At 43.4% G+C, this 69854-nt stretch overlaps 2 protein-coding genes across 3 annotated transcripts; one reads left to right on the top strand and one right to left on the bottom strand.

Annotated features, from left to right (window-relative positions):
• The first annotated feature begins 46620 nt into the window (after positions 1 to 46620).
• Positions 46621 to 56996, top strand: GTF3A (general transcription factor IIIA). Its single transcript, XM_021541998.3, is given in 10 exon segments — positions 46621 to 46789; positions 46955 to 47055; positions 47441 to 47537; positions 47726 to 47814; positions 49880 to 49953; positions 51129 to 51212; positions 51598 to 51827; positions 51921 to 51980; positions 52238 to 52333; positions 52335 to 56996. Coding segments are annotated over 10 exon segments (1062 nt in total). The 5' UTR covers positions 46621 to 46627; the 3' UTR covers positions 52404 to 56996.
• MTIF3 (mitochondrial translational initiation factor 3) lies at positions 52463 to 58620 on the bottom strand. Of its 2 annotated transcripts, none has more exons than XM_021542001.3 (4): positions 58523 to 58620; positions 55387 to 55850; positions 54006 to 54151; positions 52463 to 52749 (listed from the first exon to the last, which is right to left on the bottom strand). In XM_021542001.3, the coding sequence occupies exons 2-4, from the start codon at positions 55847 to 55849 to the stop codon at positions 52537 to 52539; spliced, it is 822 nt and encodes a 273-aa protein (XP_021397676.1). In that variant the 5' UTR covers position 55850; positions 58523 to 58620; the 3' UTR covers positions 52463 to 52536. The 2 variants fall into 2 exon arrangements, with proteins under 2 accessions (XP_021397676.1, XP_021397677.2); XM_021542002.3 differs by having other exon boundaries at positions 54006 to 54118.
• Positions 58621 to 69854: the final 11234 nt, after the last annotated feature.

The raw sequence follows: 69854 nt of genomic DNA, 5'->3' as shown, positions 1-69854 counted from the left end.
GACACAAAAACAAGAGGTGCCCAGGATATTTTGACCTGTTTGCTGATGTGAAGTATTTGCAGGTCTGTGGAACAAAGAGTTGTCCTATGCTTGTCTCCCTAATGGTCCCCTTCAATTATCTGCACTGGATCTTGTGACACCTCAGCTTATGTGATTGCCTGCACATATATACCTGTAGGGATGCAGCGCTACTGAGCTGATACTCCTCTGCCACAGCCATGGAATCCTGCTTTTGTTGGAAGGCTGTGTGATAAAGGCTTCATTCACTCTGTAGTGCTGTTGTTCCCTTCCAAGTGGCTCTTATGTTTCCTTTCCCTGAGTGCATTGCTGCAAGACCTATATAAAAGATAAAAGAGAACTAATTCATTGTTTGTTGACTCCTACTCAGGAGGCCACTGAACACTTGGTCTCCAATGCTCTTTCATCACTGTGGACCTGGCTTGGCCTTCTCTGGACCCAGCAGGACTTTATCTTGATGTGAATTAAGCCTCAGATGCTGTGGCTGATATCAGTAAGGTAAAAAAGGACAAGCCTGGCGTTCAGAAGTGTTGTATAGAATAGACAGAAGCACACTTGCTTCAGAGCTGGGGATTAGGAATTCTGGTCAGTGAGGCTGATCTTGATGTTCACAGCCATGGGTTGCCCTCCCAGAAATGATGCTGTGAATTAGCACACTCTTTTCCATCTAGGTAATGGTCTCTGCTGTCAAATGGTCACAATGTGGTTCATAAGCAAGCAATTGTATGAGATATTTTATAAAACTGTAGTAAATTTATCATCACAATCTTCTGAAGGGAGTATTAGGCAGTCAGTGACAGAGGCCAAGGAATTGACGGATCTAATTCTGCAGCCTGAACTGCTTGGCACAACTTCAGCTGGAACTGGGGGGGTTGGTATCAGTTCCCTCTCCTGACAGTGTGACCAGCTGTAAGGTTCCTATGGCAAGCTATCAATCCCTATTTATTCAGATCGTTGGCTGCTTCCTTGGGCAGAGATCTCCTGAATTCCCAGATTAGCTTCCCAAGCTTCTTAACATCCAGAAGTTCCTGACAAATGGCCTTTGTGCATATATAGTGAATCTGCTGCTTCCCTGACATTGGAGAGCCACTGTGCTAGTGCTAGTACATGGAATTGTTTGAGATGGGTCCCTGGCAGTCTTGTCTGAAATTGTTTTGAATAATTTAGTAAAGTTGACTAAGATTTGGGAAAGACATCTAGGTGCTTTTTAAGGTCACTTACAGTCCAAACCTTTCTAAGATTCTGTGATTTCCATGCAGTTATCAACTGTTTCATCAGACCTAAGTCTACTTTATTGATTGCAAAGCAGGAATGCCCATTGGTTTGACTGAATTGGCCTGTTTCATAAACAGACTGTAGTTTTGGAAGGGCTTCTATCTTTTAAGGACTGTTCTGTGTTTTATGGCTTGTCCTCCTGGGCTGTATCCTCCAGCCACTGTTACTAGACCTGCAGCAGTTCTCATGCAACACCTGCAGAGATCACCCAGTGACTCTTAGACAAGAAATCTGGTAAGGTTTTGCTCTCAGCTTCTCTATGCCCATGTGATTTTTTTTTCTGTAATTAACTGTAATCATAATAAATACATCAGTTATAAAACAATCTTCTACCTCATAAAAGGTATCCAGTTAGATTGTGTTTGCGTGGGAGTGTTTTCTTTTTCACTGACAAAGTTTCCTTTTAAGGAGTAATAATGAAGATTCCATAAAGGAAAAATGTGTATTGAACGTTTACTATTTCACTGGTTTTCTGTAGAATCATTTACGCAAAGCTGTGAGTCACCAGCTGAAGTTCAGTGTCTGAAATTGCTGGCAGAGTAAATTAATTTTGTGCATGAGAGATCAGTAATCTGCATGCATTACAGTCAATTCATAATTGCTTTTAAATCACATGGCAAATGATTATAATTAGGACAGGGGCTGCTCCAATCAAGAACAAAAGAAGGCCAGAACCTAAATCTATTCATTGCTACTTTTCTTCTCCTTGAAGATTTATGAAAGATGTCCCAACTCCTAACTGGAAAGCACAATGGAAATCACCAGTGCCCCTTCCAGCTGCTGCTGTGTTGTCAGTGAGTCTGGCAGAAATGCTTGTGAAGTGCAACATTTTACTCTTAGTACATGTCACAGAGACCTAGGCATAAAGGTCTAAAATAGGCAGGCCTGGAGAGCAGTAACATCATTGTCCTGCCTGCATAGTTCAGCCTACCTGGAAAATTGAAATGACCTCTGTCGATGACTGTTCTGTCTGCTCCACACCCAGGCTCTGCAATATCTATCACTATAGACCTTCCTCTAAGGGGTTCTCTCTTTAGAAGCAAGGAAGTGTCGTCTCTGTGTAAAGGGAATATCTCCAAAGGAGAAAGATGCCTCAGGAAAGTACATGTCATCCTTGAAAGACACTACTATCCATTAGCCCTTAAGACTGCAGGAGGACTTGAGACCATGGCTAAGTGACTAGAAAAAGTCAGAACAGAATGACATCTTGAAAAAAGACATTCTGCTGATAGAAGCTAAAACCAACAGAGACACACCCTACCTCCAACCCCAGGCCCCCATACTGACAGTGCAGAGACAGGGGTATGAGCTGAGCCTACACAAGCCCCAGCAGCCTGACTGGGAGCTCTTGACACAGCCCCCATCTCCCTGGTGGTGCAGAGGCACAGTCCCTTCCCTCAAGGTGCTCAGTGCCCCAGGACATGGTGGGAGATGGCAGATCTCCTGGCAAGGTGAGGGAAATGGGGGGACAGCCTCGAACATCTGTGAGGAGGTGATGCAGCAAATCAGCATCTGAAATATTACCCAGAGTTTTGAAACCATCAGAGCAAAGACAAGGCTTAAGGGGGACTTCACTGCAAACTGTGACTTTTGTCTCTGTTTGTCTGTGCTTCATCCATGCACAATGGGCCAGGTGGGAAGCGGTGCCCACACTAACGATGGGCTATGGGACAGCATGGCCCCACTGCTGCCAGCAGACAAGCTCCCCCAGCCCCATGGGAGGGCAAAGCCTTCTGAAGATAGCTCCATGCAGGAGGAGGATGCTGACTCCAAAATGCGTAGGCATAACTGAATCAAAGAAGTGAACTCACCCAGTTTACAGCAGCTGGTACAGATCATTATTTAACTGAATCAGAACAGAGCAAAAGCTTCCTTCTCCATAAATCCAGATGAATGTGATTAATTCCTGTGAAATTTTATTATCAAGAGATCATATTTGTCTTCATTTGATTTGTGTAAGGGTATTTTTTGGCAAGGTCAGCAGTTGTGCTGAGCCTACGTTCTCACCAGATTAGAAATCCCCAGCACTCTGTGCACCTGGACACACACACATGACACAGAGCTGCTGTGTTGGCAAAGTCAGTCCCAGGAGTGAGGCCATGGGCCATCCCCTGCCTGAGAAGGGGAGAATTGCCCACCCCACTGCTGGTGCATGCAGAGTTGAAAAACACGTTGCTCTGCATCCCAGAGGTGCCAAGACTCTGGCATCTCAGTGTCATTTATGTTCTTAACCACAACTTCCATCAAAACATACACCTAAGACAGAGTTATTATCTTCTCTTCACAGGTGAGAGAGAAATAATATCAGCTGGCAGTTGCTGTTGCCAGAAAAAATTGAAACTTCAAGCTGGGAGACTGATGAAGTCCCTCAAGCAAGAAAGTTTTCTCTCTTCTAATGACTCCTGGATGACATAGCAAACCCTCTTACCTGATAGCCTGCAGTTTACATGATAATTGCTGCAGGATTCCTCTAATTTGTGTTCAAGATGAGAAGATTGATCTGAGGAAGGATCCTTGCTTCTCTTGCTAAAGCTCTGACCAGAAGCACTTTCTCCAAGTGACTTATCCTAGATCACACCATCCTTTTGCTCTAAGTAAGCCAAGGCAAACAATGCTCCTGCCAGGTCTTTCCTTCCTTCTTCCATGCCCTCCATAGTAAGGAAACATGAATGGCTAATTCTTGCCTGCACAAGGCTGACCTTCTTCTTTTCCTAAAATTAAAACACTCCTCAGATGTCTTGGTGGAGAATTTAATAACTCTCCTGAATAGCGCAAGAAGCTCCAAGGCCTAGAGACACCATATTTAATACTAACAATCAAGCATGCTGTCATGCCCAGATTTAGCCTCCCTTTCGGCCACACAAGAACTAGAGAAAAGAAACATCAGCAGGATCCGTGCATTTTCACTGATAGCAATTCCAGACAATGCAGGATCCAGACTGGTTCTCTTTCAAGAGACATGTGTGAGTCAGTATAGCTGTTCCTGGGTACGAAATGTTTGGTGTGATGACCAGAGGTCAAGGTGCCTTCCCTCTGCTGCAGTTTAGCAGCAGTGAGGCTGTGCAATGTGCACCATCTTAGTAGACACAGCTGACAGGACAGCTATGGAGACATTGCTAGTTAGGAAAAAAATCTATGTGCTGTCAATCACTAGTGTAAAACCAGATGTTGTGGGCTTGCATTTGTGGCTGGCCAGCTGAGAAAGTGCCAAATCCTTCATCTGCAGGAATAAGAGAGTTTGGCATAAAGATGTTTCTTTAGAAATGGCAATGAAGAAATCTGATGTGTCTCAACAGATTGTTTAAGAGCAGTTAAGGCCAAGGGAACAATGGACCTGAGATCAAAATCACTAAGTAAAAGAGGCAGTTTAGATTTCACATGCTTTGAATTTGTGCATTTGTAAGATCCTTAAGGGGTTGTGATAGTGTTTTTGTACATCCCCAGATAAATGTAAAAGAACTTAGCTATCAATTTAGCCTTTGCACACATGCTCTGCAAAACCTTCAAGCATCAGACTGGAAGGCAGCTACACAAAGGCTTGAGAGAGTAAGTCCTCTGAACAGCTCCTGAGCTGAGTGAAGGGAACAGATCTGAGCAGCTGGGTACCAACTCACCCTTCTGCCATGGAGATAATCTGTGAGCTCTGAAGATAGTTTAAAGTCACATGTCCTAAAGAATTGTGACTGGGTGACTGTTCATTGCTGGGATCACATGGCTATCATTTAGGACCAGAAAGGCTCTTTCCATTGTTGTCTTATAAAGTCCTGCTCTGTTTCTCAAGCCTCCTTTTCAAGCCAGAGGATGCATCACATTATATTGCAACCCATGTTCTTTTTTCCTCTTCTTTTTCTCAGGTCTAGAGCAAGATTAGTCTTTGATGAGGTGTGGTAGTTCTGGAAGAAGAAAATAGTAGTCTAGGGCAGTTTTCATCCAAAACTCACAAGCTTATATGATCCCTGTTCATCTACTGGAGAGACCAACAATTAGCATAACAGGCACAATGAATTTCATCACACTGTCTGCAACAGGCAGGTACTTGTGAAGTCTAGCCATGTAAACAGCATGAACTGGAAACTGGACTTTTGTTTTCTTCTAGAACAGAAGAGCAATATGCACTACAAATGAATGGAGTGGGATATCTGCACCCCATGTGACAGCAACTTAACAAATGTTCAAAGGGGCTTCTTAGAATCTCAGCTGCATCCTTCAAGTCATTTCAGTGTGGCTCAAACAAACCTGGGCAGGACATGCCATTATTCAGAGGAACATCAAGGCTGTGATGGGCTGAGGAGCAAGGAAAGTAGGAAGCAGCAAGAAATGCTGAGGAGTGCTTGTGGCAGCTGGACTTTGAAGGCTGAGTATGACTTAATTCTGACTTCCTTTTGATTAGGGAGAAGATAGTTATGGAAAGGAAGGCCAAGAAGCAGCCAGACTGGAGAGGGTCTAACACTGTCTATAGGACCACTGGATGTCAGAGTTAAGTTGGACTCTTACTGACAGAGAAAGGGTGAGAGATCAAACATCAAGGAGATATTTGTTAAGGAGCACATGTCATGAAAAGCTTATCCTGCAGATGTTCCTAACATAAGGAAGATTCCTCAAGGATATAAATTATTAACCATATAATGACATGGGCGTTCCAAAGGAAGTTCCCATCCAGAGCATCATCAGTTGTGGAAGAAGATGCAAGTCCAGATGTTTATTCAATAGGCATACCATTAGAAAAAACACAGTGCTTAAATAGCCATGTTGCTTTATACAGCATCATGAATTATTAGTCTGAGTTATATAGACTTACAGTCAACTTCCCTGCCTCCTGCCAGCAAGCTTTCCAGCCTCACATACCAACACAGTTCATGTGCAGGGTAGATTTATTGAATTTCTCTCAGCTAGAGACTGCCCAGTCTCATTCATTTTAGTTTTCAGTTTTCTTGGGTGGTAAAGGTGCGGATTTCTAAATTTTAGAAATATGCTTAAGCAATTTCCAGGAAATAGATGTATATCTGCACATGCTCTAATATTACCCAAATAGTCCCTAAGAAATAGGCAGCAGATGTTTTAAGGCAGAAAATCCCAGTATTTCACAAACAGTCTCAAGTTCTGTTTATTTAAAGAACGTACTTAATAAGTCCATTGTGAACTTAATCATAAATAAAGTAAAATGGGTGCATTTGCCATGACAGTTTTAGCTGGAACTCTTCCGGATTTTGTTTTCTTTGGAGTTCTATAAGAGCTGAAGACTCAAAAGGTGACCTTCATAATTCATTAATCATAATAAAACAGTTCCTTGAGGGAAAGAAATATGAAAGGTATGTGCAGTGCTGAAAGAGGCAGCTTGATTCACAGCAGATTTGAGAGTCTGGGGTCTGAGCCAGAGGATGATTTTTCTTAAAGAAATGGCCCATCCATCCCCCAGGTGCATGGGGTGTCCTTCCAGCCTGGTTGCATGGTTGTTCCCGCTGTGGCCTGCCTGTTCCTTCCAACCTGACACCTCCTGCTGGCTTTGCAGAGGTCAGGGCTGACCTCTATTGGCAACTCAGCTGTGTGGTATGGTGGCGTGGCTTGTTATCCAGCTACAGCCTAGCTCCTACACTGTCACCTCTGCCAGAGACTGTCATTGTATTGCTCTTCACCACCATGGACCGTCTTCTCCCGGGCCTCCTTTTGGTCTCTGGATACACCTATGCAGGTAAACTAGGAAGGAACAGGACATGGGCTTCCACCACTGGCCTGCAGCTGTCCTGGTAGAATACTTAGCACACTCCCAGCACAGGTTTTAGCCCCAGCACCAACCTTTGGTACAGCAAACACCTGGGCACAGTTCAGCTCCCAAGAGACTCAGTGAACAATACAAGTGCAATGGACTGCACGGATCTACACCTGAGCTGTAGGTGCAGGCAGGTTATCCAAGCAAATGCACACTGCCATGGACATGGTTGCTTCACATGTACAGTTGCAGTCAATGGGGTTCATCCCTCTGCACTCCTCTCACACCCGGTTGCTCTACAATCTGTTCTAGGTCAAAAGGAGAGTCAAAAAGGAGCAATCAGGCATCCCCGAAGAAAATTTCCTTGGGCTCAACAATACAGTGAGATCTCAACTTACGAAAAAATAAGCCTGACAGACAGAAGAGCCCAGGCCTACCATCACCTTGGAGGTGAGACTTGCTGTGTATGGGTGTTTCAAGAGTCCCAGTAAATTGCTCCAACAATGCTGGCAGTGCCAGGCCCGGGTGTCTTCCCCATGAGTAGAACTATGGCTGCTCATGCCCTCTGTGACTGGGCAGGATGGCAGCTCCATTGGCACACACCATTTTTCACCATCGGGCTGTTGGATGCCCTTCACTCTTACCATAAACCTCTTGCAGCTCTCTGAGCTGTGCTTGTGGCCATTTCACTGTCTGAGTATCACAGATGAAGCCTCTGGTGCATGCTATAACTGTTCACATGGTCCCCTGGAGTTCAAATATGCTGATACTGTTTTCCCCTCGCACCACAGATGTCACATCTGCAAGCTTGTTCTATTTGAAGCAGTCACCAGCACCTGTCTGCCTTCCTTACCAGTGCAGTGTGCAGCCAGACCTGGAGAGCTTCAGCTACAAAATCTGTAGGAGTGGCATTACAGACTGAGGCCCATACTTGGACATCTAAGTAAAGCAGATCTGTCTTTAAAGGCATTCAGCATTGCAGATCTCCCTGATTTTGTCAGTTTGCTTAAAAGGAATGAGAATGTGATTAGCACAGTACAAGTCTCCATAACTCATCTGGGATAACTCCTTGTTTCCTCAAGCAAGTCTTCTTTTAGCCAAGTTTGCTATAGAAATGAAGCTCTTGCTATACCATGGTTTAGGCAGAAAAGCGTGTGTGCAGGTGTTTCTCCTTATTCCTGCACCATCAAATTGTGACTGACATAAGTCAATATGTCCCATCATTTTCACAAAAATAAATGGCTATGTACAGGAGAAAAAGAGATACTGGGAATGTCTGCATGGGGAAGCAGGAGAAAAGGACCAATGTCTTTAGAGATACCAGGGAAGTTCTACGAGAGAGGTAGAACATTAGGACTACCACAGGCACTGGTAAAAGTCTTGGAGCTGGCACAAAATAATCCAGTGACTCAGCAGAAATCCACGAGGAAACCACTCCACCTACATTCCCACTGTATGTAATATTTTCTCAAGACAAACACATCACCAAAACTCTCTTCATCCCTCCACTTGCCCAAGTACTTTTTAAGCCAGACAAATAACAAGAATGTGTCTTGGCTTGGAGGAATGTGAAGTTTTTCAGGAAAGATATGTAAGCCTCAAATTTTAGGAAGGAGAAGCACAAGTACAAGAGCACATCCAGAGACACTGAAGTGACAGTAGGCATCAAATCAAATCCTTGCAAGAAAACACACTCTGAACTCTACTCACACACATGCATTTTGTCATGGAAAAATGGGTGAAAAGACCTTTTTTATTGGGCTTGATGTAGAACACAGCACTCTGGTCCCACTCCAGCACAGCAGCTGAGCAAGGTGTTATTTTAAGGGCATGTGTAATCTCAATAAAGCAAGTAGGATTTCTTGTGTGCTTAGAGTTAAGCACAGGTTGAAAATTGCTTCTCTTTCTGGGACAGGGTGTTTACCTTGCTGCCTTGCTGCCTTCACAGCTTCTGGGAGTATACAGTGGGTGCTGAGACCACCATCTGGGTGGGATGACAGAATCCAGAGCAAAGCCATAATTTCAGGAGAAGACCAGTGTGATCAACTTCTGAGGCAAAATCATAAAGCAGAGTAAGTTTTTTCTGACATATAAGACAGTGTTTGAGCAGATGCAATATAATCTGTAAATATCTGAGGAGAGTAAACATTGTTGATAGAAAAAATCAATCAGGCAAGCATACTGACAATGTAATTAGGGTAAATGAGAGAAAATTAAGAAAAGCAAAATTCAAATAAATACTATGGACATATTGGTGAAAGAGTTTAGGCAGTGAAACTGCTGTCTACAGTTTTTGCTAATTTTCACAGTTCTGCTTCTCATAAAGCCATCAGGCTGGAATTGAAAAAAAATAACATCAATACTGTGGATTTTTAATTTGTTTTAATTTTAATTGGATTGCCTTTGCATCATTCAATGTATCTCTATCACAGTCAGGCCACTCAATGTCACCTCTACAAGAAGGTAGAGCCAAATATGCTCAGAATATTAGTATCAGTCTTAACTGTTTTTGGGCAAATGATGCTAGAGCAATGGAGATCAGATGCTGTTCCAGGCTATTCAGATTTAGATGATGTACTTTGGATGTCCCTGTATTTTTCTTCTGATTTTTCAGTGTAAAAGAGCTTGTTATATATTCACATAATTACTTGTATAATCTAAAAATAATTGACATTTATTCACACAGCTCTTTTGCATGGTGAAGCTAAAGCACACAGGAATTTTAGTATGAGCAGTCTGCCTAAATTTTGCGTGTCAGTAAAGGAGAACCAAAGACTGGTGCCACAGCCTGTAGTGAAGGCAGGCCTGTGGCTTTGTGTGGCTTTGTGTTTCAGAGAGCTCAGGGCTTCACCTTCACACAGGATGTGTTGCTGGTTGTTGCTGATCAGCTGCCTGGACCCACATCCATGGGACAGTTTGCTCCTGATGGGAGGATTCCAAAAGCCTGTGCTGAGCTAGACAACATTGTCTAGGTTGTAATGAAGCTCCTGGCTTTAGGCAGGGCATGTCTTGCTTCTGCTCCTGTCCTCGTCTTTCCACCCTGCTATCGTTTCTGCAGAGAAGGATGCTGTAGGATCAAGGGGAGCCCAAATAAACATAATCCAGGGTCCATACCCATGGGCACAGGAGGCTGGCAGAGCAAGTTACCACAGCATCTGTAGAGGAATTGTTCCCACTGGCACCTGTTTGCCTACAACCCTGCCTGGATCTCTTGTTGCACCAGAGTTGAACGAGAGAGACTGGTGCAAGAGCACAGAGCCAGTCAGGTCACAAACCACTCTCTCCCTGCCCGGGAGCTGGTCTGCCAGGGTGAGGGCAGAGCCTAGCCAGCCCTTGTGTGCAGCCCCCTCCAGCACTGCCAGCCTGCTGCAAAGGCAGAGGGACAGCAGGCACCGTTCTGCCAGCGTGGGGGGCAGAGCAGCGAGCTGACCCCGGTGCCGCACACGCTCATCCCGCCAGGAGGTACAACGCTAAAAGCACAAAGTGTGTTTCATGGCTTGACCCTTTGCTGCGAGAAACTTTTGCTGCTATTTGCCTCCCTGGAGTTGCCAGAAGAAGCTTCAATGAGAGAGCTGAGGCTTGGCTTTGCTTCCGTGATGATTCTTCTCTTGGCAAAAGTTCCTCCATCTATGTGAGCAGCTGGCAACTGAGCAAATAATTTCAGGGAAGCTCAGTTTCTGTGGAAGCCTTGCATGTGCCCCTTACTGTAAATCTCCATAAACACTGGTGTCACTGTGAGATCGGACGGCAGCTATTGCTATGTTTCTTGATAAACACAGATGGTGTTTATGCTTAAATATGCCAAATGTGGTAATGAGAGCAAACTTTCAAAGGATTTATTTTTATGTTGTTTCCATTCTGTCCCTCTGATAATTAAGGCTGCTGTGACCTGCCTTTTGAAGGAGGAAAATATATTTATGCAGTGCTATTCAGCTTTCTAAAATAACTAAGGAAGGCTTTGTTTGGTTTTTGCTGAAGGACACTGAGCTCCTGTTTCCCAGGTTTTATTGCCTTGTATTGAAAACTGTAGACCAAGATTTACAAGGATAATTTGGCTATTGGTTCCTGTTCAGATTAATTGCTTCTAAAATTTTCTCTATAAAACTACTATTTTTTTTTCTTCAGAAAATTACATTAATGTAAGAGTTGGAAAGTTTTACTCTGTTCTATGTAGGTCCTTATGCCATGGTCATGCAGTAACATTGACCACCAGTGAGGAGGAGTGTATTCAGACATGTATCTGTCATCTGGGACTTTTCTCTTCTCCCACTGCCTCTGGAGATGAGTGTGCTGTTTCTGATAAACACTGACACATGCAAGGATGAAAACAAATGTTGATACTAGAGGCAAGATCTGAGGAAGACCTACACTCTGTGAAGAAGGTGACAGAGCACCCTACACAGCTACAAGCATCCTTGTTCTCCTTGTTTCAGTGGAAAGGAGCTTCTTTTCCTTAGGAAAAATTTCTTTCCTGAAAGGATGGTCAGGCATTAGAACAGGCTTCCCAGGGAAGTGGTGGAGCAGTCAGCCCTGTAGGCATTTAAAAGATGTGGCATTGGGGGGCATGGTTTAGTGGTGGACCTGGCAGTGCTGGGTTAATGGTTGGACTTGATGATCTGAGAGGTCTTTTCCAACCTAAATGATTCTATGATTTTATTATTTCTCCTGCAGGGACTAGTTGAGGTTTCTTCCCACACACACATCTGCCATCTCTCTTGGAGGAGAGCCTGCTTCTCTGCAACACAAGAACAAAACTTCCCTCAGATTACGGCGCTGAAAACCTGGATAAATCCATGTAAGGCTGCTCTGAAGGGTCAATTTGACCAAGCTGGGGCACAGAGCACCCCTATTTGTCTTCTCTCTTCAGGCCAATGCACAAGAAATCTTTCAGAGCTAATGCAACCTTGTACCACTAGCACTGGCACTGGATGCTTGAGTTGAAATAAATGGGCTGTGACATTTCAGTGGGGTCAGCGTGGAAGAGATGCTAATGTGACATATCAAGCAGGCTATGACAGACAGCTCTAGAGATGCCTTTCCTCCAAGGACTCAGCACCAGCCATGTTTGTTGTGGGTGCTCAGGATTTAAGTTTTGATCCTCGTTATCCCACTGTTTTATTGCACTAAAGGTCACAGACTCCCTGGCACCTCTGCTGTTGTCAAATACAACCTGTAGCAGAGTCTCTTACACCAAGTTCTTAAATAGCTGTGCCTAAATGTCACTGTTTCAGAAGGAGACTGCATGCACAGAGACTGTATGTTCTGTTGGCATAGAGCTCTTGCAGAGATAGCAAACTAAAAAGAATAAAAGAAAAAAAGAGTAATTTCTTTGTATTATTTTAAAATTTTGAAATAATCTCAAGATGACTAAATAATGCAAACAGCTTTCTAACAATTTGACCTTCCAAGAATACCCATTTTTTTAAGGACGGGTAGAGTTTCACCACATATCTTGTGGCTTTGAAGTAAAAATAATATTTCAAGTTTGTATTCTCCTTTCCTGTGTCGTGCAGATGCCATGAGGAAGACACCAGGATGTTTCTTTCTGCTACAGCTGTTACCATTTAAATTGTGGCCAACAAGAGCTGTGTGCAATAATAGTTTCAGGAGTCTATAAGGCAGCAGCTATGTAAGAGACAGCTGTATCTGTTTTCTTCTTTACATCATCTTGTAATCTATAGCTGTATTTACAGACTTGCACAAGAGGCCTAATTTCCTGCACTGCCAAGCATCTTCAGCTTCCACCTTTGAAAATGAGAGTGGATTAGGGGGCTGAACCCTGGAATCAGGAGATAGTGACTTCCATGGCTACCTCAGCATCACAGCATCAGTTGGCAAGGAACCCAAATGCAGATGACAGAGCAGGAATTGCTGATCACACCAGTTTCTCTCTCAGGGCTACACAAAAGTCTGTAAGATGCTTCTGGTCTATGGAGTCTGCTACCCATAAAAGGTGACCCAGCTGATGACATGGACTTATTCCTCTTGGGTCAATGCAAAAATGATTGTTGAAATGATGATTGGATCACCTGAAAGATGGTGGTGTAGTTACAGAGGTTTTACATGCATTCATTGAGTACCCTGCGATGAAAGCTTGGCTAAATGTTAACATTTGCACATGTGGAAACCAATGAAAAAGGCCTGGCAAACTGGACACTCACAGGGACAAGCTTAAAATCAAGTCCAGGTCAGTTGCTGGAGCAGCTGCTAAACACACAAGAAAATCAGGCTTTCAGTCCTTCTGATACAGACCCTCCTATAACTTTCAGAAATTCACCTCATAGGCAATTCATATAGCTTAACTTTAGGTATTTAGGCTCCCTCTGTAATCAGAGGAGAGAGAAAAGCACTTCAAAGGTAATTCATCCTACTCACATCCAGGAATATGTCTCGATGACCTCTACCAAATTCTCCCCATCATCCCCATTATTATCTTTCCTGTATTGGGGAATACAAAACTGGATGCAGGATGTAGATGTGGTATAATGTAGGGTGATTAGAGGCGATAATCCCTTCTCTTGATCCACTACAATGCTCATTTTACTTCTGCCTCTATGAGCAAAGGCTGAGAAACAGTCCATGTACCCCATCCCTTTGCCCAGCTTGTGTGAAATGATGGGGCTATAGGGTATTTCCCAGGCCCTGTTACCGCCCCATGGCAAGAACAACACCACAGCTCCACTCTTCATGGACCTCTGGGCTTCCTCACAAAACTCTGTCTAAGTTTTGATCTTTAAATTCTAGCAGGACTTAATTTTACATCCAGACTCAAAGATGGGAAATAATCCTGACAACAGTTTAACAGGATGTGAGCAATATCAGCTCAGAAAAAAAGAGTCTGTTACACAGCTTAGAATGACTGATTTCTTAAAAGAAGCACTGGAATTTGCTTTGATTTTTGCAATGACTAAGTAACAAAAATAGTCACAGTCAAATATTAATCCAAAATAAATGAGGCATGAAGGATTAAGACATATAGATCACTAGATTTTCCACGTCATTTGATTTTAAACACTTCTTAAGAACTAGGAAAAACAACAGAAGTGCTTGTCTTTTCATAAAAAGGACATTTTTGAGGGCATGCCAACTGCCCTACAGCATCATGAGCTGATTCTTAAAATAGACTTCTGAAGTATGACACAAAAACATGAAAAATATTTTAAACTGGAAAGGATTAGGATTGAAGTTTCCGGATAGAAACAGAAAGAAGAGGTCCTGGGAGCTGTCTCATCTTCAATCCAGGCTGATTTCCCCGAGTCTGTACTGCTCTTGTTTTCCTGACTTCTTGGCACCATCTGGTGGCATCCCAAATAATGTGGTTTATGGAGAAGCTGCCAGAGCAATTTCTTCCTCTGCAGGAATGGATAAATCTAAACCACAGCAAACTCTATTCTGACACTCAGTACAATCAATCAAAAACCTTTGCCTTAGTCTCCTTCGAATTCAAACCAGTCATGTTACACTGGTATCCAAATTCCTGGCAGTATCATAGCCAGGTGTGTTTCCAAGATTTTCACAGACCTGATATTTTTACAGTATAGCACTGACATTTATACAGCTGTAAATTCCAAAGGGCTTCAAAAGCAATAATTGTGAGGTACCATTAAAGGGCTGGAAGATGTCAGCTGGGGGTAGGTGAGCAGAGCATCTAATAGGAAAAGAGAGAATTTTGCCAAAGGACATCTGAGCTAAATCATGTTCTTAAAAAAATAAAAGCGCAAGATGTTAACATGCAGGACCTTTCCTTATAGGAGCTTTCTTTACAGATTTTATACAAAAGAGCACCACAAGATGAGCTGCATTAAGTTTCATCCAGTCTGTTATTGGAGATCAGACATTAAAGCTGCTAAACACTCTTCTTCCACATGGTTGACAATCTGAACAAATAATTTTCTGCATGATTTGCACTCTTGTATCCCCAGAAGGAGTTTATTTTATAATTCACAAAATGAAACATAATATCATCAAATGTCATTTGCATCACATGTGAAATATACTTGTGTTTATAGTGTTCCAATCTTTGGGGTTACTGCTGGGGAAGCAGTGACTAATGGATGAACTAACACCCTGCATTGGAGCATGGGGAAGTTTTCTTAGTGATCAAATGGAGCTAATCAGGAGAGATTTAGATTAGAAAATATATAAATGAAGTAATAAAGGCAATGTGTTAACAGCAGGAGGTGATCTCTATTGATCTGCAGAAGATATATAATCAAGGAGGACTGAGATGAGGTTGCTCAGAAGGAGTATGGGAAAAGAGTATGGAAAAACTTAAGGGCCCCACTAGTTCGCATGTCCATGAAGGGCTGAATAATTAAATCCAAAGAAGTGGACATAAAACAGGAATTAAAAAACTAGGAAGAACATTGATCTAGAAAAGGTAGGTAATACCAAATAAACCTGACACCTTTCTTCACAGGGGAAAAAAAATGTATTTAGTCTCTGTGGGTATCTGAAAAGGACCCCATTGGATGGCCTCAGAGAAATTATCAAGCATCTTTTAGAAAATGGGATTCAAACCACCACATGTGTAAGGCCAGGCTTTCAAGTCACAGCAGATTCTTCAGGAACTGGTCATGGACAGAATTTGGTGGTCAAAGTGGTCAAAGCAGAGAGCAGAACCCCAGGATGGTACATGGAGATGCTCAGTCAGTGCATAGGGGAAGAACTTTGGTGGCCTGGTGATCCAGTCATCATTTCAACATTGTAGGGGAAGAACTGGTGGCCTTGGAGACTGGAACAGGTGCTCATCTGTAAACTCACAGTCCCTGGAAGGGATGCTAAGAAATTCTAATTCAGCACTTGTCCTTTGGGAATGGCTAACAGGGAAAAAGAGATCTTAATGTCAGGGCTGATCTTGAAGCTGCCTTCTCCCAGCCTGAACCAGTTTTCCATCACAGAATGAGAATCATAGAATGATCTGGATTGGAAGGCATCTTTAAGATCATCTAGGTTCAACATCCCATGGATGTGATGGGCAGGGATGCCATTCACTAGACCAGGTTGCTCAGAATTCCAACCAACCTGGCCTTAAACATTTCCAGGGTGGGGCATCCACAACTTCTCTGAGCAGCCTGTTCCAGGGCCACACCACCCTCAGAGTAAAGAATTTCTTCCTAATATCTAATCTAAACCTGCCCTCTTTCAGATTAAAACCATTGCCCCTTGTCCTGTCATCTGCCCATATAAAAAGTTCCTTTTTATAACAGCCCTTCAGGTACTGAAAAATGCTGTAAGTCCTGCCTGGATCCTTCTTTTCTCCAGGCTGAACAGCCTCAGCTCTCTCAACTTATTTTCACAGGAGAGGTACTCCAGCTCTCTGATCATCCATGGTGTCCTCCTCTGGACTCACTCCAACAGCTCTATGTCTTTTCTATGCTGAGGATCCCAGAGCTGGACACAACAGTGGGGTCTCATAAAGGCAGAGTGGAGGTGCAGAATCCCCTCCTGCTGGCCACACTGCTTTGGATGCAGCCCAGGATGTGGTTTGCCTTCTGGGCTACAAGGCCTGTTGGCTCATGTCCAGTCTTGCATCCTCAAGAACACCCAAGGCTTCTCTGCAGGGCTGGTCTCAACAGGGCTCATTATTCTTGCTGGTGCTCCTGTCCCAGTCTTGTGTTTTAGGAGCTGACTAAAGGTGTGAAGAAGTAACATGAGGAAAGAGGACAAGCTGGATTAACATTTATGGTGCTGCAGATACTGCAGTGGCTGCGGGTGCTATTATACTGTGGGAATGCCAAGGTGCTGCTTCTACAGTCTCTGCCACTGCCTCACCTTACCTAAACACTCACAAATTATATGCCAGGTGCCAAAATAATAAAAAGCTTAAAAATCACAGTGTTTGAAATTATGAGTTGTTGTTTACTTTCTATTCACCTTTGAATTTGACCCTTTGAGTTGTGTGTTTACAACTTTTTTCTTTATGGCTGCATTGATAAGAATTTGCAAGGTTCAGCCTCATGCAAGAACCAGGATGTGGAGCAATACTGTTCCAGCTCCAGCTTTCTGCCTGGTCTGTGCCCACGGCCAGGCACTTGGTGAGTTGCATCCAACCAGGGCAGTTTGTTGAGCATGGATCCAAGTGTGTCATAACCTGGAGCTTAGCTATAATATTTCATCCACTACCAATCTAACAAAAACCTCCAGCCTAGAAGTATTTCTTCTAAAAATTACACAAGTATTTAATTTTTGAACATATGTGTTGGATTGGTTATTATTCTGGGTTTTGGTCACAGCTAGGCAGGTGCTTTTTCCTAATTTAACCTTCTACTCTTAAAAAGGTAAAAAATATTAGAGAAATTACCATTATTTTGCCATTTAAAAATAAATCCTCAAATAAGTGGCAGCAATTTTCTGTAAAGAAAACTTCACTAATATTGCTTAATATTTTTAGTTGTGCTCTGGACTGGTTGTGAATTCTCAATGAAAGAAATAGATCCAAAAACCTAATCTTAATTGCAGGGGAATAAACTGCAGGGGGATAACCTCCATTCACGTTTCAAGATTTCCTACAGCTTTGCACTGCTTCATTTGAATTCTTAGCTGTTTGTCACACCGCAGAGAAGGCCCGTGGCATGAGACACACAGCCTTCACACAGTCATAAAAAGAATGTATTGGCTTTGACCCTGGCACAGTTAAACGAGCAATTAAAACAGCACATAGCCTCCAGTGTCACTTTTCTTGGCACGGGTTTTTTCAGTGGTAAAAGCACAAAACGAAGCTGAAGGCACGGCCGGTAGATGTCACCCATGCACCACGGACCAGGCGTAGCCACACAAAGAGCCACCTTCCCACTGCGAGCGGCAGCCGAGGCGGGCAAGGAGGCTTGAAAGGAAAGTTTACCTCAAATGCAGCCCATGGACGGTGTAAGGGTGTTCAGAGGGCATCATGAGCCTCCTGAGTGGGGAAACTCCTGTGACCCATGCCGGACACGGGGACAGCGTCCCAACTGCTGCCTCCACTGCTGGATCTGCGCAAGGGGTGAACCCTAAAGGGAGGAGGTGCTCCTGTCGGCTCTGCTGGGCACAGGGACACCTGCCTCAAGCAGGGTGCTGGCACCTTGGGGAGCTGGTCTCCACCATCACCTCCTCTTCATCGCCAGCTTCATCTACTTCTCCTGTCGCCACTTCTGGGCTGGGGATGTCCCTGTCAGAGCGTCCCCTGCTGCAGTCCTGTGTGCTGAGGGTCTTGTGCTCCCCAACGTGGTAGGTCAAGACTGCCAGCCCGTCACTCCTCTTTACACCCGTGTGTCATGGAAATGAAGATTCCAGCTTGCTGTTTTCCCTCTAAAAATCAGCTGAAAGCAGCTTGGCGCTATCCAGCTTAATCATTAATTAGCACTGAGCTGACTTATGGTGCTTGTTCAGTCTTTCTATAAAACATTTAAAACCAAAACACTGAATACTCTCCAAAACCTGTACTCAAGAATCTCCTTAATCCCAGACATACTGACACTACACAGCCCCTTCATTTTTACTGCAAAAGGTTAAGAAATAGTCAGGCTTAGAACCTGATCTGCTTATCAGTAGGGCATTTGGGAACAGCCCAGGGTTTTGCTGCTGCTTCTCTGCTCTGGCAGAAGGCAACTGCTTTGGCTGAGCATGTCCTGTCTCACACAGTGTCTGGTACTGGTGGGGAACTTGGCTGTCTAACCAACTCTCACATCTTACCAACTAATAATGATTCCTGAGCAAAACATTGGGTACTCCCAGCCTGGAGAACATCATCAGGTATACCAGTGGCTCTGACTTTTTGTGTGCCGAGGAGCTCTGTGCTCCGGTGTGCCAAGTCATGGGTTTTTAAAGTGACCTCTGTGGTTTACAGTAATTTAGGCACTGAAACATAGTATAGAAAAAATATTAATTTTAGGAAAAATACTAATTTAGCCAAGTACTGAGAGATGTGATCATCTCTAATTATGGAAATCTGATCAAAGAACATCATCAAAACTTCTAGGAGTTTTTGTGTGTCAACCAAATCTTTTTACCTTGTTCACTCTGGACAAATAATCCCTCCAGGATCCCTTATTACACACACTGAGGACAGCAGCCACAGTTACATGTTGGCTGCAACAGGTAGCTAAATATAATTTTTTTTTCTAGAGAGAATAACAGTCTTGGGGAATAAAAAAAAAAAAAAAAGAAAAAAAACATATAGAGATAATTAGCACTATTCTGACTTGCCTGGCATAGCTAGACTTCATTTCCCAAATCAGAATCTTTGGAAGGGGGCAAGTTCACGTTGTTTACCTGATAGGAACAAAAAACTGTCAACAGGAATCAGATTAATCTGATGGACCAGCTTTGATCCTTCAACCTCTTTGCACAGGTGCAGGAGCTCCTGACTGGTTGTGTTTCCTGTGGGTGGCACTGGATCATTATTTCAAAGCATGGCACCCTTTGGTTCAGTACCACAGGATTTTCCTGGGGGGCTTCCAGAAAGTGGAGGAAAATGAACTGTTGTTAATAACCCATTTTTTGTGCGAAAAACATGGGTAGAGATCACCTTCCCTGAGTACAGGTGGGAAAATAAGGAGAGGGCCATTTCTTTATCTTGAAATCCAACAAATACAGGTTCAAGGAGCTGCTGCTTGCAGCCTTCCTGGGCCATACCATCCTTGGCTGCTGAGCAGTTCCCCCAGGCAGTGCTCTCCTGGCAGCTGACCTGGCTGTAGGCAACCTCTTTGTCCTCAGGGCTCCTCTGCCTGATGCCTTCCCACAGCTGCCTAGCGGGACCACTTAAAAGGCCATTTAATTTCTCTGCTTCAATGGAAGATGCTCAGCCTGGCCTTCAACCAGGTCTTCCACTGTCTCTAAATCAGAAAACCACTGTAAAGAATAAAATAGTTTTTTCTTTTCAATAGTACCACAAATATCATTACCATTCACATGGGCTGCACAGAATATCTTGAGCCATGGGAGATGAAGACCCAGGCACGACGCCATGCCAGTGCTGTGTGTGGCATGACTGTGACTAAAACTGAGATAAAACCTCTTATTAGACTCATTGATGTAGCAGCAGGCAGGATGTGAGGCATGAGGTCATGCTGGGGCTCACAAGCCAACCCAAAAAGCCTCTGGTAAGCAGGGCCTGAGGTCATTTCCACGAGGTGGGGCTCTATCCCCAAATTTAGCAGTTTTTCCTGTTTTCCTGAAGGCATGTGCATCTTTTCTCTCTGAGGTGCTGAGGATGGTGGCAGTGGCCCTGGAGATGGGAAGGTTGAAACCTGGGATGAAATTCTGATGGAAGGGTGGTTTGAGGTGCTCAGCATAGGGATGCTCAGTGCCAGACCCCTGAAAGATCCTGATTCCCAGGAAGTGTTCAGCACCCCTTGCCTCTGCAGTGCAACACTGAGGGCAGCTCAAACCTGCACTCAAAACCCAAAGCAATAATATATTTGCAAATAACCACTAAGCTGGTACTCAGAGGGGGCCTGTGAAGGCTGAATCCTGCAACGTGCTAAACACCTTTTCTCCCCAGGTATTTAGAATGTTCAGCCAAGGCAAGATGCTTTTGAGAAAGGGTTTTCCTTGCAGGAATTATTTGCTTCAGGTGGCAGTTTCAAAGACACAGACATTTCCCCCCTTTTCCTGCACTTGATAGGAGTCATGTTAACATCCCAGTAAACGTGTTTTCTTTTCAGCTACATTGCTTGTAAACGTATTTGCCTGAATTAGAGCTAGTTTGCTCTGCAAACTGCATTCACCTTTCCCAGATACAGCGCAGCTGTTCCCTGTACGTTCTCTCAAAGTCCTTGTTTGCACAGACCTTTGTCAGCAAATACACCCCCTGAACAAGCCACTCATTCTGGCTGCCCAGCGCTGATAGGGGAGTTGTAAGTCCTGCAAGACACCTCCATCCTTGTCTTCTCCTTTCATTAATAGGCACCTGCCTTCGAGATGGCGCCAACAAGGCTTTGCTCACACCATCAATCATGCTGCTGAGGCTGACCGGGTCCTGCAGAAGTGTGAGGGAAAGAAGCAGACATTATTAATTCTTCCTGCAGTGAAAGCTCTTCGATAACACAATGCTGACACTCACTACATATCCCCAGCAGCGCAAACACAAAGGTCACCACCTCCTGTCAATACTCAACAGCAAACGTGTCCCACATGCCTCCCACATGCATGACAGCATTGATGGCCACTCAGGTGGAGTCATGGTCTGTGGAAAACACCAAAGCAGTGGTGCCTGCTGTGATGGTGGAGGCGCAGGGAGCTGTGCAGGGGCTGTCCTGATGCCAGAAAGCAGGACTGAGGGCAGAGTCAGGACAGGCTGCAAGCTCCACAGTGACAGAGGTTTCCAGGCTTGACCATCAATCTGGAGGAACCAGAACGTTCAAGAAATACACTAATTTCAGTGATGTTTGGCACACATCCATCAGATCTAACTGAGAGATTCTGCCAGCTTGTCTAGAAGACTGTGAAGCAGTCTGGAGTCTTGGGCTCCGCTGAGCCAAAGCGGTCTGTGACACACTGGGGAACTGGTGACTTCCAGGGCTTATGGACCTCTGTTGCAAAGCTGTAAGATGGAGCCAAGGCTCTGGGCAAGACAGAGCTCTGGTGTCCAGGAGAAATCAGCTTGAGCATGGATCTTTCATGTGGAAGTGTCAATGTGACCGTGAGAAGCGTGGGAATGCTGACATGTTGGTGCATGCTGGGCTCCTCATTGCTCCCATGGTTCTTGCTCCACACACAGGAGCCTGCACTCCTGGCTCTCAAACTGCCTTTCCAGTCCCATCTGTGTCTGCTTGGGCTTCAGCCTGAGATGCAATCTTTGAGGAATATACTGATCATTTGGATCTAAAGGAAAGGGATGAGTCACCAGAGAGTGTCACTGGTTCCAGACAAGTGTTGTTTTTGTACAGCTCCTGAAGAGAAAAAAATTTCATGGATATATATGTGTAGGGAGAAAGAGAAAAGTGAAGAGGGCAAAGAAAACTACCGGGGGGTTTTCAGTGTCTGACATGTCCTGAGATACACACTGGGGCTCCCAGAGAAGGCCTTCTCCCCCCTTCCACCAAGGTCAAGGACTGCTGTTCTGCATACCTGTGGGAAGAATCACTCTAGCTTTGCCCTCAAGTAAATTATCCAGCCACTGGTTTCCTCCATTTTTCAAGCTGCCATTCAATTCTTACACAGAATATTTCAGTTTTGAGGTAGACAAAAGCTGTAATACCAAGCAGGGCTTCATATCATGTACTGTGAGCATCCCAAACTAAAATTCAGAGCACGTGTTGGAACCTGCTTCTTACCAAGTCTGGGATATAGGTAGCCATCTGGGGATCTGACTCTCATCTTCCTAGTCCTAAAGATGCCCACACCAACTGTATCTGCTCTCAGGGCCAGGTATACCTACAATCTTACACACCTGTGCTACTCTGACCCCAACCAGACCTTCCAGATACTCAGGCCAGGTCACAATGTTTCTTTAAACTGTATTTAAAAATTTAGCCTTCATCACAGCCAAGATGTTACCAAAAATAAGAATGAAATTTATCACAGTATCCACATTTTCATGCCTGTTGCAACTAATTTAATTGGTTTCTCTTAGAGCAAAAGCAGGTGTTGTGGCAGATGAATACTTGGAGGAGATCTTCAAGCACAGATCCAGCTTTCAGGCAGATGCAGGAGGTCTGCACCAAGCCTGACAGAGTTCAGAAAGCATTTGGACAATACTCTCAGACATATAGTGTAATTATTGAGGTGTCCTGTGCAGGGCCAGGAGTGGGACTCAACAGTCCTGATGTGTCCCTTCCAAACTCAGCCTGTTGTGTGGTTCTATAATTCTGGGTCTGACATTCCAGACAGTCAGTATCCAAGCAATCTTCCCAGAATGCATTGTTTTCTTTGCTCTGAGTTTCCTGTCAGAGGAGATCTCCACTGCCTTTTAGCTGGAGGGCTCACTGAAACTGCCTTTAAACTTCAGAGGGGATGAAGGCAAGACATGGCTCTCTTCCCGTAAAGTGCCTGCAGCAACTCCACCCTCCTTCGAGCTGGCTTGATACTATCTGCAGTAATTTAAACAGATATTGAATGAGTAAAGACTCTTACACATCAACCATGCACTAAAAGAGTCTGAGGAATGGTATTTTACTTCATTGCCAATATCTTGATGGGCTGTTCCGAGCTTATCCTGGTCTGGGGACACATCCCTATCTCCTTGAAAGGAGTCAGGCACACAGCTGTTTACATTAGTGATTTAAGTCCTCAGCTAATTCCACAGTCATGTCCAGGTCCAAGAGTATTAATCTGGACTGTTTTTAACTGACCAGGACTATCTGAGACACCCCCCTGACCAGGATTCATTGAGAGATGAGGATATGCTGCTCATTACTGATCTGGATGCAGACAGTGCACAGGTAAGGGCTGTGGTCTGTGAAGCTGTGCTAAGAGTTGGGCTGCTGTGTTAAGAGTTGGACTGAACTTAAAAGTGCAAGTGCTGAGGACAGAATGACAAAGGCTTTCTGCCTGTACTGATCATCTGATGCCAGAAGGAAACCAGTGGCAACTTTGCCCCCTATTCAGCGAGCTCGAGCTGGTATCCAGAGCCATTTCTCACTGGGAAGTCATGGCTGATTTGTGGTCAATAAAGAGGGATAATTTTTGCTATCTGATGAAAACTGAGTAACTTCAATACAGTTCCCTGTGGGCAAGTGTGTGCTACCACCACTAACATCTGCAGTGATCCAGCTGGCTTTCCACACAGGTCAATTACTTGTAGAGGCTTGCAGCTTGCAGCTCAGACTTACCTGGGATCCCCCTCAGGGCTGGAGTGTTTTAGCAAGGACTCGCTCTGATTCACGTATCTGTCAAAAGATGTTTTTGAAGTAGCACAGTGAGATTACATAAAGTTTGTGTGATATCTCTTGCTGTACTGAAAGGTTATCTCAGCTGCAAAACTCTGAATTGGTACATTTCTAATTAATACTTGCTTCTGTGCAAGAGGTGTAACACTCCACTGGAAGAAGTCTAATTTGCTACATATCTTGGTACATTTTCAAGGAAGTTTGAGTTCAACATTAAGAGAGATTTTATCTGTTGTTATTATCACTGCATTCTGACTATGCAGACTGAACACTAGAGAGACATTAAAGTCAAATGACCATGGCAGGGAAATGGAGCCAATTGTAGTTTAAGGCTATATCAGCTGAATCAAGTAATCTGTGAAAGAAGCATGAAACCTGCTTAACATGTTATTGAATCTTATCAGACTGGGATATGCTTCAATGCATCAACTCAGTTCATCATGACAGTCAATGGTGGAGAAAGCTGGGAGAATGTGAGGACAGTCACATTAGCCTAGAAGGGTATTAAGATAAGCCAATGGAACCAGAAAAGGAGAATGGCAAAATAGGGAAATGCAATTTGGAAACATGAACTGTTTACATGGTCTTTAGGAGAATTATATTTACCAAGTAATCTTGGTTGTCTAATGCACACAGGCAGGACATGTCTCTTTTTATGTGTCTGTACAGCAAGTGGCTCAATGACACATAAATATAATTGATGGTAATATTATTTAATGACTGCAAGAATAAAAGCAATGGAAGATGAGGTCTTCATGAAGAAATCCTTCACAACAGCAACAGGCAAAGTTCAAAGTCTGTTGATCACAAGGATGTAGGTAGCATTCAAAAGAATATATGGAAGCTGTGCATTGGTGTTAACTTACAGCATAACTGCAAAAACCTTAAAATGTCTATCACAAGGTTTCAAATTAAGAAGGAATAGGATCTGCATCTAGAATGGAAAGGAAATTAATCCTTTTTCACTCACTTTTTCACTCATTGTTGAAAAAAAAAAAGAGAGCGATTACAATTTTCCTAGTAAAGGGAAATTTCATAGCTCTGAATTGTGAATGTTAACACAGAATCATTTTAGTCCAATAAAGGACTTTAATGAGCATACAAATGCCATTTTTTATGTAAGTGTAAAGACAGAAAGTATCAGAAATATGACTATTTTTTATTATTTTCTTGGTTTTTTTATGACATCATTTGTAGAGAGTGACTATCAAAGGCTGTCTCAGAAACATCACAAGGGCAGTAATCAAGTTCATCTGTTGATCAATAGCAGTAAATAAGTGTGGTATATTTACCATGTAGCTTTCTGAAAGTGGGAAAAGCTTTGCTGGGTTTTCAGTAGGTAAAGAATTGCAGTTGCCATGCATAAATATGTCCTATCTCACTTGACAGAGTTTTTAAACTTCCAAAATAATTTGTGCCTAAAAACTTACAGTTGGTGCCAAAAAGACACAAAGACACAACTGAGGGGTTTCAGTCTTTAGGACTAAGGTTAAAAATTGAGAAAGTTAACATTTGTCACCCTCCTCCTTCCAAAATCTGACATATCCACATAACAACTTCCATAATTCTCAGATCTGCTGGTTTAAAGAGAAAAAAAAATCCAATATATTCTAAATACAGCATTGTGTCTATTTGATTTCCAGTGTAACAGGAGAAATGAAGTAGTGCTGGGGTGATCCTCTGAAGAAGTCTAGGAAGATGCTTTGTAAGAAAGGGAGCTAGATAATGGAATACCAGGCTGCTACCAAGAAGACAGAGATATGATGTTTATGGTCAGAAATACCCTGATTTCTTTTATAGAAGAGCTTGAAAAATTAGGTCCTGCATATTGTCATCTGAAAGGTGAATGAAATGGTGGCAGCCTGCAGTGGCTATCACATAATCACTTAGATTGGAAAAGACTTCTAAAATCATTGAGTCCAACCCAGCACTGCCCACTCCATCACTAAACCAGGTCCCAGGTGCCACATCTACATGGCTTTTAAATACCTCTAGGGATGGTGACTCCACCACTTCCCTGGGAAGCCTGTTCCAATGCTTGACAACATTTTGGGGGGAGAAATTTTTCCTAATATCCAATCTAGGTCTTCTCTGGCACAGCTTGAGGCCATTTTCTCTTATCCTATCTGCTGTTATGTGGAAAAGAGACCAACACCCACCTCGCTAGAATCTCCTTTCAGGAAATTGTAGAGTTTTTTTACTAGCTAATAAGTGTTAGCCAATGGATTTACACTTTTGTTTGAAATTAGGCTCCTAACTTTTAGATACTGTGGGGACAGGACCTTCTGACATAGTCTGAGTGTCCTTCACAGGCCACCAAACCAGTTCTCTGGAGGTGAAGGCATGTGGCAGTTCAAGGAGCCAGGTCCACAGTGAGCTTTGCCTGAGATGCAATGGCTTCATTCCCTGTGTGCTCTGTCAGATGCTTGATGCATGCAGGGATCATAGTGACTTGCCCAAGCACATTAGAGTCTGAAAGGCAATGTGACTTTTATGCAATTAATTTCCTTTCAAACAACTAATAAGCACTGGTAAATATTGGCCCAAAGACAGCAATAAAATAAACACTGTAAGTCTGGGTCTTGTCTTAAAGCCCTAGAAGTTTGTTCCCAAAAGTTTCTTTTGTTGTAGCAGTACAGAATGAAGTCTTTATATTGCAGGGCAATTGTGCTCATGGGTCTGGAGTTTAGACCTTTACCATAAGCTGTTTTCTCCCACTGACTTCTATGAGCTGGAATACAGCATGGCATCTATGATGTCTTATGGTGTCCAGCCTGCCTTTGGTCCTTTGGTCCATCCAAATTGCCATAGGTCTCACTGGTCTTGGCTATAAGGGCTCTAAACATAAAGCCTTTTTTCCCTGCATTTCAGCCACTGAAAAAATTTAGCAGTAAATTCAGCAGACACCTACATGGTCAGACTTCTGGACTAGAGAGCTAAGCTCAGGGAGATCCAACTGAGCCCAGCACACGGCACACCACCCTCTCTGGCCATGGAGCAGAACATGCAGACCCACACTGTCATCTCAGAACAGCTGGTTTCAGCAGCACAGGGCTAAATACAGTAGCCTCAAAGAAGCACCCAGTCATTATCAATTTGTTTCCCTATGTGCCCCAAACTTTTCAGAGCCATTCAAGTCAAAATGCCAGTAGTGCTTCAGACTGGAACAGGACACTTGGAGTACATTGTGAGACACTTGGACAATATTGTTCTGCCCAGGAAGGCAAGATAAAATGGAAACTTGTTGAAGCTGGCCAATGTGGCAGCTGCCTTCTCCTCTCAGCACATGGTTAATACATTAAAGCTTATGTTTGAGCATAAGAGAGATGAAAAGTAAGAACAAAGTCTGAAAACACATACATTGGGAAGCTGTTGAGGGACTGAGGTATGCAAACAGAGGATTTTTATTAGCTCTGATTGCAAATGCAAAGTAGAAATTGTTATTTTAATGGAGGTATGTGTGCAAATACAATCAGAAAGACAAAATAAACATTCAGAAATCTCAGAAATCTTGGAAAAGCATGAACTAGGAAGAAAAGTATAACCTGCAGGCTGGAGAATGGCATAAGGAACACCAACAGAGGTCCTGTTCCCTCAGGCATCCCAATCCCTGTGTTGATAATTGGGTTTTTTTTTTTGTTTTGTTTTTTTGTTTTTTTTTTTTTAATTTAAATTAGTCAAGAGAATTGTATTGCAGAATTACCTGATTATTCCTTGTCCTAGTGGCTGGATGAATATGCCCTGCTGGGGCCAGAAGTAGCAGCCTTTTTTGGGCTGCATTTGACATGCTCACCTGAGAAGTTGTGGAAAAACAAATTCTGCTAAGTTATGTATGATCAGGGAGATCACTTTATTAGGGACCATGAAGTTTTGGAGTTGGGGTACTTTGTAATATTTATCAAATAATACTCAATCACTTATACCTCCCTTATATATTTGGGTCCCCATGGTAATCAGGACATCTCCCTTATCAGTCCCCACTACCCCCATAAGGAATGGTGCTCCTGCAGTTTTCATTTCCAGGAAAGCTGGAGATGGCTGTGATAATGTAGTTTGGCCCTACCAAGACACTTTTTAAGATGCTTTGGCCTTCCTCTGGGAGAAATCACACCTGCCTTTCACAGACTTTCCCACCCAGGGCAACACCTTAGAATACAGGTTTCCTCTGAGTAGCAAAAACTGTACATATAAGCAGACTTTAAAAAATCCACATAGAACTAGGATGAAGGGAAAACTTATACATCTAACTTCATTTGATGAATTTTCTTCTTTGCAGAATTGAAGGTCAATCAGGATGAGCTTACCTAGAACAACCAGCAAGCAAACAGCCCTTAAACTGCTCCTGCAGACCTCAACCCAGTCAGCAGCTTTCCTGCCAGCCTACCTGTGGCAGCTGTGTGCCACTCAAGTACCTCTGAGGATTGAGACCTGTAGAGTAAATAGCTGCCCACAGCTGCTGGGAATGAAGTCCTCACATAATGGTTCTTGAAGTTACCATCGCCTAGAGTGGCCAAAACATGATTTTTGGACAAGTGCTTTTTTCTTTTTTTTTTTTTTTTTTAATTAGTGTTTGTCAGTTTACAGGTTAATGCTGTTCTGGTAGGTTTACTTGTTTGCATGGATTGAGGCCACTGCCTGTGATTTGTGGGGTGCACTGTTGGTCCTTCCCTCTCCCACACTTCCCACCACTTCCTCTGAGCACAGCACAGCTAGAGTTATGATCCCACACACCTTGGGGAAAGGCAGGCAAAGGAGTCAGGCAAGGAATTGGGTACTGCCACGCTAAGCAGTACTATGCCTGAAGGTTAAACATTCCCCTTCTTTTGAGAGGGAAGTCATGCACCACCACCTGACCCCTGTGGCTCAGTTTAGGCCACTCTGTGGGAGAAAACGTGACATTTCAGGAGGGCAAGTAGGGTACCTATATAGGAGCTTGACATGGTAGCCCATTTCCCTGAGAGAAGTGATGGATTTCCAGTACAACTTGTATTGATCTGCAACCATCTGAACATGGTCTACAGGACCAGGGAACAGTGAGAGGGACTGGACCTGAAAGCAGTTACTTTAATACATCCTTTTTGTACCCTAAATATGGTTACAAGATGGAAAGGACATAGAATGGCCCCAAGAAAATTTAATTTGTTTTGAGTAGCCCTTGCATAGCTGGAGGTAGGTCTGATGAAGGTGTTGGCAAACATTGAGAAGAATCCTGTTCCACTTCTGAAAGTAGAACTTGTGCACTTGCAGAAACCAGGGGGCTTAAGCTGTAACCAGGGGTAAGAGGCTCTGAGTTGTGCAATGCAAGTCAGGCTGGGTGGTCTGCATCATTTGTCTAGCCTTCAAAACCTGTGAGCATGTCTCAGGAGAAAGGTGGAATTAGGATTTGCTCAGTTCATTGCACAAAAGTAACGATGATAATTGTACCAACACCCCAGTTTGCACTGGGAGAGCCTCTCAGTACTGCTTTTTATGAGAAGCCACCTCAGAAGCCAGTTAATACTGAACTGACCCACAGCAGGCTTATGTGATGGCAGAGAGGCCACGGATGGCCTCGTGCCCCAGGTTCCTTTATGACGTCTTTCCTTGTATCCACTGGATCAATTTTACCTGAAATGTTTGCTGCCCCTGAGGAGTGAGGAGGAGGCAGGAATGCTGAAGATAACTCTGTAAACAGAGAAGGCATGGAGGGGTCAGAGCCTAGGGAAAGGATCAATATTCTGTCTTAGCCAAGGGGATGAATTAATTGAAACTGAGGGACAGACATCAAAACAAAAAGGAAGGTGTTATCTTTTTAAGACAAACCACAGATTATTTTATTGCCTGCATAAGACAAAAGTCCATATTCTTGGGAAAATCAGGAAACAACAATAATAATAACAGTAATTTTATTAATAGAAGTACTACTATGACAACCAGTAATAATTATCAAAATAGTAATAGTAATCCAGACATGCCCCTAGAGAAGAGGTGAGTAGGGTGCAGGGTCAGCTGCAAGTTGCCTTTGCAGTTGAAATGCAGTGTACATTTGGGTACTTGCACAGCCAGGATGTTCCCTACAGCCTGCAAGAGGCTTGCACAGGAATAAATGCTGACTTTGTGCAGTACCCAAACAAGATTCCCAGCACCTTTTTCTGGCTGTCCTTCCTCCTCCTTTCAGGCACATCTTTGTTCTGTTTCCTGGCATCTGTAGCCCCATCTCCTTTATTTCCTTTGCTGCCCTTTCTCCCCCTCACAGCTCCTGGTTCCCTGTTCTTTGTGGGTCCCAGGCTCTCCCCCAGCCATGACTAAATGGTCAATGTCAAGCTCATGTGAAGTAGGAGGGGCTGCAGGTGCTAGGGAAGGTACCCCTGATGCTACCCAGTTTGGGGTGCAGCATTGTCCCTGCAGGGAGAGAAGAGAGCATAAAGAAGAGTGGAGAAGTAAGGCTGGAAGGTTCTGGTCTCACTGATCCACTACTAGGACTGGAAAATGAACAAGACATCCATCTCTTGGGAGAACAAGGATTTCAGCTTTCCCTCGGTTAACTGGGTACCAAGAGGTCCTGCTGTCTGATGCTCAGAAATGTTGTGCCTGCCTGGGCTTCTTTTCACTGCAGGGGTCTCAGCATTGCACAGACACTGCTCCCCAGAACTGTGCTCCCAATCCAACCACCTTTCCCAAACCTTGTTGAAAGCATTCCTAAAGCTTTTCCTTCATGGCCTCTCCTCTTCCTGCAGCCCATCTCTCCTCTCCCCAGGGCCTACACTCCTGACCAATGCTTCTGCCCCTCCTGAAAGGCCCAGCTATGATGGCAAGGGGAGCTCAAGTGCCCCAGGACACAGACAACAGCCACTTCCCACCACTAATCCATAGTGAAATCATTGTCTTAATGGCAAGAGTCTCCATTTTGCATTTGGTATTTAAGAACTTGACAAAATATCAAGGCAACAACAAGTGGCTGATCCTCACCAGACTGGGCATGGGCTCTCAGCTGTGAAAGCATCATCACTGTCCTTGCCTCTAGATTTCCATTTGTTTCTTAATTTTTTGCTTCCTCCTGCCACTGCCACACCATGCAACAACAAGTCAGATTTTCCATCAAGGATTTCTCCTGCCCATCTGTCAGGTTCTCTTTCCCCTGCTCCATTTGATTAATTGGCAAGGCACCAGCACTTGTAGCAGCACAACCACTGACGCAAGAACTTTGTTTATCCACCCTCAGCTCTGTAGTATGATACTAAAGGCTGGGCAAAAAAACCAGGTTAAGGCCCCTTTCAGATATCAAGGTGCTGTTTTCCCTCCTAACATTAAACTCTGTGGGAGGGGGTCCACTAACACAATTTTTCTAGGTACGCAGTCATGGGTGGTGCGAGAAGGGACTGTCTTGTTAGAGAAGTACTCACAAAGGCTGTACCACTCAACCCTCCAGCACTGGCTTGGAGAGTTACCCTGATTTAACTCTGACAGGTGTTACCTCTCCAGGCTCTGGTTCCCCAAAAGATGAAAATCTTTCCTCAAAGCTTAGTCTTGCTTAGTTGAATTGGAAGCTCACTGGCTTGGGTGCTGTGGGCTCTGGGTTCCCAGTTGGCTGGAGAGCCTCAACACATTGTCACAGCATCCTGCTCACTGAGCGCGTGCAGGTTCTGGTGCATATGCTTCCCTGAGTGTGTCTAGTCAGGAGCACCTCTCCTCCTGCACCCCTCTCCCTCACCCCTTCTCCACCACATGTGGGAGGATGGAGTGGGCAGAGAGCACCTCAGCCCTGAGACAGCATATCTGCATCATGGCTTACAGCATGGAAAGGTTGTGTGCCAGGACTAAAGGATGAAACTCTACTGGGGGACTGCCAGAAGCCATTTAGTGAATGCTTGCCTAATCCTTAGCTCCCAGTTTAGGGGGTGTTTTGTGCCTATTCAAGTAAGAAAAGTGCAAATTTGGGATCTGTCCATCAGCCTCATGCAACCAGACAGCAAAAGAGTCCATTCAGGAAGAAGGGACCTTCAAACATCTGGTATTGCCTCCCTAGAGGAGAATGAGAAAACGCATGAATATTTTAGATCAGGCATTTGTTTTATCTGTTGAAAATTGTGGGTCTTCCTCTGGAGGAAAAGGATCTCATGCAGTGGCTTAAAACCAGTTGTACTGCTTTTAAAATCATCTGGAGGCAAGCAAACCTCTACATCAAGAAGGATTCAAGGCTGCCTGTGCAGAAACTAAGAGACTATGGATGGCAAAGAGCTGTAAGAAAAACTAACCCTTGGTAACACAAGAGATGTGGAGCTGTTTGTTTCCACAACAGCAGCAGCAGCCGTGCTGCTCAGAGAGCATCCAGGTGATTCCAGCCCTGGGAAAATGGGGACGTTATAAGCTTCTGTGTAAAAGTAGCGTCTATCTTTGCTTCCCTTTTAACAAGATTAGTCTTGCTTTTCTCTCCCTCTTTCTTTTGCTGTCTGCTGGCCACCTCCGTGATCTCCCACTAATGTGATTAGCGGTGCATGGGGACCATACTGGCAGCAACTGTCACAAAGATCTCTGCTTACTTGAGTGCACCTCTTTCCTCAATGAAACATCTTGTGTTTATGGTCACAGGGGGTATTGTTAACTCCTGGATTCTAATAGAAAGGGATATTTACGACCCTCCCATAAAAGTTGATTCAGGGAGACATTTAGGAAAGAAAGGGACAGAAGACAGATGTGTTTCCTACCACAGATGCTGAGGAGGTTCAATTGTTCTGCATATGTAATGACTTTTTATGGTTCCTTACAAACGCTTTCCATTCTGCTAGAAAGGTGCCTAAGTCAAATACGCATAGTTGTCTACAGAAGAGAATTTAGTGACCATATAGGACACTACAACTTTATATCTTGTTAAATATGTCAGAGATGGGCATCACTATGTGCACAACATGAAGGAGAATCTCTGCCTGCACTGAGTCATGGCTACTCTGCTGCCTTCCCCACTGCAGCTCTGCTTTTATTTAACATTTCCTGGGGCTTTCAGAGTATGTTTACTGTCATGCCCATATGGTTAACACTTACAGCACCTATTGATTTTTTTTAAAGTGAAGCACATTATCAGTGTTACGTTGACAGCTGCAGTTTGTGTCTTCCCAAAAGAGCAGAAAAAGAAGCCTAAACCTTCCTAACTGTGCAAACAAATAAGTACTTGTAGGTGACAAGACCGGAAAGGTTGCTGGATTATAGGTCTGAAGAGAACAGATGACCAGTGACTGAAGCATAATTACAGGCAAGAGAGGAAAAGGAAGATGGCAAATTGCTCTGTTATCCTAACAGCAGCCAGAGGATTCTTGGTTACATGATGCTTCTGCCTCAGGCTGGCTGGTTTTACTCTGTGATGTGAGCTCCCACAGGGTGACAAGAATTAAGGTGAGTGTACAGGAGGAAATTTGTATCTCAGGTGTAGAGATGAGCTTATGACTATTTACAGCAGTAGAAGATCTGTCTGAAGCCACCACCTCTGGTACCTCTGTGCTCTTGTGACAGAAGCAAAGACATTTTCCAAGAAGTCTTATGCCAAAAATGTTGAGCAAAAAGTGGCTGTGCACTGAGATGCCTGCAGAGAAATGCAGCTCATGCCAGCTGCACCCACCATCCTACCACTGTCATCCAAGGAATCAAGACTGACACTGATTGAGGACAATGTCCTCCTGTCTTGATGCAAAACAGAAGAAGTGGGAAAGATTGGCAGCATGAGATCATCGAGGAGCTTGTGCACCTCCTTTTGTGCTCAAACACAAATATTTCCAGTTGGCCTGTGGGTTTGCAGCATAACAGAGCTAAGGAGGGTTTCACTGGATTGATTCACACTCTTACCAAGTTAGCTATGAACTTAAATCCCAAGCAGGACAGGCTTGAGTTGCAAGTGGATGGTTAATTTTCAAATGTCCAGATAGAGTCCAGCTTGTTATAATTCAGAGCTGAACTGCCACTATGTGGGCAGTGTTACCAGAGTTACTGTATCTGCCAGACTGATTTCCTGCAGTGTGAAATTCTGCACGGGAACATCTTAAAAAGGGTTATGACCAAGTTCCCTGCATAGACAAGTAATTTCTAATGATTTTGTAGCAATGGATACCTCTTTGTCTAGCAGCTGTGAATACCAATATCACTCCTGCGTTCTCATGTCATGACTGTCCATTCATTACCCTGGGAAAATATAAAATTCCCAGATGGGGAAGCTTTCTTTGTCTGGTAAATAATTAATAATGAAACTACAAGCTGCTGCTTGTCTCATATGCTCATACAACAAATGGTACTTTCTTTGCCTGAGAACAACCAAGGTAAAAACCTCATGGGATAGACAGCATGTCTGCAAAAGTAAAACCTCACTTGCTTGAAAAATCTGGGCTAAATAACTGGGAAACAGCCAAGTTCAGTAAAGGCTGGAGTAAAAAAAAATGTTTTGACTTACAAAAATCCCTGCTTAGGGGAAGGCAATCTTGATCACAGCAATCTCATCTCTCAGGAGATTTCAGGTATGCTCCATCCAGATTTCCTCTGACACAGATAGTGGACATCCTCTGGGATTTACCCAACCAAGTGAGTAGCAAAGGCAAGAGTCCCCCTACCCCATGCAGCTGAAGTGAGAAGAGTGGAGCCTGGCTAGAAGGGGAAGGGACACTGCAGAGTGCATCAGACTCCTCCTGCCTGCAACATCGTGCTTCTTAATGTCAACTTTGTTAATGTCCAACTGCCTTGGGAGAAAATAAGCTCTGATGTGTGTTTCTGGTTTCCTAGGGTCTTATCCCATCCTCCAAAATGCTGTATTTTCATGACCAACTGTTCTCCTCACATGCTTTGCAGGCTAGACTCTGCCATTAGATCATCTACCACCTTTATTGATTTTTAGGAACAAATCCCTTTATTTGAGAACACATTTCTCTATTTCCTTCCTTTTGATGTGAGCAGAAATGCTACATTATAAACTACCTACTGATAAGGAAAACCCCTGGCCACCAGCCCAGGAAACCTGACACTAGGGATATAAGTGACAGCAGCTTTTCATGCATCTGCTGGTTGTACCTTTGCAATGGCTCCAAGGAAGGTACCACACAGTACAGCACTGGGCAGAGGTAGCCAAGCTGGTCTAGAGCACAACAGCTCAAGCACTGAAAGCCATTGAGACTGTGGTGTCTCTCTGTGTTTTACCATGGTCCCAGCCCCACACTGATGGAGCCCTTCCCACCAGACACTCAAAGTCACTGGTGCCCTGCCTAGGCAGTGGCCTTGTGCCTTGACAATGCTGGCTGTAAGAGCAAGCTCTCAGTTGTTACCTTGCTCAGATTAGCCTTATTTTAACTCATGTAGGCTTTTGAATCCCAGCTCTCTGCTGCCCCAGTGATTTGACTGAGCCCAGGATGTGGCCTTGCATGTTGGGGTGGGGCACAGCCCTGCCATAAAGGGGGAATGCTGTGAGCACTAAGGAAATTAAGCCAGGAACGCTGAGAGTTCTTTGCCATAAAAAACATGCTGCAGGCTGTGTCTTGCTGAGCAATGTTAGTTTCCAAGGCTTTTTTCCCTTGTTGTTGTCATAAAAGCTCAGTGAAATTACCTACAAGCTTCAGAAGTTGCGTGCGGGAGGGTATTCAAGTGTAGAGCCCATAGTTGGAGCCTGTAGAGATTCTTCTGCTTAAACTGGCTTGTACTGGTATGGCATTGCTGGGCTCAGTGGCACAGTAATCAACTCAGATCCCAGGAATTAATTATTCATAATTTTCTTCCCTGAAAACAAATGACTGCTAAGAAAATTTTTGAAAAAGGGATCTGTGCTGGGCTCCAAAACCTTGCTGTTTCATCCCTCTCATTAGGGTCAGGACATCTATTTAGCAGGATTGTTTCATGTGGGAGGTAGAGCTGCAAGCTGGTGGCAAACCAATGGACCAAAGCACAGAAAGCAAGCAAACTCAACCAATAGGCACTTTCACAAGGGCAGCTGCAAACACTGTAACACATTGCTGTGCACATGTACACAATATGACACCTTCTGAGTAAGGCAAAGCTGTAAATGTGTCTCTGAGTGAATGCTCAGTGACTCAACTGACACCCCTGCTTATCATTAGCTAACTGATGCAATCCGTCCTTCTGCCTGTAAACCATACTCAAGCTGATTGCAGCTCTCCCTGTCCTGATGCCATCCCTCCCTGCCCCTCCTGGGCAGCACATGGCTCAGCAGGTGTTTGTCACTTGACACTTTAGCTGCAGAGAGCATTGGTCTGATGGGCATCCAAGTAGCACTTTTGTGTTCGGTTTTGGATCATTGAAACATGGAACCTCAGAATGGCCTGGGTTAGAAGAGACCTTAAAAATCATCAGTTCCAAGCCCTCCACCATCCACAAGATCAGGTCATTCAAAGTCCCCTCCAACTTGGCCTTGAACACTTCCAGGGATGGCACAAGGAAAGACAGTAGTCATGACAGAGGGGCAGCATGGACAACAGGAGAGATATGAGGAAAACTATGTGGTACAGATGTGCTAACTACAATTAAAATCTGCAAAGAGAGCTAGTTTTCTTAATGAGGTAAAAAGACTTCTCCCAATAGCATGAGCTGAGTGACTCAGTCCTCTACACCCCAAAATCTGGTATAGCAGGAAAAGGTAATTTCCTCTGAGGCAGATGATGTATTTAAAACACCCATCAGAGGCATGGCAGCTGCTTGCTATGGAGCACAGCAACATCTTTTAGGTGGGCAGGGAAAATAGAGGACAAAGTGAACAGCCGAAGAGCCTGGTGAGTAAATCTGGTTGGTGACTTATCATCCAAGCCAGTTGCAGTCACAGACTTACTAACAGATATGAGTTAGAATAGCGAAAAATACTTGGTTTTGCCAGTTTGATATGAAGTGAAAGAAGAGCTTTGTATTTTTCTGTTTACTGTGATGGAGATATGGAGACTTTTCAACAGAAAATTCTTTTGTTTGGAGTCCTTTCCAGAAAGCACAATACATATTTGCCCAGATTCCAGCAACTGGGTGGTTGGTGGATTACATCTTCACAGAGAGCTTTCTGTTTCAATACATTCAGAATTAGGCCTTTTACTTTAATGTTGATCCTGACTAAGTGTCACAGCCAGCACTGTGAGACAGCTACAGTCTGGATCTGGCTCTAAAGTGACTAAAGTGACTGGACTGAACTGATTTGTCACTCCCAGGCTCACAGTTGATTAACCATGACCAGAGCAACACCTTCAGATGAGAGGGTAAGAGAGATACATGAACTGCTGAGGCACTTGTTCTGCATTTGTAACAGCCCAATGAAAGACTGGAATCCCTACTGGTGGATGCCAAGGGCTGGGGAAACATGTAGCACAGGCTCTTGCTCCAGACTTCAGTATGCAGATTTATGAATAAGCACAAAATGTGGGTGAATTTTTCACCCAAAATGACCAAAGGGAGCTGAGAGTATCTGGGAAGAGGAACGCATAACAAAACAATCAAAGCAAAGTGTGATAGGGATTGACCACAATCAGGTAATAACTGCAGGGAATTCTTGGTTTAAATTGTAAGCCTACACAACAGCATTTTTCTTTCTTTGATGACTGCATTGTCCTTGTTCTCCTTCCATGCCCTTCACTCTTATTACATCCACTCATGCCACCTTAGCTTAATTAGTGAAATAACCAGAATGGTAATGCTGAGTTTTGGCTGGGACTGCAGGTAAGAACAACTAAGTAGAAAATGTCCAAAAGCTGTTATCTGATAGAAAGTAACCTTTCTGTGGGAACAAGAAAAGCAAAATTTTGGCCTTTATTTTCAAAAGAAAAGTAGAAATCAGAGGATAATCCAAACAAGTAGAGTGATCCTGAACAGATTGTTTTGGGGTGTTTTGTGGTTGAGATGATGTTGGGTTTCTTTCCATTCTGAGTCAAACCAAATTTCGCAGTTGGAAGTTTCCCACAAAAATGGAGTTCAAGTTCTTTCCCCTCCCAGCAAAGCCTGGTTCAGCTTAGTCTGTCCCTACTTGCCCCAGGCTAGTCTGCTGCTGGTTCAGTGCAGACCTGGTGTGGTGGTCCCAGCCTCACATCATCAGACAGCATCATGTCACACTCCCACAGGTATCTTCATCTTCATGCTATGAAAGCACCACTCTGATGGGCTACCATCCACCCCTCATCCATTTGAGCTGCTTGGAAATGGTTTCTGCTTCCAGCACAAGGTGACACCCCTGTATTTTGTTCATGGTAAAATCTCATGGCGTAAGTAGAAGACCTGGGCTTTAGAACTTTGTTGTTCAAAGAGAGCCACTTCGCTCAGGAGCAGCATGGATACAGCCTAAGGCATACAAATGATCCCTGTTTTGGCTCTGCTTTCAGCACATATATTGTCTCCCTCTCTACCCTGAGGAAAATGACCTCACCTCTGGGTGTCCAGCAAGAGAATCCCTTCCTTCCCAGAAGTGCTGGGAGACCTGGACAATGCTTGGGAAGGGTAACCTAACAGCTATGGCACCTATTTTATCTCCCACTTTATAAACTTAAGTGTGTGGAAACTACTCAAGGAACAAAAACTTCAAAGTAACCTCATTATCCCTTTCTTTGTGGAGTTTACTGGCAGGCTTTGGATCATAATTTGCTGGGAAGTGCAGTAATGTAATTAGCTAAACTGATAACAATGTGAGTTGTGTGAATTCTTCTGAGAAAAGGAGGAATGTGCTAGACAAATACAGAAGGGAAGAAGAAGAAAAAGAAAATGCTTCCTTTGATAAGAAATAAATTTTTTCAGTACGCTAATGATATTATGGAAGACTTGTTTAGGTCAGAGGGAATGCCATGCACAAGTACTTTCTTACCTAAAGAGGACACAATTTCCACAATTTCTAGAACCTCTTAATTATTTTTAAGAAATAAAATTCATGCATATTTTGAAACAAAGCCCTTTTTTTTCTTTTCTTTTTTTCCCTAAGAAACATCTTCCTTGTCCTGAAATTTTCCTTGCTTGCCTACTGCAGTTCAAAAAAAAAATCTTGGGGAAAACATTTCCCAACAAACACAAGAGCACCATTTCCCATTGTCCATCCCGGGTCAAGCTCTGCCTGCGCCTGGCCTCCTGCGCTGCCCGAGAAGCACCAAGGGCTCTTCCCAAACCCAAACTTTGTCAGAGATCCAAGCAGCCTTTCTGCTTTGTGCTGCCATCTCTGCTCACAAAAGCTTTGCTTTTGTGCTTTGCTGAGGACCATGCAAAGCTCCAGCAATGTGAACTGCATGAGGTTCAGCCATGCACATCCTGGGCGAGGGACTGCCCGTGCCAATCCTGGTGGCTTTTTATGGGCTTGTGATAGGAAGGATGGAATGATGAATGGGACAAAAGGAATGAAGAACACAAGTTTCTCTTGTCACTAGATGGCCCTATGTCCTTTCACTAAATGCACAGGGTTTTCTTTTACAGCCCCAGATCTGCAGCCTTACAGCTGTGTGCTTGCAGGATCATAAGCCATATCTGGGAAGGGAAATCACTGGGAGGTGGAAAAATTCACCTGGTCTTTGATGATGGTTTTTATTATGTCCTTGGTAACTTCCCTGAGTAAAACGAATACTACTGCAAGAAAACTCATGCTTTGAGATTTGTATTAAATGGTACCTTTGTGGAGAATTTCTGGAGAATTAAACCAAAAAAGGAGGCATTTAAGAAGCTACTGGGCATTTAACTCAGGTGCAGGCTGGTGGAGGGACAGGAGCTTCTCTTGTTCAATCCTTCATTAGGTGGGAGACAAAGAGGAGCTGTCTTCCAGGACACTCCTGAGATGACACAAACTGATGGGATGAGGCCTTCCAGGTTCCTTGTGCACCACCAGCCACCCCTGGGGTCACCTGGCCCCTGGCCAAGGGTCACTGGTCACTGCTCTCATGTCAGCAACTGCCATCCTGTCCCACACTCAGCCCCTGGCACTTGCTTCTGGGTTGTATTGTCTTGGAAACTCTGGCTTCAAGGCACAAATTTACCTTCTGAAGATCCTCTTGTTCAGGAACAGGGACCTCACTGCCACAGCCCACACACAGCAGCCTGGAGGAAGGTCTGGAGCACTGGAGGCAGCGGGGGATAGAGCATTGCAGGGAAGTCATACCATTTTTTGACCCATGATGGTGGTATGAAACTCTTCTGGGATTTTGGCTTCTGTGAGGTGGAACAGGCAGGCAGCTCTGTCTGTTGGAGCAGAGTGTTGACATTTAAATGAGGGTACACTGAACTCTGTGCAGTAGGCAGAGGACATGCACTAAAGCCCTGTGGACATCTGCTGCCCCAAACCCCTTACACTGATAGCCACATTTTCATTTTTTGGATGTCTCTAAATAACTGAAAAGCTACTGCAGGTGTGACTCTGGCCAAACAAGCAGACCAGATTGTTGCTTTCCCCAGGAAAAATACTATTATGTTGCAAAAAACACCAATATGTTCAGGGCTTTCACTGGCTCTATTGGCTCAAGGCTGAGTATTTTATCAACTGCCAGATCTCTCAAGTATATTCAAGCGATGTTTGAAGCAAAATTCTTGCCTGGAAGAAGTTACTATCTGATTATATAATCCAAAGCCATGAAAGACTGGGAGCATTTTTCTACTGATTTCGAAAGGATTTGGATTAGGCCCTGAGGAGCTAGTCTAGCATCTCCCCTTCATATCAGCAGCCTCTGTGTTTTGAGGACACAGCCCTTGTAATAACAACTATTTGCAGGGGTATTTGAAGGATCACAGCTTCAGCTGCACAAATTACACAAGACACAAGTGACCACAGTGGGAAAGGAAGCAAGTTTGCTTATTTAGATAATTAGCAGGCATTTGAGACTAGTTTTGCTGTCTAACACACTATTGACAGACTAATAGTTCTGTCTGATGAAGCAGCAATTGTAACAATAGTCATAATCCACTGAAAAAACCAACCCTCCTAGACACTGCTGCCAGAAAAGGAAGGGTAAGATTGTGTTTCTCCTTCATCTGAGTGAACAGACCATGTGCCCAAGAAGCATCCTTGGCTGGGAGAGGAAGGGCTCAATGAGCTACTGAGTGGCAGCTTCAGAGGATGCCTTGCTTTTATGGCCTCAGATAGCTGCAGGCATAATTTTGCACCTGCAGTTTTGGTCAGATGGATAACTGCGGCCCTTATTGACCTACATCATGTGATGCCTTGAAACCAGTGCTGCAAGCACAAATAGTTGTGGCTTATTAGGAAAGGTATCATTTGAGAGCAGATATAATGCTGGGTGTTATGTCCCTTCTGAAAACTGCCTGTGCTGTGAGTATAACCCCATCAATCACAGAATCACAGAATGGGTCAGGCTGGACCACATGGGGTCATCTGGACCAAACTCCCTGCTCAAGTAGGGCCATCCCAGAGCACACAGCACAGGATTGCATCCAGACTTTCCTTGAATATCTTCACTGAAGGAGACTCCACACCCTCTCTGTGCATTTTGCTCTGGTGTGCAATCACTGCACAGTAAAGAAGTACTTCTTCATGTTCATCTGAACTTCCTGTGCATCTGTTTCTGCCCATTGCCTTCTGTAATACTGCTTGACACAAAGTCCTTCCAGCAGGTAGTTCCTTCCCAGAGCTGAGCTGGGGAACTGAGGAGTGTCTCTACTCACTTCAGGGGACTACCATGGTGAAAAGGAGAACTGAGGACATTTGGTTTTAACCTGATCTTGTCTTATCCTGTCCAATGGCTGGGTGAGCTGAAGGTATGGGTAAGCAAATCCTCCAGGGTGAATGCAGGAATGGGGTGAAAAGAGGTGTTTTCCAGAAGAGAGAGTCTCCATTATCTCACAGCCCATGGAGGGGTTGTGCAAAAGTCCTCCTTTATTCCATCCCACCCAGAGCTCATTCGGAACCAGATTACAGAGTCAGGTTTTTCTCTTCTTTTCATGCAAGTCATAGGAGACTGGTAGAGATCCATGACCCAGGTAGCAATATGAACTGACTGGCCTCAACCTGTGTAAGGAACACCTGGGACTTGGCTTTAATTTGCTTTGTAGGACATACAGAATTTTTTAAAAATTAAATGGGTCAGGATAGTTGACAGGAGGGTTGATGGGCAGCAGAGGGCTCTGTGTGTTGCTCCCCACAGCTCTGCTGTGCAATTTCACTATCGCTTACATCCCATGCTTCCCAGAGACAGGAGGAAAAATCAACTAATGCAGATTTCCTCTGCTTCTTCTCTTCAGGGAATCAGTCTATTGAGAAATTCATTAAAATCCACTGTGCCTGAGATAGAAAAACATCACCTGACAAGAAAATGCTCTTATGGAAAACAAGCCTTTGATAGCTTTACATGCTTCTTGAACACAGGGAAAGCCAGTCAATAACATTCCTTGTGGCCTAAAAGCAGAAACATCTGTCAGAGGCGGCTTGCTGGGCTGAATATAGCAGCAGGAAAGCCCAACTGATTAACTCCATCCTCTTCCTAACATGTTTTTGCAGTTCCCAGAAATCCCTAGAAAGGGCTCCTGAGGACACTGGCACCATTACAAGCCAGCTATAATTCAGTAAACAGAGTGATGAAGAAAACATTATCCTGACTGCAGCTCACCTCTAGCATCCAGGTTGCATAATTCGCGTGTACTTCATTCTATACTCCCTTAGTTGTGTGGCAGGCTTGTGATTTAGGAAAAAAGGAAGACTGAGCCCACAGCTGATGAAGGAAAGAATAAAGTGATTGTTGTGAGGAGGAAAAGAGAGTTGGGGTCCATACAACCTTGAAAATAGACTGGGTCAGGGGAAACTGGCAGAAAATATTAGAGCAGTAATACAGTGGACACAGGAAGTACCTCCAGTGTGTCTGGGCTGATCCTTCTTAGTGCAACCACCCACCAGCATCCTTCTTCCAACCCCTGCTTTTTTCATCCACATTTGTAGATTTATCTCTATTAAAAAAAAGCTAAAATTTCTTCTTTGCTATATTTTACCTCTGTCCTTCCTTATAGGTGACAGTTCACCATGCATAACTGAGGAACTTCTCAAAAAAATGCAGTGAGTTTCCTGACAACTCTTGCCAACTTCATCACAATTTTTCTACTTCTCTGGGAAGTAGAAAGGCTTTTTAGTTTTTAGACATATGTCTGGTTTTGTTGCAGGATTTTGAACAACCAGTGCAGTCAGGGTCACAAAACTTGTTGGAAACAGCTCAGAACACATAAATAGTAGTTAGTGTCATTCTTAAATCACAGTCTCACTGCATCCCACAACCACTGGACCATGCCAAGAGACCTCTAGATATGGTGCCTCAAGTAAACAATATTCAGTTTGAAATAAGTCTAGAGGAAAAAAGTAATCTTTCAGTTTCCAAAGTTTCTCATGCAGGGGAATAATTTGTGCAATCACAGAGTTACTCTGGATGCACATTTAAACATATTTATCTTAATTTTAATATAAATTTAAATAACTTCTGCATAATATTCATAAACATAAGACCTTTTGACCTCAACTGTGCTGCACAAAGAGAAGCAACTTACCTTGGAGATGAGGTAAATACCACTACTTATAGCAGAATGGTGGGATGGGAAAATGAAACAGCCTTTGTTAGAAAATTATATGTGGCCCATTCACAGCAGTTCTTCAGAGGGATATGAGTATTCACAGCACTATGTGGAGTCTTTGATTGATACCTAATTCTGAGTAGATCCTCATAGCTTAAATAAATAATTTCAATCAGAGTCTGAGGGATATACTACCCTCTGGGTGTTTTACATGTGTATGAAGTAGTTCTGTGCTGTTTTTTTCTTGAGGAAATGAACTGCCTCATTTTTTGAGTTTTTGCTCACTTTCAGTTTAGAGATTATTAACATTTATCAGCTGCAGCGTGGACCTTGTTCTGGAAATGTTTATCTTCAGATTTCATTTTTCTCCGTTGCATATGTCTACCTCTTAGCAAGTTTACCTTTCACCTCCTACAGTGGAAAATTATAACAACAAATCTGAAAGGCAACCCACTCTCTTTCTAGCTCTAGCTCTCCTAGAGGACTCTTCAAAATCCTCCCTCTCATAGTCAAGTCAAAGACATCAAAAATACAACACAACGAGAAGACTCTAGCCTTGAGTCACCCACTACCTATATATTTCCAAAACTGGACTAAAATTTCCAGAGGACTCTGCTGAAATCTCAAACTGGCATTGCATAGCACAAAATCCAGTGTGAAGAATGTTTGTTCTTTCTATAGCCAATAGCAACATTTCTTAAATTTTCTGCCTTTGCATGCTATTTCCTCAGTGGCCTGAAGCAATATCATGTTTTCACAGTAAAGGAAAAAAAAATTCTCAAAAAAGGAACATTGTAACTTCTTTTTTTAACTTTTTGGTTTGTTTTTTATTGCAATTACCAGACAAAAAAAAAAAAAAAACCAAAACCAAAACCAAAACAAAACAAAACAAAAAAAAAAAACAAAACAAAACAAACCCCCCCCCCCAAAAAAAAAAAACCAAACAACCAAAACCACAGAAACATTTTCTGTTATGTATTTTGGTTAGTATTTGTTAGAAGCTTTTTTCTTTTCAGACTGACTTGCCCGCTGAAAAGAAGCTGATTTCTTGCCATTGCTTCTTGACCATTTGACTGATGCAGCCCTCCCCTTAATCCTGCTACAGATGAGTGAGATAAGAAACATCCCCCGGGGCCATGGGGATCTGCTCCGGGCCAGCATGAACTTCTCGATCTGCCCAGCATCTTTCCTCACAATGTGCTGTGCACAGTCATTAGGTTTCCCATCCTTTGGCACTCCTGCCACCTGACTTCACACATCCCTTCCCTCCTCTAGTCCCCATACATTAGATTCCTGACCCTTATTCCCACTGTCTTTCCCAGTTCCCCAGCCTGCTCCAAAGCACTGCCATCTGCTCAGGCTTTACAGCTCTGAGGAAACAAACAAGGAAGAAAGATTGGGAATTTTTTCTCCACAGGATGGTTCCCTTGTCACAATCATATTCCAGCTTTCTTACCCTGTTCCTCACATTCACTCTGTGGGGAGAATTGCAGCAGATGGAGGATGTCACCTAAAATAAAGCTTGTCTGAAAACTCAAATAGAGCAAAATAGAGCAGATGATGTGTTCATAGAATCATTTAGGTTGTAAAAGACCTTTAAGATCATTGAGTCCAACCAGTAATCTGGCACTGCCAAGTCTACCTTTAAATCATGTCCCCAAGTACCACATCTACACATCTTTTAAATACCTCCAGGGATGGTGACTCAGCCATCTATCTCCCTGGGCAACCTGTTCCAATGCCTGACAACCCTTTCCTGAATTTTTTTTTTTCCCTAATATACAATCTAATCTCCCTTGGCACAACTTGAGGCCATTTCCTCTGGTCCTGTCACTTGTTACCTGGAAGAAGAAAGAGGCCTACCCCTACCTGGTTACAAACTCCTTTCAGGCAGTTGTAGAGAGCTATAATGTACCCCCTGAGCCTCTTTTTCCCCAGATTAAACAACTCCAGCTCCCTGAGCTCCAAGTTTGTACCAGGAATGTGCTAGGCAAGATATCACAGACCCTCAGCTCAATTTAGCCTCATGTCCTCTTCCTCTAGCTGTGCCCTCAGGTGGCCTGGGGACACAGCAGGACCACAAGCCAGAGTGACAGGCAATCTGCCATAGGATCCCAAACAACCCAGGCTGAAAACACACAAATTTTGGGGCAGGTGGTAAGCAGCATCCAGCAGAGGCTGATGTCAGAGCCCATGAGATTCCCCTGGTCTGGACCAGAGGCTCATCAGCATTATGCAGACTCAACCTCAGGCAAGGCAGCAAGCCAAACCAAACCTGCTCAGGGAGCCTTTGCTACAGGACTTTTGCATTTTACAAAAGCCATGAAATGCTTCTGAGGGAAGCAGCAGAGTCCCTACATCCCTAAAACTGCAGGAGGGTTGTTATGTGTGGCAAGGAACACAGAATTAGACATGTTAATCTCTGCATAACCGGATCTCCTCTGCCATGTGCTGGATTCTACACCTGGGACAGGGCAGCCCTGTCATACAGTCATAGAGCTCTTGTTCATACAGTCATACAGCCCTTGTTCATACAGTCTGTGTGGGGAATGAGACGCTGGAAAGCAGCGCCATGGAACAGGCTCGGGGGTCCTGGTCAGTGGCGTGTTGAGCAAGAGTCAGCAGTGCCCTGGCGGCCAGGAGGGCCACCCGTGTCCTGGGGGTGGCACCAGGCACAGCATGGCCAGCTGGGCAAGGGAGGGATTGTCCTGCTCTGCTCTGCACTGGGACAGCCTCACCTCCAGTGCTGGGGGCAGTTCTGGGTGCCACCATATAAGAAAGACATTAAACTGTTAGAGAGCGTCCAAAGGAGGGCAACAGGGATGGTGAAGGGTGTGGAGGGGAAGCCTTCTGAGGAGCTGCTCTTCAGCCATCGGTCTGTTCGGCCTGGAGAAGACTGCGGGGAGAGCTCAATGCAGTTACAGCTTCCTCGAGAGGGGAAGAGAGGGGCAGCACGGATCTGTGCTCTGTAGTGGCACTGACAGCACCGGAGGGGATGACCTAAAGTTGCGTTAGAGGGGATTTAGGTCGCACATTAGGAAACGGTTCCTCACCCAGAGAGTGGCTGGGCACTGGGGCAGGATCCCCAGGGAAGTGTCACAGCACCAGCCTGACAGAGCTCAAGAAACATTTGGACAACGCTCTCAGGCTCATGGTGCGACTCTCGGGAATGTGCTGTGCAGGGCCAGGAGCTGGACTCGCTGATGCTTGCCACTCCCTTCCAAGTGAGGAGGACACTCCGTGACTCTGTGAGGGGCTGCCGCCGCGACAGCACGAGCCCTGCCCGCGGAGCCGCGCGGGGCCGGCCCGCCTCAGCGAGCACGCGCCGCCCCGCCCGCCCGGTCACGTGCCCTCGGACATGGCCGGCGCGCGGGAGGATGGCGGGAGCGGCGGCGGCGCGAGCGGCAGTGGCGGGAGCGGGCTCCCCTTCCGCCCCTACATCTGCTCCTTCCCCGGCTGCGACGCCACCTTCAACAGGGCCTGGCGGCTGTCCGCCCACCTCTGCCGGCACACGGGCGAGGTGAGCCGCGGCGGCTGGCAGGGAGGTGTCTGTGCGGCTGCGGCGGGGGCCGGGCAGGCCGCTCACCTCCCGGGTGCCGCCGCGGCCGGGGCCGGCCGGGGCATCCCGCTGACGGCCGGGCCCCCGAGGGGCCGGGCTCCCCCTGGAACAGCTCCTCTCTTTCAGAGGCCGTATGTTTGCGATTATGAAGGCTGCGGCAAAGGGTTCACGAGGGACTTCCACCTCACCCGACACCTCCTCACGCACACCGGGGAAAAGCCGTTCAAGTAAGGCCCAAGATTTCACTTCTTAAGCTGAAGTGCGGTTTTTCGTAAAGAAAGTAAGTTAAAACAGGGCGGTGTTAGAGGGCATGAATGCCTTTGGTGTCATGGTCACTGCCATAACAGTGTGCACGCAGGGTGGGATCAAACCCCTATTCTGGCAGTCATCTGTAACAAATGCTTAAAGGAATGGGCAGATCTCCCCCAAGAATACATTATTAAAAGGCTTACTTGGACTCTGGCTTTTAGTGTCTTCAAAGAATACTTCTGTATTTGAGTGGTGAGTTTCAGTAATTCTTCTGTGTATTGTTCTTGTACAATGATTTCTGTATCTGCCTAGGGAACAAGTTAGTGTGTGACAGCAGTAATTAAAAATGCAGTTCATTTCCAGGTGCACAGCTGATGGGTGCAATGAGAAATTTGGAACAAAATCAAACATGAAGAAGCACATTGAGCGCAAGCATCAGAATCAGCAAAAGCAGTATGTGGTGAGTAATTACCTTTGCGCTGTTCAGTGGAGGCTAAACAAGCTCCTTCTTGTATATCTGGTGAAATAATTCAACTTGTTATTATATGATACTTGTATAAGTTCAAATACCATGACTGGGACTTAAGCAAACACGTGAACTGAACTGTCATTATTTGGCCTCTAATGATAACTTAATTTCCTCAATAGTGTGACTTTGAAGGCTGTAACAAATCTTTCAAGAAGCATCAACAACTTAAAGTTCATCTGTGTCACCACACCAATGAACCTCCCTTCAAGTATGTGGATTATTTTAATACTGAACTTTAACAGTTAAACACTGTAGATGAAAATAGGTGCATTTTGTCAGCCTTTTCATTGATGTGGCTCTAAAAAAAATAAATCAGTTTGTAGTCAGGGCTGCAAGTATATTTCTTGTATTAGTCCTTTGCTCAGTGATATGTTTTGAGCAACAATCTTGGTGACTTGGTAACTTCAGCATGTAGGAATATAAAAAGGTAAAACAGTATACAAAAGTATACTTGTATACAAAAGTTCACAAAAGTATACAAAAATTTAAAGACTTAACATCTAAAATTAAAACCAAAAAAAACCAGTTAAACAATTTGTTTGATGAGTGGAGCTTAGCTCCCTAGTCAAAGCAACTTTGCAAGTTAAGTAGAATCTTGTAGTATTAATATTGATGATAATATCTTATGCACGTCATTGTTCACAACAAATTGCAGACTGATCAAAGAAGTTTTTGTTGTCCAAGAGAAAAATATAGAAAAGAAGATTACAAAAAGTTCACAAAACCTCACAGAAACAATTGAATTAGAGTCACTCACAAATGTAACCTTTAAATTGAGACCTTAGAAAAGTCAAGATTTGTCAAAACCTGAAACAAATACTAAACCTGACTTTACACAACATTGATAATGCTTTAACTTAAAGTTATAGAACTTAAAGCAAACAAGAAAAGTACCTTCATATAAAAAGTTTGTAACATTTTTTCCTAAGGTAATAAATATATACAATAGTGAAACTGTGTAACACAAAGTAGTAAATAGGTGACAAGTCAAAGATAGTTTAGAGCTAAAAAAGAGAGGGGGAATTGTAGTAATATAGAAAGGTAAAAGATTTTAGAAAGTGCAAAAAGGCCCCAGAAAGTAGACATAAAACTAAGAAAGTCTGGGAAATTTCAAAACCTTCTCATGCAAACTAGGAAAATAAGAACCAAGTAAATACATTTATATTTAATATAAGGAACAAGAACAAGAACTTATTGATAGTTTGAAATGTGAAAAGTCCTAGATATATGCTTTGCAAAGGTAGAAAAAGTTTCAATCTTATATAATGAATTATTGTGTCTTGTTTGAAGTTCATAGAAGTCCTTTTGTTAATGTTAAATCCACATGGGTCCTTTTCTTATTAGAGTATAATGGCTTTGCACCTTTTCTTTTATGCTATTGGTTCAAAGAATTTGTAGAAAAAGGCTTTGCATAAGCTGCCATCTTGTCTTTGATCTAGATTTGCATGGATGTTTGTTTCTCTGTGTCTCTTGCTTTTTGCTTGTATGATACAGACAGATAATAAATCCTAAGTTTGCAACAAGTCAGGGTCCCATCCTGTTTTGTGAGATGCAGGCTGATCCGGCAGATCAGCATTCCAGCAGTTTTATAAAAAATAACACAACATCCCCCCACCCCCCAGTTTTTAGTTCATAGTTTGAAATATAGGCATAAGAGCTTGCACAGTAATGAAAAATGCAGCTACCTTTATTTCCCAGTAAGAAGCAGTGACTTGGCTGACATTGAGTAGTGAGTACTACCTAGAAAAAGGGGAGAGACTTGGACACTAATCTTGGAAACAATGCATTGCAGCTCCATTTGGGTAACGCGTGACTATAGATCTGCTAAAAGCAATGTTCAGTCTTGTATTTCTTACAGGTGGGTCACACTTAACATGAGTGTTCATTCCACTTCAGTGAAATGCACTGTTATGGTTGGATGACAGACAGAAATGTCAGTGCTCTGCTGGTTCTGCACAAGCCACTTAAACCTTCCACTTTTTGTTCTTCTGTGTTTGAAGAGCCTGCTGTGTAGAGATGATACAAGGCTTGACTCTTCAGCTAAAGCTCAACTTGCTGTATATTTGGAAATCATACTATAGTTCTAACTCTCAAAGTCATCCAAGTCTATTAAAAAACTATTACGGAATTTACTTTTACAAGGTGAGGAGACATGCACAGTTCTGTAGGTGAAGGGAAACTTGGATTATTTTATTAATTTTAATAGTTCTTGACTATTAAACAAAAAATATGTAGCTACGGTGAAATAAATGAAACAACTATTTTGTACCTAGATGTAATAAAGAAGGATGTGGAAAGTGTTTCTCTACTCCAAGTCAGCTGAAGCGACATGAGAAGATACATGAAGGTAAAACTGGTTGGTTTTTCTTAAGTTATGTTTCAGCAAAGGAAAAAGGACTACTTCCAGTGCAGAGTATGCGTGGAATCTGAAAGTGTTCTGGGCCTTGTGATCCAGACTAGACAAGAACACCTGTTTTGAATAGCAAAGTGGGATATAACTGCAGGGTATTGCAGTGTTCAGTTGTGGTGTGTTTGTGGCAGTCTGAGCAGAGCTCAGGATTACTTCAGTTATTTCTTCTCCTGAGGTGCTTCCTTGCAAATAATTCATCTTTTGGAGATGGGCTGGTGGTAAAGGCATTAGCCTAGATGTCCAGAGTTTAGATTGAGTGGCCAGTTCTGCCACAGATTTCCTGTGGAGCCTTGGCAGAACCATGTGTATTTTTAGTTGTTAACCTATGTGAGAAGCTTTTAAGTGAAATTATCATAATGTGGCCATGTACAATAACCAGCTTTCCAGTGACAGGAAAAAACCAAAACCAAACCAAGTAAACCAAACAGACTAGGAAGAGTAACCAGAAGGCTGTGATTTGTACTGTGATTCCTTTTTTTTTAAGATAAGGACTTGTTCATAGGTTTTTGAGGATTCTGGTCCGGGGATTTAAATAGTGTTGACTTTCTGTGGTTCCTGCCTGCTTGATAGACTAGTAGAATCTCTTTAGACTCTGGAATACTACTACATGGTCAGTATTTCTTTTTAATATGCAGGACAAATATTTATGTAGAAGTAATGTATATTCCTAGTTATTTTCATCTATTTGAGAGAAAGTGTATGGCTGGGAGGAAGTAGCTTTACTGAAGCAAGGAGAGAGAGTTTCGCAAAATTATTTAGGTCAGAAAGGATCTCTGAAGGTCACCTGGTCCAGCTCCCTGCTCAAAGTGGGGCCAGTTAGACCAAGATGTTGAGGACTACATCCAGTGGTGTTGAATGGTTCCACGGCTAGGGCTTCCACAGCCTCTCTGGTGTCAGTGATACAAGGTTTCTTATTTAAAACTGCTAGGATTTTCTCTTGTTCTAATTTGTGTTGATTGTTTATTATCTCTTATCCCATTACTGTACAATATGAGAAGAGAGAAGGAATTACTGGCTTTTAATTTTCATATGCTGGACGTGGAGTTGCCCCTTGTAAAATTGGACTGTTTGCCAGGCCCCCTGTGATTGTAAACATCTGTCCCATCCAACAGGCTACGCATGCAAGAAGGAAAACTGCTCATATATAGGAAAAACGTGGACAGAGCTTCTGAAACATAATAAAGTCAGTCATGCAGGTAAATTCCAAATGCTTTAGTAAACTTACGATACAAATAGGAAACCAGCTGCTAATCTGGAGTCCTTGCTGCACTCACTTCATAACTTATCAGTGTGTTCCAAACTTATCTACTAACTTTATTGGTAAAGTGGCTGTCACTCCAGCTAGACCTTTGATGAAAATTCTGCTCAGTATACTAACTTAACTTTGTGATTCAGTTAACAAAAAATTGTTTTATGTAGGATTTCAGATCTGGATAATTCATAGTGCATTATCCTCCTGAAGTCTATGTTTCTTGTATTTCGTGTTGATGTTAGCATTGTTCTAATAGACCACTAGGGTTTGATTCTGAGCTTCTGTAAGAAATTTTTTATTTATACTCTGCCTTTCTTTCTCCCACTTAGAGCCAATAGTCTGCAGTGAATGTAACAAAACTTTTAAACGGAAGGATTACCTCAAGCAGCACCAAAAGACACATGCTGTGGAGAGAGAAGTCTGCCGCTGCCCCAGAGAAGGATGTGGAAGAACTTACACAAATTTATTTAACCTTCAAAGTCATATCCTCTCTTTTCATGAGGAGAAAAAACCATTCTTTTGTGATTATCCAGACTGTGGAAAAGTGTTTGCAATGAAGGTATGTATTTTTAACTGTTCTGATCTGAATCCCATTATTTGAAAATATAAACTTAACTCCTTTTCTTTTCCCCCCTGCTCTTTGTAACTGCAGCAGAGTCTAACAAGGCATGCAGTTGTACATGATCCTGAAAAGAGAAAGCTGAACTTGAAAGTAAGTTACACTCTCGGAAAAGTCTTCTCACCCCTACCCTGTCACTGCAGAGGAGGGTAAATGTTACTGTTTTAGAATGTGACTTCAAGCAGGAAAACAACAGGAAAATCTAGGTAATTTGTGAGATTCCTAATTTATGAAGTTCCTTTAGCTAATGCAGTCCTGTCCTCTACACTGATATCTTTTTTCCCTGCCACAACAGTATTCTCTGCTCCACAGATATATAAGTTTACTAATTCTGGATCTTTTTCTGCCAGGCAAAGCGTTCTCGTCCCAAGAGGAGCTTAGCCTCTCGTCTCAGTGGCTACATTCCTCCTAAAACGCAGCCAGGAAAGGATGAGGTTGTGATGTTGTCTTATCTGCAAGACAGCAGATAAGCTCATGGAAAATGGAGTACCAGCTGTTGAAATTCAGACTCTGTAGTGAAGGTTAACCAGGACAGTGTTCTTCATGGAATGACCAACACAAAGCTCAACAATCACTTTAGATACTAAAGTTAATTTTCTTAAATTTTATTTTTTGGATAAATACATATTGTTTACACTTCTTCAGAAAGTCATTGATGCAACTCATTTGATTTCAGATCTTCGTTTTCATCTTTCTTTACTGTACTGCTTTTCTTGATTTCCATCTTCTGGTGTTCTTTCAACTCTTTGTCAGACATGTGCCTGAAAATACAGGTACTCACTCCTTCTCTAGCAACTTTTGGCTTGGAAAGGTAAGTTGCTTTCGCAGACACAGTCTCCAAAATTTGATCAAAAAGCATGAACTAAAAAGGAGGAGAAAAATGGAACTAAATGAATGCCCAAATAGAGGTAGAAAAATATTTCAAGCTGCTCTGTAATAACATGACCTGTTAAGTTTAGCTATTAGCTGAAACAAGCTAGTTGCAAGTCCTAGTTTGAGCACTTCAGCTTGTCCTTTCCTAACTCTTCTTTACTCATAAACAGATTTTAGGCAAGTCACTAGAGGGGGATTCATCAATTTCCTAAGATTTAGGCTGTACTGCTGACTCACAGTGTTTTGCTCTTTAAGGGTGTCCATTAGAGTGGTCTGCATCTGACTTCTCTGCACCCTCCTCTTCCTCTAGATTTAGGTATGTTATTATATGAGGCTTTTTTCTTAAGGGGTAGCATTGTTCTAAGGTTAACAAGACCTGGTAATATTGAACTGAGTAACAGTGCATTCATGTAACACACTGAATTCCTAATCTCATTATTAAGCCTTTAACTGTAAGGACAATGTAAATCAGGACTATGTCATGAAATGTTTTGTTCCCTCCCATCATGAGTTTTTCCTGTTACTCTTTCCCTGTGAATTTAACTTCCTATAAAAAGTTTTGTTCTTTTTGAATGAAATACTATCACAATTCTCCCTAGCAATTTAGTTGAGACAATTGTCAAGAACACCCAGTTCACTACACACATTGAGGAGAAAAAAAATGTCTTACAGACTATTTATAAAAATCTATTTTTGTGAATGACAGTGAAATCTCAAGGCCTTGCAATTATACTTGGAAGTTGCCATCAGCTGCTTAACATTTTTAGTAATGTTTGCTTTGCTAGTCTTGGAACACCATTCCAATAGTTTTTCATGTAGGAATGGACAACTAACCTTAGCCAAAGTTGTATAAATGCAGCTCCAGAAGAACTGTTGGTGAAATAATCCAGCTAAAATACAGATTTATTTTTTTTTTAACTGCACTGCTGAAGTTTTCAGAGTGGGTGAACTGGCTGAAGTCATAGATCAGAAAATTGCACTGGCCCCATTAATAGGGTGGTGCTGCATAGGAGTAGGAGCTGCTTAGACCCTGCTGTCCAAGCCAGTACTGCAGCTGGATTCTTAAGGAAACATGGTATTTGAACTGTTTCTCTGGGACTACTTCACCACTGTTTGAACAGGAGCAGCTTAAGGCAGATATGGGACCTAGATCTTCACTGAGATACTAAAAATTGTGGTGTACCCAATAAGGAGGGTCAATACTGCTGCAGCTATTTAATGTCCAACTTCCAGGAGTGCACTTACCATGTCTGTACTGCTACCTTTTGCTTGCCGGATGGTAACTTTAACATGGTGTCTCTTTTCAATCCACTGTGCTATCTGTTTAGTCTTGGTCTCTAAGTCGTTCTTGGCAATAGCTGAAGAAAAGGATAACTCCTTCTGAACCACCCCTGTTTAAAACAGAACTGAAACTCTGTTGGCTTAACATTTGACAAACCTGTACTAGTTGCTCTCTTTTGTCAGCTTTATGGTGCTTTGTCTGCTTGACTCCCTCCCCCCATGCTGCTTTCTCAGAGATCTCATTGTTTCAGCATGCACCACTCTCACCTGAGAGGGTGGTGCACTCTCACACTCACTGCTGCAAATGGGAGACTGAGTGCCTGTTTGAGGCACACAGGGAAAATTCATCAGGGTCAGAAGGCTTAAGGTATTTTTAATTACAGTCTCGATCATATGATCCACAATGTAGGTCTAACAAACAGATAAACACTGGATCTGGACTTAAAGACTTATTGTGCAAATTCCTGTGTTCAGCACGTAGGATAGCCAAAGGTAAAAGCTCTGATGTTAGATAGCTCTTCATCTCAAGCCCATTTTATTGGATGGTGAAGTGCAATATTCAACTGGAAGTACAAGAATGCCTTGTAATATATTTGAACAATCTACAGTCCCTTCCTCCTTCAAGTTTCTCTAAAGCAGTTACTATCTCAATAATTTTGTGGTTTCTGGAACAAAGCAACTCACTACCACAATAATGCACTACTCTAAAATTAGAACTGTACCCAAAGCACAGCTTTGTTAGCCTGAGGATATGAGGGGATACAAGGTCACATGCCTTTTCTAAAACCTCTTTGCCAAACAGAGTTTGATAAACTGCTGGAGCAGGCAGTCTTAAGAAAAAAAAAAAAATCAAACTGAAAAGTGTTAAATATTGAAAAAGTTCTCTTACTCTGTACAAGGAAGAGCTTCAGACTTTGTCTTCCCAGCAGCAAATGAGGAAGAGAGTGTTTCATGACTACTGGTGACAAACTATATAATTATATTGGTGTACGTGGTCCTTAGTTTGAAAAACCGCCTGTCATTCTATGCCTTAGTAAAAGAACAGAAATTCAGTGCGTTTCATGGAACCACAGCCTAGTTATATTCATTCAAATAAAGATATTTTTTAACAAGTCAGGAGATGCCAAAAGAGCAAATCCTGAGAGGTCAGTAGAAGGCTTCTCTGTGCAAGACTGGACTAATCCAAAATTGTATTTTCACCACTGCAAATCCTTAATAGCGTGGACTGCAATGACATTGCTTTGGATTTACACAAATACAAGTAAGAGGATTTAATCTCTTGAAACCACTTTTAATGCAGCATTTTTCAAAGTCCTCAGTGTTGTAGTGTTTACAGTGCACATACCTGGCTTTGGACTTGCTTTTTTCTTCTCTGCACGTTTAAGCTGTTCTTCATGAATCTGCTGCCCAGTCATTAGTCTGTAAACTGGAGGTTCTACATTCTCACGAAGCAGAACCAGCTTGAGGCCATTTTGATCCATAAGTTTGAGTGCCTCTGCTCGATGCATGTTTCCTAAGCTCTCCCCATCCTGGCTGATTACATGCAAAATGCGATAGGGAATTCTTCGCCCAACACTTCCAAATGCTGCTTTTCGTTTTTGTTGTGTGTGAGATTTTTCATCTGTACAAAATGGTTGAGTAAGCCCAAACACAGCTGACTTCTTAGGGTCAGATACCACTATCCAGAGTGGAGAAAAGAGCCACTTTTGTGCTGTCTGTGTCAGAAGAGTACCAAAGAACCTTTTTGCATATTTGTTCTCATTTCTGGTCACTTGACATAAATATTTCATTGTGCACAAGGCAGTCATTCTGAGGAAGAAGAAAGAACAAGTCACCCCATCAGTCAGATTCTTCTAGTTATATTAGAAAGACTTGACCTCAGTTCAATAAACCCTAGTGTTTGTAACTACTCTTTTAAAATGATACATGATGCTACTATGTGGAATCGTTGATCAACAGTCCTTTTACAGTAACAAAGGGATTTAACCAAATGAGTAAAATGTTTGAGTTGATGTTATGTTCAGTATTACCAAATCTGAGCCTGAACTTCTTTAAAGAATCTAACACTTTTAGTTCCTTTCTCCTCACTTTCAATTTTTAATCTAAATAGTTACAGACATCTATCCTGACATGGTACTCATGAAGCTATAAACTTTCTAGCATGTTTCCAAATATACCCATGCTTAAAGACTACTGAAATTCATCTTTGAGACATTTCATCCATTGGATTTTTTTCCCATTCTTCCCTGGCTCATGAAATTCCTCTGGCAATTTTGCTGCAGCTGCCCATTATTTGCATTTTGTTTGAGTCTTCAGAAACCGTCCATTTTCTAACAGCTGCAAAAAACTTTGGAAATTGTCCTGGTTTGTAAGATAAGCTTGTATTCTATTTGCCATCTGTTGGAGGTTGGGCAGGTTTGTTATCTCTTCCAAGAACAATGGTTTGCTCCGAAGAGGTAATGGTTTGTTAATGGGCCATTGACTGACTCACTGCAGGGCTGGTAACGTAACACCATCCCGTTGTGAGATGCTCCACCCAGAGGGGGAAGCCAAGCACTCTTTTATTGTATAAAGGGGTACTTTTTGGGAGACAGAGCAGCTCTCTCTCTCTTTGCGGGATTCCCAGAGAAGCAGCTCCTTCGGCGGAATTCCCAGAGAAACGGCCGGAGCTCAGAGGCAGCCCCGGCGCAGAGGAAGACCGGCCCAACTGGCACCAGATCTTCAGAGAAAACTATACCCTTCTAAAGATCACCACTTCCAGCTGCAATTCATCAGCCACTGCAAAAGGAGCAGCTATCATTTCAACAGGACTGCTACCAACACCCCGAATCCTCAGAGTGTCAGGTTGTGGACTTTATCACTAGTTTTGTTTGTTTTGTTTGTACCAATTGCATTTGCCTTTTTAAATTGTTATTTAGTTTCTCCTAGTAAAGAATTGTTACTCCCATTCCCATATCTTTGCCTGAGAGCCTTTTAATTTAAAAATCCTGGTAATTCGGAGGGAGGGGGTTTACTTTCTCCATTGCACAGGAGGCTTTTGCCCTCCTTCACAGACTCCTGTCGTGTCAAACCAAGACAGAAATAAAGAGCAATCTGTGAGTATTCTCTGCAGTTTTCCTATTTTATGTTTAAAAGGAAGCAATTACAGGAAAATCCAAGGATGATGCAGGAAACCAAACATGTGTCATACCACAGAAACTGGCAAGAGTGAGACCCCTTTTGCTCCGTAGGGAATGTGACTCTGCTCTATAAATACATAAATGTATACCCATATATATATACACATATATGACATGGTATAAACATGCAGCCATGTGCATACATACACATGGAAAAAGTGTAAACCATCAGCAAGGATAAAAATCTATTTATAATTCTAATCAGCGTTAGCACAGGAACAAGTAAGATAACTTGCCTGTGAATAAACTTAGTCTGAAAAGGGGACAGTGTGGAGGCTGGCATGGATAGCATACCTCAGCAGTAGGGACAATGTACATGCAAACTGCTTGAAGAAGGAACGAGATGAGTTTGTGAACAGGGTAGTCTCTAACGACTATGTGCTACAGCTGGATCCAGAACTCAAGCTAGCCACAGGGCACAGAGAAGAAATAAGATGATTTCCACAGCAGCCAAAAACCAGCTGTTAGAGCTACCTTCCCTTCCTGCCCTGGACTCTGCCTCTGCCCAGTCCAGATCCCTGTAGAACCAGTGTTTTTTCTTCCCTGTAAAAACAGCTTTTTGTCTGGCTTTGACTACAGCTCTATGACTGAACACCCAAGTATCTTTGTGCATAGCCACACAAAAGCCACGATGTCCTTGTTTTTAAAATTGTTTTATAAAACAGCTCTGGATCATACACTGCAGACTTGGTCCTCCTCAATTTGGGCATCACTGCTCCATTATAGAATGATATAATTCATCTTCCATTCAAAGGAGCCTGGCTTGCCTTTGAGAGCTACTGATTTATAAAATTAAGTAACAGTATCTCAGCAATGGAACAGCAGCTTGTTTTAAGGAAATGTTGACCTTGCTCTGCTAAACACATGGTGTTGTTGATATTCTCCTTCATTCTCTGGCACTATTTAAATTAATAAATCTAGCCATAGCTGTCTGAAAAAAAATCCTTTTTTATGGAAGGGTTTTTCTTTGCCTTGGACGGCAGACACGAGTGTTTCGCACTGTGCGTCTCGCTCATCCCTGCCGAGGCCGGCTGCCTTCGCTGGCTGGGAGCTCTGAGGAGCGGGCGGCTGCGGGCGCACTGGGAGCCGCGGGCGCAGCCGCGCTTCCCACGCCGGGCGGCCGGCACGGGACGGGGGTGGCGTCCCGTGGGAGGCGGCCAGCCTCCCGCGGGTGTCCCTCCGGTGAACAGGGAAGGAGGGCTGTACGTGGGTGTGTGACCGTGCCCTGTCGCGCCCGCCTTCCCGGCTCTGCGTGTCGCGGCGGTCACTGCGCGTGCCCGCGGCTCCCTGAGACCCCCTTACCTGCCGGCCGGGCCGAGCCGGGCCAGGCCGAACCGCCGGCCGCGGCCCGCCGCAGCAGCCGAGAAACCGACCCCAGCCTGCGGGAAGTGGCGGAACGCCCCGCCTCTCCCCCTTCCTTTTCCTCCTGCTCCTCCTCTTCCTCCGAGGGCGCCTCCGCCTCTTGCCCCCGCCCCGCGCGTGCCCGTGGTCGCGTGCGCGCCTCCGCTGGCGCACGGCCGCGTGAGCGCGCGTGGCGGAGCGGGCCCGTGTGTCCCGGTCCCTGTGCCCGGTCCCGTGTGTCCCGGCCCCTGTGCCCTGTCCCTGTGCCCGGTCCCGTGTGTCCCGGCCCTGTGCCCGGCCCCTGTGCCCGGCCCCTGTGCCCGGTCCCGTGTGTCCCGGCCCTGTGCCCGGCCCCTGTGCCCGGCCCCTGTGCCCGGCCCCTGTGCCCGGCCCCTGTGCCCGGTCCCTATGCCCGGTCCCTGTGCCCGGCCCCTGTGCCCGGCCCCTGTGCCCGGCCCCTGTGCCCGGCCCCTGTGCCCGGCCCCTGTGCCCGGCCCCTGTGCCCGGCCCCTGTGCCCGGCCCCTGTGCGCTCTCGCATTTCCAGGCCGGCAGGCGCGGCGTGCCCGGCTCCGAGCGCGCCGCTGCTGGGAGCTGCTGCTCCCCTGCGCGGCTCTGGGTTCCCGCTGCGCCTTCGCTGTGCTGCCGTGGGTGAGGGCTGCAGCTGGGGCACGGCCCCGCTGTGCCCTGGGGCCATCCCAGCAGGGCGGTTTGTTGCTGCGAGAGGGGATTGTGTGTGTGCTGAGGCACAGAATCACAGAATTTGGGTTTGGGTTGGAAAGGATTTTAAAACCTCATCTACACTAATCCTCTTCACTGAGCAGGAGAGCAGGAACGTCTTCAGCTCGATCAGGTTGCGCAGAGCCCTCTGTCTCCTGACTTTGAATGCTTCCTGGTATGAGGCATCTACTATACCCCGGGGCAGCCTGTGACAATGTTTCGCCACCTTCCGTGTAAAAACTTCATCCTTACCTCTAGTCTAGATCTACCCTCTTTTAGTTTTAAACCATAACCCATTGTCCTGTCACTCCAGGCTCTGCCAGAAAGTCTGCTCCCATGTTTCTTACAGACCCCATTAGGCGCTGGAAGGCTGCTGTGTGGTCTCCCCGCAGCCTTTCCAGACGGAGCAGCCCAGTTCTATCTCCAAAGGAGAGGTGCTCCAGCCCTCGGAGCATCTTTGTGTCCCTCCTCTGGACTGGCTCCAGATCCGTGTGCTTCCCGAGCTGGCGGCCGCAGAAGCTGGTGGCATCCAGAGGCGGATGCAGCCCTGCAGCGTAGCCCTGTCCCCGTCCCTGTCCCTGTCCCTGTCCCGGCGCGGGGAGCGGGCAGCGCACGGCGCAGCTGAGGCTGCAGGGGTCAGCAGCGTGTGCGGCTCTGCAGCCGCGCGAGTCAGCCCCAAGGCGGCTCGGCTGCTTGCATTTGTTACCTTCTTTGGTAGGAGAGGCTCTGCCTCGGCTGTGCGAGATCCTGCGTCCAATCTGGAGACGGAAACCTTTGAAAGAAACTGAAATTCATGTGCAAGCGCCGTGTCCCCAGCTGTAAGGAACACGCTAGCTAAGGCAGTCAGCCACTGAACAGCATGGGAGTTTGCTGAGGACCTCTCAACGGAGCCCAGGGGTTCGTGTCTATCGAGGGATGCTGCTTAGCCGTTCCGGCAGGAGCTAGAGCAACACCACAACATGTGCTTGTGTTTAGAATTTAGTACAAAATGAAGCTATGGGAAGCAGCTGATCTTCTTGCCTAAAAATAATCAGAACTTTTTATTTGATATGCTTTAGGCCACAGCTAAGTGACCCTTCTTTCCTCTCCCCTTCTTCTGTTCAGGAAGAAGAAATGCAATGAAGACCTGACCTGTATGGTTTTGGGCTGAAAGCTTTCTGTTCTTAACTGCAGTCTTAGAATGGTTTAATTTCATGTGCTTGCTGGTTTTGTTTTGTCATTGTGGTACATACATGTAAAAACAGTCTGTCATTGCTTAATGCTCTCCATCTTCACAGAAGATGTCATGTGGTAATCATGTGCAAACCCAGAAAACTTCCCTAAATCAGTTCACAATATGAACTTCATTCACATCACCTTATCCTCATTAAAAGTCCTTGCCGGCAGTAATGAATTTGGAAAAATGCCAGTAACAGAATTAGCCAAGTAGATGGTGAGCTGTGTTAAGACCCCGAATGACAACTGTATCTTCTTCTATTATATGCAAATAGAGCTGATTTTTTCCAACCTGCTCTTTTGTGCTTTTTTGTGCTTTCTTTCTTTTTTTCTTTTTTTCTTTCTTTTTTTTTTTAAATTTCACTCAGGCTCTATGCCTTTAGAGATGTAAGCTCTTTGGGAGCAGAGATTACTGTCACATCAGTGGAATGCCTAAGAAAACTGGATCTCAGTTTGATGCTATTGAAACATAAATCATTGAAATTCTACAGTATCCAGTTGTGGAGAGTGAAATATTCCTCAATAAGAAAAGGCAAAACAAAAAAGATTTTTACTATTCCTTTCATGGTCTGGAAATCAAATGTGGAATTTGAATAGGCATTAAGGGAAATTTTGGCAGAGCTGAGGCCTGGAGAGATTTTTTTTTTTCATCATCAGCTCTGCAATATGCATTAGAAGAGAGTTTGTCAGCAGCCCCCTTGCAGTTAGAGACTATTGCCACACCGAGAATCGTCACCACAAGACAGGTAATTTTCAGCAGTGTTAGTAGCAGCAATAAAGCTAATAATCCTCTTCACTGTGGTAAAAACTACCTGCATGGAAACAAGGTATTCAGAGCATACACCTCACATTCCTTCTCTCTTCCCATTGTTTAATTCTGTTAAGTTTAAACCTGATGCTTGTTTTACTTCATGCCTTTCTAATTAAATATGTGCCAAGAAAAAGTGCAGCCTTCTACTGCTGTTTGTCCTCAATTAACTTGATCTTTCTGGGGGTTCATTATATTCTTTCTCCTTGTTCTTTGTCTCATGTCTATTTACACTGTAATTGTCCTGGGGCCATGTTTTTATATATGCCTGCCACAGCGAGACTGCAGTCTTAATTATTTGAAAGACACTATCATAATAAGTGTGGTTAATAATAACTTTCTTCCTTCTACTTTGCCTGATGCATATCATCTTCTACCCACCTTTGACAATACACTCAGTCATTTATTTGCTTTTTAATTCCTTAATCTTTGCCTGCCTTTTATTTTCTTCTTTTTTTTTTTATTTGCCATTTACTTACAGAGTTGTTGTTTTCACTTTGTTATTTTTTGTGCCATATTAAGGCCTGTTCTGCTAGACCTTGTGCCAAACTGTAGACATTTCATTCCCCAGCTAATTTTAAATGCAAATATATGAGAAGGGGAAAGGATGGGTGGATGGAGAGATTTCTGGTCCTCGTAAATGAGCAGTGCGGGGATTTGCTAGCGTGGATGTTATTAATGTTAGTAATTATTGTGAGGCTCAAAATGCTACAGAGAAACTTCTTCCACATTAGCAACTGATCTCTGGGGGATGGTTTCAGTATTCCCTGAGGATGTTGGAAATTAGTTCCAGTCCTTCTGTGTTTTGGGGTTAATTTCAAAATCAAAGAATGACAGAATCATCCAAGTTGGAAGAGACCTTCAAGATCATCTAGTTTAGCCATCAAACCAGCACTAGCATAGTCCCCACTTAAAATCTCCCCGTGCCAAGTTATTTATTATGGGTACAGTGAGCAGTTTTTAATACCCAGCAGAGAGTGAGGATGTCCTTAGCTGGATGACAGTGTTTTCACCTGGAGGTTTACTGTCATTGAGACTTTCACTATGGTTTACTGTCATTCAGACTTCATCACTCATTTTGTGGGAGCAGAAAGCAAGCTGCTTAAGTGCCTTACACCTGTAAGGAGCTCTTACCTACTGGCTGTGGGTGGAAGACTGGTCTTTCATTGGTGCATGGTCGATATCTTGCTGCTTCCCAAACTGGAGCTGTGCATACAAATATCTGTTTAAAAAAAACTTCAACTGCCAAATAACATCATCAGGAATTTATTACTGATATTTGTGGGTTTATACAATGCCTGGGACCCTTGGACACGGAGTAGTAGCAGTGGGTGGGACAGCAGGTTTTTCTCACTCTTATCTGTGATTAGTCTCCTGCACACTTGTGCTTACAAAAGTACTGAGCATCTGGAGGGCTGCTTACCCTGTGCACCACTGTTTTCCTGTTTTTTTTCTGTGTAATCCCCTCCTTCACAGGGCGTTTCAGCAGGGAAGCTTTGGAGAAGACTTGGAGAGAGTCTCTTACTCCTCCCCACTCCCCAGTCCTGCTGGCAGCTGGTATGGCCCCCCTCCACCTTCCTGCTGGTTATAATCGTGGCTGTGTATTTCTGCAGACCCCTGGTTCAGAGAGGAGCTGTAGCCTCCCCTTTACACTCCTTAGTGTTCCTTTTCCCGTTAGTATTTATAAAAGACTTTAGCAAATAACTCAGATTAAAAACTCCATTGTGCTGAGCTGAGCATTGCCATATAGCAGAGAACACGTCAGAGTAAACATGTATTTAAAGGACACAGAAATTCTGAGTGTGTAGTAGGTCCAGAGTTCTGGATCTGCAGTAGCTCAGTTACTCCTTTTCCATCCACAGCTTTTGAAAGTCGCTTCCTACACAAAATCCTCTATTTTTATTCTAGCAAGAGACAGCAAAAAATTAAAGCAAACTCCAAAATTTTGTTGTAGTGAGTGGTAAATGATCACTGCTAACTGATGCCCTGCACAGAATGTACAAATATAGTCGAAGCAGATAAAGTTTTGTTTGATTTCTGAAATCTGCCCCTGTTGTGGGAATTAAAACAAATCTGTTGAAGATGCATGCTCTGCCATTAAATTGCTTGGGCTGAATTACTGAATCCAGGCAAAGAACCAATTTTGCTCCCTGAAAAGCAAGGCTGACTGAATTTGTTAAAATGTTAATCATAGAGCAAGCCTGTGGGTCCCTGGGGCGAGATGCAATTAGAGTTAAAAGTTCACAGTATAGAAAGTTTTTTAACTGTCTAGTTTTACATCTTGACTGTAGGGAGAGGAGTTTTCACTGTACATTGAAGACATTGTTCTACAGCCTTTGCAAGTTGTTGGGCTCAGCTGCAAAGATTTTAAAAGCTGCTTTTGTTGGCAGCCTAGGACACATCCGTGACCTTATTAAAGTGGAAGTGAAAGCTGTCTTCTTTTTTTTTTTCTTTTTTTTTTTTTTTTGCAACAGTAAATCTACTAATTTTACAGTCAGTTGAACAGCAATAGATTAATTTGTTTAAAGTCTGCATTCACAAAGAAAATGTGAACTTCACTGCCTTGAATACCCGAAACTACAGTGCGATATTTAAAGGGTAGAAACTATTACAACTTGCCCTAGAATGGTCCAAGCAGTTCCCTGTCACCTGCTTCTCAGCACAGGTGCTGACCTCCCCGTCTATTCTATCCCTCCTGACAGACTAGCAGCCAGGCTGGGGCTTTGTGTGCAACAGAGAGCGCTTTTCCAATGACTGGGCCAGTTTTCTTCAGCAACCACAGGAAGCAGAATAAAGAAAAGGTTAAGGGCCACCGCAAGGGTCAGAATGGGTTAAATTTAGTTAACATCAGAGGTTATAGCTTTTAACAAGAGCATGAAGGAAACTTATTCGAAGATGCAATTTGTTTCTTCTTTGTCAACCATTATTTTTTTTTACTCTATTGATAGTGACAGCTTAACAAAGTTTTTATATGCCAGGGTTTTCATCCTTTAGAGGATAAAGAACTGTGATGCAAAAAAGAGATGCAGGTGGAAGACTTTATAAAGCCTCCATGATTTTCAAATTGAGGGTTGAAAGTAGGCTCCCTGCGTGGCTAAGTCAAAAATAATTTGTAAATGTTAAAAAAAATACACATTACGGACAGAGGAACTGCCTTTTTTTTTCTCTCCAGTGTAGCTTGCCAAAAGTGCTGTTTTATCAGAAGCTTTACAATCTGCCTGATTTCATATGTATTTTTTCCCAAGGTAATCTTATTTTCTTTTTTATTGCCCTCTAAAGATGATCAAAGTCAAATGCCTTTAACAACAGTCTTCATCATCTCCCTTCAAGATATTTTAGTCTATAATGTACAATGCTGGGGTTTTTGTGTTTTTTTCTCCCAGTTTACTGAAGAAGCAGAAACTATAAAATGCATTCAGTGTAGTGCAGTGTTCGGTTCTCAGTCAAATTCTTGGAATGCAAAATGAGGAAAGTTGAAGTCTTTCTGAAAATTATTAAAGAAAAATAATTTTTAAAAGGTTCAGTAGCATTTTTCACACTTTTGTATGCTTTTACACAGATCATCTTCTGCCAATTTTTTTAATCAAAATTAATAAAATCACTAATTTTCTTTTTATTTTATCCTGATACAAAATAAAGAACTGAAATAAAAAATTCAGTTTAAAATTTAATTAAGTCTGATAACAATTCATAAGTACAAACAATGCATTTTGGTAGGTTTCTTTTTTCTTTTTAACATGTTTTCCTCAAGGGGGAAAAAAGCTTAAGTCTCCCTATCCATCTGTCTCTCTGCAAGTTCTTTGGCAAAGAAATAGGAGCCTCAAAGATACTGTACATTTATAATGACTATATGTATTTCTGTCAAGTTTTGTGAAAACCATGGAGAGACCTTCAAATGGGTGTCTAGTTCTGGCAGAAGGGTTCATCCAGCTGACCAGGCTGTATGTGTGTGTAGGCAGCCCAGGTAGCACACAGGTGTTATCAGACTTGATGCTATTGTGGCCTTTCAGTACTTAAAGGAGGCCTGTAAAAAAGAGGAAAATTAACTTTTTACACTGGCAGATAGACATAGGACATAGGAAATGGTTTTAAACTAAGAGGAGAGATTTAGAATAGATGTTAGGAAAGGTTTCTTTACTCAAGAGGGTAGCGGGGCACTGGCACAGGTTGCCCAGAGAAGTTGTGGATTCTCTGTCCCTGGAAGTGTTCAAGACCAGGTTGCATGGGGCTTTGAGCAACACAATTTAGTGGGTAGCATCCTTACCTTTGGCAGAGGTGTTGGAACTTAATGATCTTTAAGGTCCCTTCCAGCCCAAACCAGTCCATAATTCTATGATGCCGTGATCAGCTACAGTCCACAGCGTCTTTTGCCTTACCAGCTGCTCGGGGGCTGTACAGGTGATGTGTAAGGCTGAGGGGGATTTTGAGATGGGAGAAGGAGCCAGAGCATTTTGACAGCAATTGAGAGGTATAGGGAATGTGCCAGCCTGATTTGAATCTATAATCTTGGTATTAGATACTGTAGGTCTGCTGTAGAAGGTAAGAAGGCTGGGAACTGACAAGACAAGTCTCAACAATCCAAGTATCAGTTATTTCAGTGCTCATTTGCTCAGAGAAGGTATTTAATCTGATTTGTGGTGTCATTATCAGTGTGATGAAGGCTTGAAATTTCCAATCCATTTGGTGTTAACTCAGGCTAATGCTGGGTTCCCAGCTGTGGAACCAAGAGTTGGTTTTGCTCTCCAGAGGGTTGGATTATGCCTTTTGGTGCACATGATCACTTTGACTTTTCTGGGAGGGTTCTGTTTGGAATCAGTTAGTATGAGCTCTTTTGCTGGTGTAGAATTGATTCTTCCCTAAGGGACAGCTATCACATCTGGAGAAAGTCTGTTAGATCATGGACAGAAGCATTTGCACTGGTATGGTGTACAGGCAGGTGTATAGACTCTTGACTGGCTAAGGACTAGAGAAGGAGAAGAGGGAGCTGGAGAAATACAGGGCCTTCTCTGTCCACAAAGATGGGGGAAGTGGCACAATCTGGCTCAACCAGTTGAGCACTGTGTACCCCCTACTCTTTGGTCCACATAGGGGCAGCCTCTGCTGAAGAGGTGACTTCAAAAGGCCTAACTGCAGTGAAAAACAAATGAGAAAAAGTATGGATATCCACAGCCCAGACAGACTGGACTGGAAAAACACAACAAAAACTCCCACTTAACTATTCTGCTCACAAGCTGCTACCAAAACTCAGCTGTGAGGAGAATCAGAGCATCTTTTTAAAAATGTCTTCTTTTCTTTTAAAAACTGTCTTCTTTTTTTTTTTTTTTTTTTTTTTCTCTTTCTTCTGAGATGCTCTTACAGGCTTTAAAGCATAATTTCAAAAGCTTCACAAAACCAGCAGGCATCAAACAGTCCAGGCTGAGTGGAAGCTTCAGGAGGAGAATTGCGAAGTAAGTTGTGAGGGTGATGGCTGCAGACATGGAAGCAAGGTTATTTGTTTGTTACAAGTCACTGATCATAGCTTGCTTTTAATGATGGAGCAGCAGACAAGGAGAGTTAGAGCAGCCCAGAGAGCCCTGGATTCACACAGCCTAAAGTTCAGCTACATCTTATGTCTCATGCTTCTGTTGTCTAGGTAATTCTTGGATTGGGAGTCAGGAGATGTGAGTTTTGTCTGCAGTGCTGACATGCCCTGTGACCTTGGACAAGTCTGTTCATCCCCATGCTTCTCCTCTCATCTTTTTGCTCACATAGAATCTCTCTCCTTTTTTCCTTGCAGTGTCTTTCCCTAATTATACACCTGGACCATGGCTATCAGAATGCAGCTCAGCTCTCAGGTTAAGCACTGCTATTGTCTGAGTGAACCATAAAAAAATCCTGCACTGAGCACTTCACTAGGGCTCTCCTGTTATCTCAGGGCTTCACTGATAACCTTAATAAAATAAAAGTCCTTCAAAAGACTGTGTTCCTGCCTACTGCCCAACTGCCTGCTTTTTCTGTAGTATCTTGAACAAGAACAAACATACATTCTGATCCCTGGGTTGTCAGAAAATAATGATTTATAGTATTTCATACTTCCTGAATATTGGTAATATATTTTTTTGTTCTTGAAATCTCAGCGGTAACTTCAGTACTTCACAGTGCCTAATTTTCTTCAAAGTGAATTATAAACCAGCATGCTGCTATATATCTTACTCATTTTGATAGGTTTTCCTTAATTTTGCTCTTTTATGGAGGTGCAGTTTATGTGCCTGAGACTAGGGACAAAGCCTCCTTCAGAATTAATTACACAGTACCTCTGAAATCTACTCTATTTTATCCCCATAAAGATAGGGTCCAGAACCAGGATAACTGGCTCTGCAATGTGATCTCAGCAAAATTGAGTATGTTCTTTAAGTTCAACTTTCCTTGTATATGCTGCTCTACCTGGTCCAAGATGTCAACATCATATCAAAAATCCCTATTATGCTCTTGGGAAAAAAGATGACATCCTTCAGCAACAAAGCACGCATACCAATGATCCATATATGCCCTTGCATCTCCTTCTGTTCCACCCAGAATTCAGACTGGATTTTTCCATGAAATTCATAGGGAAACTCATCGTCCAGAGTTTTGTGTTTCACATTTTTCTACAGTGTTGTGTCTTTTGTCTTTATACCAGGTGTGCTCTCAGACAGCATCTACAGCAAACCTCTCACAGCTGTGTCAGCTTTCAGCGTCCTGCATAAATTGTCTGATCCCAGAATTTGTGCAGTTGTAGTTCCAGATCCCACAGTGCATTACTTCATGTTTAACTTTGATAGTCTTTCTCCCCTTTCCCTTCTGCCCTCCCTCCACATCATGTAGGATTATAAGAACAAGTTTTTGGCTTCAGGAGAAAGAGCTGTCAAAGACAATTTAATACTTTGTGATAGAAGTGCAGAATTAGAGAACGATTTGGGTTGGAAGGGACCTCAGGGGAGTCATCTGCTCCAATGGTATACTAAGAATTTTGGACTATGACCTCAACTTGGGTGAAAAAAATCCCCCTTACTTATGTGTCAATCAGTTCAGGAATCAGCAGGATCTGAGTGATTCTACGATGCTACCCTTTTACATTCTAATTGAAGGGTGGAGACCCTTATGTGTACATTTTCTTAGAAGTAATTACAGTCCTACAAGCTCAGTCCACTTCAATATAAGAAAATAATCTGTATTTGATTAGAACATCGAAGACTTGTTAAAAATTTTAAAGCACTTCATTTGTGCTGAGACAACCCTGCATTCCAATCAGTTTATATATTTACTTGGATTCATATGCCAGCGATGCTTACATGGTATCAGACCATAAGTTATTGACATAAATTAAACCTGGATGATGGAGCCACAGAAATGAGTCATAATCTTTTCTTTAAAGAACAGCAGGAGGTAATTGTTTTTATAAGGAATTCAGAAACTAGCTCTGCATCAGAGCATGTAACTGTACTCAGAAATCAAACTAATTATTCCCATATTCAGCTAAGACCAAGTAACCATCAAACATAGATGGTGTTAGAAGGACTGAGCATTTATTCATGCTGTAAAGGCTCACATACATTAATTTGGTTTAAATTTCCAGAAGGAAAATAATTCTGCAAAATATGCTAATAAGTAGTTCTGTAGGTTTTATTGACCACAACACTATCTTTAAAAAAATCTGAATTTTTAAATCGGCAGTGTTATAGTGTTTCTCTATGTTCAGTGTAGTATAAATTTAGTGTCTGGCCCTAACAAGTAAGGGCATGAGCATACACAGAGAAACTGAAGTTTCTTGTTTGTCTGCTTATTTACGAGGAAATAGAGCAACAGAGCTGGAATAACTTTCTTAAGATGCAAATCTCATTAATCTGAACCAACATGTTTCAACATGTCTCTGAAAAAGATAAGAGTTCTTCTTAGCTATTTCATGTCTGGTTAAAAATAAAGTGGGAGAAATCACAGTATCTTTTCTGAAATGGCCAAAAAAGGGAGAAAATTAAAAGCAAGCCTAGAAACCGGGCCAGTTGGTGCTTTATTTAGTGGTTCTTTTTCCATTAGCTCACCCTGCTTTTGTAAACTTTGGAGAGGAATGCTGTGTTATAACAGTAGCATTTACTCTGCTTTTACAGTTCCATATGTGGATAATGAAAAACAACTGTAATTTATGAGCTTGAAGTATAATTAACTGATGCCCTAAAAGGTAAACAGTTTCTCCTAATTTTCTAAAAAAATTAAGCCATTCGTGAGCCAAGCAAAGTGATTCATATTGTGAAAAGGCAAGAAATGTCTGAATAAATATATAGAGGCTGCCCCACAGTATTTTATTTATTTTAATTGTATTAATTATAGTTCCTTTGGTGTGTTTCTGATAAAATTAAATATAGTATACTATGTAGCACTTCATTGTAGCCAAAGGCTTTGCTCAAGAGGAACAAAAGACAGGTTCAAGTTTTCACTCTATCAGCTTCATGTCAAAATTTGTGGTCTCTCATTGCTCCAGGAAGGTATGTGAACCTAGTTTTCCACATTCCCATGTTCACAAACAGCAGGAGAAACAG

The sequence above is a fragment of the Lonchura striata genome, chromosome 2 (assembly GCF_046129695.1).
Source record: "Lonchura striata isolate bLonStr1 chromosome 2, bLonStr1.mat, whole genome shotgun sequence".
NCBI classification, from domain to species: domain Eukaryota; kingdom Metazoa; phylum Chordata; class Aves; order Passeriformes; family Estrildidae; genus Lonchura; species Lonchura striata.
The sequence above is the reverse complement of the archived record's forward strand: the minus strand, read 5'-3'. Positions and strand labels throughout refer to the sequence as shown.

What these genes read in the sequence shown, in the direction of transcription:
- MTIF3 (XM_021542001.3), bottom strand. Translation starts at nt 55,849, where the DNA reads ATGACTGCCTTGTGCACAATGAAATATTTATGTCAAGTGACCAGAAAT. An exon ending in AAAAGCAAGTCCAAAGCCAG is followed by an intron (nt 54,152 to 55,386) that starts GTATGTGCACTG and finishes TGTTTTAAACAG; the next exon opens with GGGTGGTTCAGAAGGAGTTA. An exon ending in AAGGTAGCAGTACAGACATG is followed by an intron (nt 52,750 to 54,005) that starts GTAAGTGCACTC and finishes CCTCCTTTTTAG; the next exon opens with TTCATGCTTTTTGATCAAAT.